Source organism: Pimephales promelas, chromosome 25 (genome assembly GCF_988280905.1).
Source record: "Pimephales promelas chromosome 25, fPimPro1.hap1.1, whole genome shotgun sequence".
Lineage (NCBI taxonomy): Eukaryota > Metazoa > Chordata > Actinopteri > Cypriniformes > Leuciscidae > Pimephales > Pimephales promelas.
In genome coordinates, this window is record NC_142793.1 from 1,396,393 (window position 1) to 1,467,332 (window position 70,940).

General features: G+C 42.8%; 1 long non-coding RNA gene, 1 pseudogene and 6 gene segments (V, D, J or C); 7 read left to right on the plus strand and 1 right to left on the minus strand.

Moving 5' to 3' along the window:
- The first annotated feature begins 13,023 nt into the window (after positions 1-13,023).
- LOC148964957 (immunoglobulin kappa variable 3-20-like) lies at positions 13,024-13,882 on the plus strand. The segment is given in 2 exon segments: positions 13,024-13,368; positions 13,457-13,882. Coding segments are annotated over 2 exon segments (372 nt in total).
- Positions 13,883-16,802: 2,920 nt separating this feature from the next.
- Positions 16,803-17,624, plus strand: LOC148964958 (immunoglobulin kappa variable 3-11-like). The segment is given in 2 exon segments: positions 16,803-16,984; positions 17,075-17,624. Coding segments are annotated over 2 exon segments (375 nt in total).
- A 4,428-nt stretch (positions 17,625-22,052) lies between these two features.
- LOC120483644 (Ig kappa chain V region 3374-like) lies at positions 22,053-22,529 on the plus strand. The segment is given in 2 exon segments: positions 22,053-22,101; positions 22,195-22,529. Coding segments are annotated over 2 exon segments (384 nt in total).
- Positions 22,530-23,414: 885 nt separating this feature from the next.
- LOC148964959 (uncharacterized) lies at positions 23,415-25,187 on the minus strand (annotated as a pseudogene).
- Positions 25,188-35,348: 10,161 nt separating this feature from the next.
- Positions 35,349-36,785, plus strand: LOC148964960 (immunoglobulin kappa variable 3-15-like). The segment is given in 2 exon segments: positions 35,349-35,546; positions 35,635-36,785. Coding segments are annotated over 2 exon segments (375 nt in total).
- Positions 36,786-44,994: 8,209 nt separating this feature from the next.
- LOC120468081 (uncharacterized) lies at positions 44,995-46,126 on the plus strand. The gene is made up of 2 exons (XR_016150698.1): positions 44,995-45,774; positions 45,865-46,126. It is a non-coding gene; the product is annotated as an uncharacterized LOC120468081 (long non-coding RNA).
- Positions 46,127-59,324: 13,198 nt separating this feature from the next.
- Positions 59,325-60,380, plus strand: LOC120468078 (Ig kappa chain V region K29-213-like). The segment is given in 2 exon segments: positions 59,325-59,669; positions 59,758-60,380. Coding segments are annotated over 2 exon segments (372 nt in total).
- A 4,309-nt stretch (positions 60,381-64,689) lies between these two features.
- LOC148964961 (immunoglobulin kappa variable 3-15-like) lies at positions 64,690-65,411 on the plus strand. The segment is given in 2 exon segments: positions 64,690-64,888; positions 64,977-65,411. Coding segments are annotated over 2 exon segments (375 nt in total).
- The last annotated feature ends 5,529 nt before the right edge of the window (positions 65,412-70,940 follow it).

Below are 70,940 nucleotides of genomic sequence, written 5' to 3' on the forward strand. Positions count from 1 at the left end.
ACATATGAGATGTAAAATGTATAACCTAACATAGGTCTCCAGCGTGTTATTTTGCCAACGAACTAAAATCGCATGGCTGTTTGCGTTTATAAAACAGCACAAGACTTTAAGAATAGGCATCAGTGCTGGGTGATTTAAAGAAAAGTGTGCACTTTGCTCACGCGATCAGGACGGTCATCTGGTGTTTTCTCCTAAATACAAGCTCACGGGTTTATTTCTTGGAAGTGAAGAAATAAGGACAAAAGTAGGCCTGCACGATAAATCGTTATAAAATCGCGATCTCGATTCACCCTGTTCACGATTTATTTTTTAAATGACTTCGATTTAAAAATAAAAAAAATCGGCCTTTATTTTGAAGCGTGTATAGCCTACTACAGTGTGTGTGAGTCCAGACAAAGAAACACTCAGAATGGGGATAAAAAAAGAAGGCTGTCTATGAAGTAAATGCGTCTTATTAGTGGAAAGTGTGGTGCGCGAGCACTAGAAACGCACGAGCTGGTCGAGCACATCACTTTAAACAGACATCAGTGGAAAGTTTGTAGTTCTCTAACGTAGACTCGCTGTATTCTGGACATCACAGTATTCCGGACACTAGACCGTTTTCTGCAAATTCTTTAAATAAGCACTTAACGGTCATTGCATCTATACCCAGATAGCAAACTGACATTGAATCAACGTGGAAACATGACATCGAAACAACGTTGATCTGACATTGTTTTGCTCATCGAATTAACGTTGAACCAACGTCAGACGCATCATTCTTTCAAAACTAGCGGAAAATCAACTTGAAATCAACGTTGTTTCAACGTTATGAAAGCAAACCAATTTTCGATTTTCATTTAGCTTTGAAGAATGCCGCGTCTAACGTTGGTTCAACGTTAATTCGATGAGCAAATCAACGTTGTTTCGATTTCATGAGAGACGTCGTTTCCACGTTGATTCAATGTCAGTTTGCTGTCTGGGATATATATATCCACGTCATCTGTGCCTCGTCCTCTTTCGCTTGCGACCAACCCAGCTTATAGTTGTTGAGATGTATGCGTTATATATTAGAAATGACTCTTTCTACCTGTCCGAAACACAGTGAGTAGAAATTTACACCGTCCAGAACGCCGTGAGTCTACGTACATTATTACTGGGCGTTTGCAGGTCAAGAAGTTCAATAAACGCAAACATGCAAGAATACTGAATTAAATGACTTTCACGTCTTGCGCTTGTATGGACAAATTTACACAAAATTATGTAAAAATAAAGTCGTTTAGAGTAAACAAAGTTTATTAGTTAACAAAGTCGGTTATATCTCAAGTGAATGTAAGTTAGCCATGTTCAAATGGGGTCCATGCGTTCGGACTTAAAGTCCCCGTGAAATCAAAATTGAACCTATTTACTTTGTTAGCGCATATTACTAGTCTTGTGGTGAACAATTAATCCGTGCAAGTGAATATATATTTAAAAAATGTTTTACCTTAGTAATCTTTAATCAAAATCTGAAAAGTTACTTCCGGTCTGGAACGGTTTCTTTTTCTGATGACGTAGGTTTCACAGTTTGGGTGGGGAAACGCGTAACCACTCCCCTCAAACCGTTAGTTTGCTATGAGCGAGAGATGGAGAGGAGGAGCGCTAGAGTAAAACCCTGCCCTCTGTTCAATATTCCGTTTCACTTGGAAATACGTCACAGCACTGGAGAAAAATCGTTTGCAACTTCCGGTTCACGGGGACTTTAAAGGGGCAGGAGTTTAATAAAACTGCTGCTGTGTTTTCATATTAATCAAAGGACAAATAAATTACTCACTGCTTTACACTAAATAGTCTGCCCTTTTAAACTTTACAAAAATATCCATCTATATTTAATTTATACAGTAATGAATTTGCAATTTTTTCACATTTGATTACTTTATTCCAATGTATACCGATCTACTATAAAAACACTGTTTATTTAATTTGCAGCTTTTCTTTGTTCTATTTTTGTATTTATTTGTCCTACTTGTAATTCCATTATTTATTCTTATTTTGTTTTAAAAAACATTTAAAAATCACAAATGCAGTGACAATTCAGGGATTGGTTATTGAAGTCCTTGAAATCCAAAAAAGTAGTGCTTGAAAAGTCCTTGAAAGTCCTGGAATTTCATTTTACAGAATCTGTACGAACCCTGATTACACTTATGAGAAAAAAATCGTGAAAAAATCGTGATATCAATTCTAAGCTAAAAAAAAATCGTGATTCATATTTTTCCCAGAATCGTGCAGGCCTAGACAAAAGTATTTTAATTTTCGTATTATAGTGTAATGTAGACTAAAATATACTTTTGAAATATTCATTTTTATTTATATAGTACATTTATAGGCTATATGGATTTTACGTCATAGGAATAAATATATAAATCATTATTAAATTATTATAATACTTGTTTAGGATCCTAAAACACCATTGATAATGTAATGCAGACTGAGACTCTCATAACTAAAAAGATGTTTGAGCCCTCTTTATTGTCCTGGCACAAATCAATGCGTTTTCTTTGTTCAATGGGCAGTTCATGGGTTAAAGCTCTTAATTTTGATCTCTCAGAGAGCACGAGATTGATGCATTTAACATTAAAATGTACAAAATTTTCTTGCGGGGGAGCATGCCCCCGTGTTTATGGGGTGCAATATAACATGTATTCGTGGTTTTTCGTTTTTAAAAAGTCCTACTTTTCATAAACTTCATCTTTATTGTCAGCCGCGCTCTCCTCTGTCCTCGAACGAGCGGTTCACTTCCTGATTCTATGAAAACACTCTCTCAGAAACACGCAGTGGGCTCAGATTGGTTAGCTTAGCCCGGTGTGTTGTGATTGGCTAATCTGTCGCTCACGTTGTCCGGAAAGTTAACACCCATTACCTTTACGGGTGAAACGTGCACGTCATGAGCTCCGGTCCAGATGTAAATATGCGTCGAACTGCAGTTTGAGGCAGAATCAGACCAAGAAAGCGGCGATGAAGAGAGTCAAACAGAACCTCACCACACACACGGCTCTTAATAAACGTTTCTGAATGATAATTTGCTACATTTTTTTTTAAACTTTATACATGTTTGTTTTACACAATAGCATCTGACTGGCAACATTAGCAACTGACTGGCTACTAATGTTATACTCAAACAGCGTCGGCAAGTTTACGTTCTTGATCAAATCGAAAATAACGTCATAAAACATATATACATGAAAAAATACGTTTAAAACATTAGTACTTATACAAAATTTATGTTTGTACGCGTTTGTCGTAGACACAAAATAGCATAACTAATAGCCTAGTGGCAATAAAGACAGCGCTAAAAAAATAAAACACAAGGCTACGTCTGGAATTATACATGCAAATACATTTAAAATGATGAAGTCTTCGCCGACTTACAGGTTGTGGCCCAACAACTGCTGCCTCTGGTTTTAAAGTCGGAACTGCTTCATGTTTTAGTAACAGTTTCTTGTTAAATCCGGTGTTGAACTCGTGGAGATTCTGGAAGCTGTCTTCCGTAAATGTGCAGCACAGAGAGCGAAATTCCGATCGTCATTTTCAGGAACATAATCAAACATAAATTGTATCCATGGTTGACGAAGTACAGCTTCCGTGGGAAGCTCGAAGACAGAAGACCTGACAGCTGCGTGAACAACACACTCGACGAGCTGGAGCTGCTGAAATATGCGCATGCCCTTTTCTGCATATTCTGAGGGAGGGGTTGATGCAAATGTGTGGGTTAGTGACGTCTATAACCCAGCTGTAGTCCCAATCCAGTCGTTTTTGTAGGCAATTATACTTCCTGATATTAAAAGACGATATCTCTGCTTACACTGAACTTTCAGCGCTGCAACTTTGCGAATACTGTTCATGCACCAACAGCAACATTATTTAAACACTATTTAAAATGAAAAAAGTGAAATCGCAGTCAAACCCCCCTTTAAGGGTCCACCCAACATAGTTTTACAAATTCCTATAGGAAAGAACAACCATTTATGAACTTTACTCCAGCATAGTTCAACAAAGTTAATTTTAAGACAGTAAAACTGTAAATGCCATATTAAAATGTCCTTGGACAAAATATACATTTGGCCTGCTTAAAAGGGGGCCTACAAGACATTGTGCCCAGGGGTCTCTGAACTTCTAATCTGGCCCTGACTCCACATGAAGACTCAGAAACTGAGACAGAGTACAGGCTGCACCTCGCTGACACGTCCTACACATGCCTGAACACCAACACCCAGAGACAGTGATGAAGAGGACATCACCAGGAGGATCAGGAGACATCGGGAACATCATCACTATCACCATCATCAGGAGACGGGGAACACCAGGGAAGACATGGAGACAGATGTTTCACCAAGACCTGAAGAATGTCAGTGCCCATGGGAAGATGTGGAGAACTTGGCCACGGATCGAACACGTTGGAGGACACTGGTTGATGATGATGATGATGATGATGATGAGTTTATCCACAGCTGTGGGATATTTTTATCTAGAGTGTTGCATAATTCAATGTTAAATGCATTTATGTAATAAGTTCACTGATATGTGGGAATGACCAGAGAGGAACAGTAAATCAGTAAAACTATAAAAACTATATTAAAGGGGGGGGGGGGGGGGATGTTGACTGCTTTTTTTCTTTGCATGATTGTGTTTATGGGGTGCAATATAACATGTATTCATGGTTTTTCGTTTTTAAAAAGTCTTGTTTTTCATAAACTTCACCTTTATTGTCAGCCGCGCTCTCCTCTGTCCTCGAACGAGCGGTTCACTTCCTGAGTCTATGAAAACACTTCCTCAGAAACACGCAGTGGGCTCAGATTGGTTAGCTTAGCCCGGTGTGTTGTGATTGGCTAATCTGTCGCTCACGTTGTCCGGAAAGTTAACGCCCATTACCTTTACGGGCGAAACGTGCACGTCATGAGCTCCGGTCCAGATGTAAATATGCGTCGAACTGCAGTATCGGTTTGAGGCAGAATCAGACCGAGAAAGCGGCGATGAAGAGAGTCAAGCAGAACCTCACCACACACGGCTCTTAATAAACGTTTCTGAATGATAATTTGCTACATTTTTTTTAAACTTTATACATGTTTGTTTTACACAATAGCATCTGACTGCCAACAATAGCAACTGACTGGCTACTAATGTTATACTCAAACAGCGTCGGCAAGTTTACGTTCTTGATCAAATCGAAAATAACGTCATAAAACATATAACGTTATACATGTAAAATACATTTACAACACTAGTACTTATACAAAAGTCATGTTTGTACGCATTTGTCGTAGACACAAAATAGCATAACTAATAGCCTAGTGGCAATCAACAGCAACATTACACACTATTTAAAATGAAAAAAGGACTGACTACAGTCAGTTTTCACAATTTGGCTCAAACCGGTGAAGCTGTAACACCGGCTCAAGAAATAGCTAAGCGGAGCAAGCCGTTTAGTGACGGAGAATTTGTGCGAGACTGCATGTTGAAAGTGGCCGTACAAACATGTTGCTCACATATGATGGTAGTCCTGGTAGTGCTGAATAGAGTAACGACACAAATCAAGCGTAGCGTCAGTTCTGGCAGGTCATGTTAAGGCGGGCATACACTGTGCGATGTCTGTGCGATTTCAGCAAGGTACCTACTCACACTGAACGAGTAAATCGCATGCGATGCAAAGCCAAAGTTCAGGATTTATGTGCTCACACTGTACGGTCCGATCGTCGAGCTGCGACTTCACTGCTCACACTATACGTGTAATATCTGCGATAACCCCCTGGATTGCGCCTATTTACGTGTATGTATCCAGAGATATTGTCAAAACAAGCATCTGCTATCAGTATCAAGATGATTTAGCATTTTCAATTTATACATTTAATTATTATTGGTATTATTGTATTATCATCATTAGGGGAGGCCTATAGGCTAATTTTATTATTAAATTGATCCGCTATTATAATTAATTTGCCACGCAATATTTTCACAGCACATAACCAACGTGCTGTGAGGATAATAAAATATTACATAATCTTACTCCTCATTAAAAATTGTCTAAAACATTTAGGTCGATTACAATGAATTATAGGCATATAAAATAACTATTAACAGTCTATAATATGTCCGAACATTGACATAATTAATCATCAATGAAAATTAAAAACAGGTTTATTTCAAAAACATTGTTTGACAAATTAATAAAAGAGGTGTAACATCGCAGGTGGCTTGAAGACGGTGGGTAATATTATCCATTTTGCAACACGAGCTGGAGGTAAGCAACAGTAATTTGTAGCTAGTTTGAACCACAGAACTTAAAGATCTCCCTCTTTTCGTTTTTATTTTAATTTTATTTTTGCTGCAGATGAAATCGTTAAACTTCTGATTTCGCGCAGGTGCAGTGAGGGAAAAAACACTGAGTTTAGGGCAATTGGTTCGTAGCTTTGCTTCAACTGTGCGATATAGTCACGAGGAGAAAATTCATCCGACCATCCGATTGTCGATCGTGAGAGGCTAATCGCCTCTCGTTTCTCCCTGTACACTGCACGAACACTGCACGACAAACGACGCACGACAAAGCTGAAAATCGGAAAGGAAAAAGAGTCGCACGAGTCAGAATTCGGCTCAAAATCGGACGAAAATCGCACAGTGTATGCCCGCCTTTAGTGAAGCTCTCATCAGTGACTCTCGGCTGATCCTCGTCTACTACAGGAATACGACTCTATCACTGTATACATATATAAGCTCCTTCAGTATTATCAGCAGCTGTGGCGTTTCTCAGGAGCGATTACCCTCCTCCCTCCCCAGCTCCTCCTGTCTCAGGCAGGGTTTGGCATTTGATTCCCCTAAAATACTTTCAAATCTTGAATGAATGATATCGGCATACATTGATGTTGAAACCCACCGCCAGTCCAAACTGTTGCTAACTGTCAATCATATTTGACGATAGTGGGCCTGACAGAAATGACATTCATATGTTTATAAGTAACTGCAAAAAACACAAATGTCAGGGCATGTCAAAATATTTTAAGGACCCCAAAACTACGTTGGACGCCTAAAGGTTAAGTAGGTTCAGTGATGGTTCATTTTTGTTGTAAATTAATTTACTTCATTTATCTATACAGCCGCTCTGGAGAATATGAGCGTAATATATTGTAGAATATAAAGTGTTTTTGTTTATTGCTCAGGAATTGTCAGTTAAATGACCCATTTTTATATCTGTAGTGTTTTATCTCATTACAGCTGTAATTATAGCGCTAGATCTACAGCTAAACTTCTTTAAATGCCACATACGGCCCAGCTCCGGCTGACAGGATCTGTGTGCAAGCTTGAGGACCAAACCCCAAGAGCTTTATTTGTGAAACATTTGACATGTAAATGTGCAGCAGAAGTGAAAGTGTTCCAGTCCAGATGATGTGACCAATCAGAGAGTGAGACTGAAAGCCCATTTGCATTGTCAGGGTGGAGTGATTGTGATCTCTCAGAATAGAGCAGCTCTGTCTCCCGAGACCATGTTCAAACCCCAAGAGCTTTATTTGACATTTACTGCCACATCAACCTTCTGAAAAGCTCCTGCATCTTCATCTGTTAGTTGAATGATGTTGTCAGACACAAAGTGAACTTGTTGAGAAGCTTTATTGAATGTTGCAGCAAACACACACACACACACACACACACACACACTGTTTGAGTATTGAGTTGTAAAGCACTCCAGCTGCAGCACTAGACTCATGTGAATCCTGCCTGACACAGGACACTCAGATACGGCTCATCTTCAGGAGAGAAACATCAGCACTCAGAGCTCTTGTGGAACGAGACCTCATGAGGAGCTCCATCATGTGTTACTCTGCAGACGTACAGCTCTCCCTCTTCCCAGCGTGCTTTGCTGAGGGTCAGGACGCTACTGCGGCTGTAGCGGCCGTCCTGCTGGCTCTCTGCGCTGGTCAGAACCCCCTCGGTGACCTCTGACCCGTCCAGTGTCCAGCTCACCAGCGCCCCCTGTGGAGAGTAAGAGCTGAGCAGGCAGAGCAGTGCGGCTGAGTCTCCAGAGATCTGCAGAGAAGAGGGCGGCAGCAGAGACACTGAGGGCTTCACTGTGGGACCAGCTGCAGGAGACACACACACACACACACACACACACACCGCATCAATCAAACTAAACATCGTAATACACAGACTGCTTTCATTCAATTTAATTGGAAATCCCAAAAGTTAGTTTGTACTCAAGTGAGATATTCAACAAATAAAAAACTCAATGTAAAAGTTTGACTCAAGCTCACATAAAAAGAAATGTATATAACTTATAAGAACTAGAAAAAAACGTCTGTGTTTGTATTATAAAGCACTGAATTATAAGCACAACATGAGCAAAAGAGATTCAGTATCATTGACTGAACTACAGAAAGGAGCAACATTTACATTCTGATGTCAAATCTCTTTTTACATGTATGATTTCTACAATAAAAGATGAACTAAATATGAACTCAGTGTAGAAATAAATGAAGGAGAAACAAACCTGTAATAAACTGAATAAACTCATAGTGAGACACAGTATAGAGATATGCTTAGAATTGTATTGATTTAGTTGAAAGGAATAATGCTATTCTGATAATAATATCATTGTTTTAGATTAAATAATTATACAAAAATATCAGTAACACTTTAATTAAAGCCTAGGTATGTTTAATGCATTAATTATATATTGTTTTACACATTATAATGCATGTATGATCTCATCAATAATTGTAACCAAGGCTTTAACACATTATAATATTATCTATTCATTTTCTCACTCATGACAAACAACCAATTTTAGATTTAACAAAGAATTTTAAGTATTATAATCCATTTTAAATGTGGTTGCAATTATTTAAGAAAATATATACTGCATTATAACATACATTATGAACACCTTTACGGTGTATCGTACAAATAAAGCTTGAAGTAAAGTTTTACCACAACATCTAATCATCAAAATAACCATTTATTATTAATAAATGTTGTTCTTGTTTCAACAGTAAAACACTTTCTGAAATCTAAGTTGATTTATTTTTTAAGTATGTAATTAAAAAGACTTACATCTGATCACCAGTTTAGTTCCTCCACCGAATGTCCACCACAGTGATCCAATCTAATGAAACACTCGTACAAAAACCTCTATTCCACTCGAGTGAACACACACTCCAGCAGAGAGAGAGAAACAACACTTCAACACACTGATATTAGAAGATCCTCAGCTCTTCTCATGTCACGGGAACACACAGGGAAACAGGTGGATCCAAATGCAGCATATTTATTATCAGGGCAATCCAACTCATAGTCATCCATGCAGGGGTCAAAATCCATTTTAGCAGTCCAATAAACAAATAAACAAGAAACAAACCACGAACAGGCAAGAAAACAGACCTCAGAAGTGTTGGTGACATTCAGCAACGAATCCGTACACAAACTAACACAGACAGGGAATATATACACAGAACTAGCAAGACTAACACAGAACAGCTGGGAACAATGATTACAGGGAACAGCTGAGTGCAATGAACTGATGAGTGACAGTGACAGACAGAATGCAGTTCCAGAATTACATGACACCGAGGGGAAGGAGGACATCTAGTGGACAAACAAGGAAACACAACCAGACACTGTGACATAACCCCCCCCCCTCTACGGAGTGGCTACCAGACACTCCACGACAACAACTACAACACAATCACAAGAGTTCAGGAGGGAGGTGGAACGGTGGAGGATTAGGGGGAGGGATGGTGGGCCAGGTCCATGAAGGGAGACAGGAACAAGGGGTGAGGGCTTTACCGAGGACCAGGGCGAGACACAGAGTCCATCGGGTGGCCAGGGCGAGACACGTAGTCCATCGGGCGGCCAGGGCGGAGCAGACCTTTCGGGTGGCCAGGGCGGAGAAGACCCCTCGGGTGGCCAGGGCGGTGAAGACCCCTCGGGTGGCCAGGGCGGTGAAGACCTTTCGGGTGGCCAGGACGGTGAAGACCCCTCGGGTGGCCAGGACGGTGAAGACCCCTCGGGTGGCCAGGGCGGAGCAGACCCCTCGGGTGGCCAGGGCGGAGAAGACCCCTCGGGTGGCCAGGGCGGTGAAGACCCCTCGGGTGGCCAGGGCGGTGAAGACCTTTCGGGTGGCCAGGGCGGTGAAGACCCCTCGGGTGGCCAGGACGGTGAAGACCCCTCGGGTGGCCAGGGCGGAGCAGACCCCTCGGGTGGCCAGGGCGGAGCAGACCTTTCGGGTGGCCAGGGCGGAGAAGACCCCTCGGGTGGCCAGGGCGGTGAAGACCCCTCGGGTGGCCAGGGCGGTGAAGACCTTTCGGGTGGCCAGGACGGTGAAGACCCCTCGGGTGGACAGGGCGGAGCAGACCCCTCGGGTGGCCAGGGCGGTGAAGACCCCTCGGGTGGCCAGGGCGGTGAAGACCTTTCGGGTGGCCAGGGCGGAGAAGACCCCTCGGGTGGCCAGGGCGGTGAAGACCCCTCGGGCGGCCAGGATGGAGCAGATCTTTCAGGTGGCCAGGGCGGTGAAGACCCCTCGGGTGGCCAGGGCAGTGAAGACCCCTCGGGTGGCCAGGGCGGAGCAGATCTTTCAGGTGGCCAGGGCGGTGAAGACCCCTCGGGCAGCCAGGGCGGAGCAGATCTTTCAGGTGGCCAGGGCGCTGAAGACCCCTCGGGCGGCCAGGATGGAGCAGATCTTTCAGGTGGCCAGGGCAGTAAAAACCCCTCGGGTGGCCAGGGCGGGGAGGACCCCTCGGGCGGCCAGGGCGGAGCAGATCTTTCAGGACCAGACACCGGCTCGGGAACAGGCGCTGGCTCTGCCTCCGGCACGGGAACAGGCGCCGGCTCAGGAACTGACACTAGAACAGACACAAACACAAACAAAAACACTGGGTCCTGAACCAATATGAGCTCCGGCTCAGGGATCGGCTCAGGGACAGGGACCGGCTCAGGGACCGGCTCAGGGACCGGCTCAGGGACCGGCTCAGGGACAGGCTCAGGGACAGGCTCAGGGACAGGCTCAGGGACAGGCTCAGGGACAGGGACCGGCTCAGGGACCGGCTCAGGGACCGGCTCAGGGACCGGCTCAGGGACCGGCTCAGGGACAGGCTCAGGGACAGGCTCAGGGACAGGCTCAGGGACAGGCTCAGGGACAGGCTCAGGGATCGGCTCAGGGACAGGGACCGGCTCAGGGACCGGCTCAGGGACAGGCTCAGGGACCGGCTCAGGGACTGGCTCAGGGACAGGCTCAGGGACAGGCTCAGGGACAGGCTCAGGGACAGGCTCAGGGACAGGCTCCGGCTCAGGGACAGGCTCCGGCTCAGGGACAGGCCTCTCCAACGTCTTAATCAGACGCTCCAGATAGTCCCAGCTCAGGGATACAGACGGGACCTGACCAGTCTTTCGTCGGGCAGACGGGACGTGAACAGTCTCTCGCTGGGCCGACGGGACGTGGACAGTCTCTCGCTGGGCCGACGGGACGTGGACAGTCTCTCGCTGGGCCGACGGGACGTGGACAGTCTCTCGCTGGGCCGACGGGACGTGGACAGTCTCTCGCTGGGCCGACGGGACGTGGACAGTCTCTCGCTGGGCCGACGGGACGTAGACAGTCTCTCGCTGGGCAGACGGGACGTGAACAGTCTCTCTCTGGGCAGACGGGACGTGAGCGGTCTCTCGCTGGGCAGACGGGACGTGAACAGTCTCTCGCTGGGCAGACGGGTATTTCCTCCTCCTTCTCCGTCGTTCTTTATGGTGAGGTATAGGCTCCAGGCTGGACAGGACCAGCGGTGAAGGAAGCTCTGGGCTGAGCATCACCGGACCATGGTCGGAGAAAGACCAAAGTTGAGAGTGATTCCGGAGCTCACTTCTAGGAACTCCTCTCCTGCGGCCTCCACGAATCCCAGAAAACTTGGCCAGACGGGTTCCCCTAAAAGATTCTCGGTCATCGGTGGCCGGGTTCTCAGGGGAATTGACCACCTTGACCTCAGTCCGGCGGGCAAATAAGGCAAAGCCCTGAAAAATGTTCATGCTACTGGATCCATTATTTGACGGATTCGTTCTGTCACGGGAACACACAGGGAAACAGGTGGATCCAAATGCAGCATATTTATTATCAGGGCAATCCAACTCATAGTCATCCATGCAGGGGTCAAAATCCATTTTAGCAGTCCAATAAACAAATAAACAAGAAACAAACCACGAACAGGCAAGAAAACAGACCTCAGAAGTGTTGGTGACATTCAGCAACGAATCCGTACACAAACTAACACAGACAGGGAATATATACACAGAACTAACAAGACTAACACAGAACAGCTGGGAACAATGATTACAGGGAACAGCTGAGTGCAATGAACTGATGAGTGACAGTGACAGTGACAGACAGAATGCAGTTCCAGAATTACATGACACCGAGGGGAAGGAGGACATCTAGTGGACAAACAAGGAAACACAACCAGACACTGTGACATCTCAACACTCACTCATTCAGATTTGACTAAATGCTTTCTGATATAACACTGTTTAAAGAAATATATGTGATGAGCTGTGACCTCTGAGGTGACCTTTGACCTCTTTGATATGGATGATGATGTTGTGGAGTTTCTCATAATGATGCTTCTGTTCTTCATATGCAGATCAATCATCATGATTGACAGAAAAACCTGCAGCTTCACACTTCAATCTTCAGTGAGAATCTGTTCAAATAATGACTTTATTGAATATTAGAGCCAAAGTCAATAGAAAGTGTGACAATGAAGATCTCAAAGTTGTGTTTTGCATGTTTTCATATTCAAGGTGTGTTATAAAAGTATCTGGACTGGTTCTGAATCTCATGAAACGTGAACAAGCTCTAATATGTGTCCATCTTTAACAGCCTGTTTCTTCTCCATCTGATGATTTCAGACACACATGAGGCTTCATGATAGATGGAGTGACACCATGAACTCTGATTAGAGATTCACAATCAGTCCTGATACTTTCTGAACACACTCATGATTCATGATCTTACTTTAGTGATGGCGCTTCATCTAGTGGAAGTGTAGCAGTGATGATGGTCACATGACTGAATATGGACACAGAGATGGACGTTCATCTGCACATCCTCAGTGTCTCAGGAGTCACAATAAACACACTAAATAAAGTCATGATTGTGTAACTCTAGTGTATATGAGTGTGTTGTCAGCACAAGCTGTTGTAAATCCTGCCCACTTCTTTGCATTGTCAGCACATGCTTCAGTGCTCTGAGAGTGTTTATAGTGCTGTGAGTTTAACACTTCATGACTGAGAGCAGAACACACACACTCTTCATCATCACACAAGACTAAACTACAACTATGAACAACATCTGCATCTTCATCTGGACCATTGCACTGTTTATTCAAGGTTTGTGTGATACAGTTTTTACAATAATTATAAATTCTCTTAAAATGTGAAATAAATATTAATCATTTTTGTGTGTGTTTTCTTCCAGAGTGTAGAGGACAGATCACTGTAACTCAGAGTCCATCAATATCAGCAGTTCAACCAGGAGAACAAGTCAGAATAAACTGTAAAACCAGCAGTGATGTGCATGGTAATTACTTAGCCTGGTACTCACAGAAACCTGGAGAAGCTCCTAAACTCCTGATATATGTGACATCAACCCGTTATACTGGAACTCCATCTAGATTCAGTGGCAGTGGATCTGGCAGTGATTTTACTCTGAGCATCAGTGGAGTCCAGACTGAAGATACAGGAGATTATTACTGTCAGAGTTTACATTATCCAAACAGTAAATGGGTGTTCACACAGTGATAAAGAGTCGTACAAAAACCTCTGTCAGTCAGACGTCACAGTGACTGCACTGATACAGCTGAGAGAAACTGCAGCTGCTGATGGAGGATCACACACTACACACTATCAATGTCTAGCAAACTTTAGAAAGACTTAACAATACATTTAAACTAAATGTAATATACACTTTTCTGTGTACGTGATACGGAGTAATTACTTATTAATTACTTAATTAATTTAGTTACATTTGTGATGAATGTATTGTATGCTAAAGACGATTCAGCATCAGCAAAAACAGCGAGTCTATTACGTTAGCCAAAATCATCGATCAAACTGATCCCTCGTGACTCTTCCCTTTGATTATCTAATTTAGATTTTAGTAAAGACAAGAACAACTTAATAAAAAATATTAAATATTGTTTGTATCCATAACATTTACTTATGGTCGCCGTTATGCCGACGTTACGTTACGACACACAATACAGTGCCTTACACCGTGTCCTAACTGCACACGCCGCGACACGTGATAAAAGGTATCTTTTCCATGTTAATCAGAGTTTTTGTCCTAACCAGACGCGACGGCGACACACAAAGCTTCTAATTTAGAAACGGTTCCTCTTTCTGCGACGTCGCGGCTGACAGAATGAAGAAATTACACTGGTTATGAGTACACATTATTTATTTTTAGTTAAAAATAGGTCACGGTGCCACAAGCGACAGATTTTGAAAGCATGTAATATAGCGTTCAAAATGAATTATATGTAAACATACAACTGTACTTTATAAAAATTAGTCAATGAATATATTTAGTTAATGTTTTGATTTTTAATAATGTTATTTCTTGATTTGATTATGTCCTTACCCATTTCCAAAGCGAGTGCGGGCCAACAGTGCGCTTTCACAGAGAGACTCCGCCCACTCGCTGTTCTGAATGGCTGTGATTTTTGATTGACGTGTGGCGTCTCACAGTCGCGTCTAGTGTGGACAGACACTCTTGCTGTCGCTGGAATTTTATCGTGTCACGTGTAGTTCGGACACGGTGTTATTAGGGGTTTGATCATTTGATTAGCTTTTCGGTTGCACAGCTAAATGAACAAATAAATACAGAAATATATCAAAGTATTCACGTAAACACAGTAGATGTCATTACTAGATTGTAAGTATATTAGATTGTAAGTACTGCAAGTACTCCAAGTACTCTCTCTCTCACACACACACACACACACACACACACACACACACACACACACACACACACACACACACACACACACACACACACACACACACACACACACACACACACACGCAGACAGAGGGAACTATACTCATCAGTTGATAACTCAACCTCACTGTGAAAGCCCTTCACAATTAATATTGAAAGTTTGTTTGCTAAATATTTGTTTGTTTTTATGGACCTAATAATTAGCCTAATGCTGTTGAAATTTAACTGAAAAAAGCACGTCTTTAATAATAATATTATATATTTATTTTACTGTGGCTCTTTTGGAAAAATGCATTAATCTTAAAAAAAAAAAAAAGGCTATTTGGTCAAAAAAGGTTTCGTACCCCTGAGATAAGCAGTCTTATAAATCCAATTCCTCTCAGATATCTCTTGTGCCTGGCACAAATCTAAAAGGGGTTGGTCTGAAGTAGCTTCATTATTCATTGGTGTGGTTTGGGTGTAACGTGAAATAAACCAATCAGAGCGCCATCCAACATACCCTTTAAGAGCAGGTGCGCATGTTGCATGACGGATTGTTATTATAACGGCGGGTTTACCAGGCGCGCGTCAGGAGCGTTCACAGCCGAGGAGACCGACGATCTTGTAGACAGTGAAAGACAGAGAGGTGACGGTGTATGGGGATGGAGAAACCCTCGCATCAGCATCGGTTAAACATTATATACATATGTTTCTTGCCACTATTGGACAAACAGGTCTGATCCTTCCTTAATAAAATTAGCCTTAAAAAATGGGTAATTCGGTTTTTTCATCTTCATGTAAAGCACAATGATTTCCCTCATGTGTTAATATTTTTCCTTGTAATAATGTATGATTTGCAAAAATAAAAACTACTGCATTTGTGTTGATGAGAGAATCAAAGCACGTTGTGTACCCACTACATTATGGCCAAGCATGCGCGCTTAAAATAGCATTATGAACAACGCGCCTCTGACTTTAGACCAGGTTTTTTGTTTTCTGGAAGTGTAAAATAGCACCAGGGAATGTTTGCGCCGAAATCCCCCTCCTTTTTGCACCGATCCACCCAGGGAGCGCAAATTCATTCCCTAGTTTACCGACGTGCGTCTGTGGAGGGAAAAATCCCGCTTTGCGCGCGTGTAAAATAGGAATGGGACATGCGTTTGTGTATAAAGTTATTTGCGCCGGGTGCAAGATAGAGCCCATTGACTTTTGCAGGCAAGAGTAGTTGAAGAAAGTAGCTGGAGCCTTACCATGAAAAGGCTAAAAGTGGAGATATTGGCAGCTTTTTTTGCAAAAAAATGAAATAAAATAAAAAATAAAAGTAGTACACAGGAGGAAGAGTGTGAGGGAAATGAAGGAGAAGGCAGTAAACTGGAGAGACCATGAGGGTCATTTGTGGACTATATATGTTTTTAATTATAATAAGACCTTGAGTATTGTCGACTGTTTTATATCTGTAGTCCACTACACCTTGGACACAATTATTGTACTTTTTGAAATAAATTTTCATTTTGCTTTTTATACTTTTACTTTTTAAAAGATGCACAGTTTGTTTTGTTTGAACACTGCACTGGGCTCAAACCTTTGATTAAACAAAAACTACTAGAGTTTAAAAGTGTTTTATGTTTGTTTTGTTAAAACAATTCACATATAGGGATTGGCATGTACCGAATACCCCTGCCACCCTGCCGAGACCTCTTGCCACCCCTTTGCCCCCCCCATGTCAAATTTTCTAGATCCGCCATTGGTCTCAGGAGTCACAATAAACACACTAAATAAAGTCATGATTGTGTAACTCTAGTGTATATGAGTGTGTTGTCAGCACAAGCTGTTGTAAATCCTGCCCACTTCTTTGCATTGTCAGCACATGCTTCAGTGCTCTGAGAGTGTTTATAGTGCTGTGAGTTTAACACTTCATGACTGAGAGCAGAACACACACACTCTTCATCATCACACAAGACTAAACTACAACTATGAACAACATCTGCATCTTCATCTGGACCATTGCACTGTTTATTCAAGGTTTGTGTGATACAGTTTTTACAACAATTATTAGTTCTCTTAAAATGTCAAATATTCATAATTTTCATTTTTGTGTGTGTTTTCTTCCAGAGTGTAGAGGACAGTATACTGTAACTCAGAGTCCATCAATATCAGCAGTTCAACCAGGAGAACAAGTCAGAATAAACTGTAAAACCAGCAGTAATGTGTATGGTAATAATCATTTAGCCTGGTACTCACAGAAACCTGGAGAAGCTCCTAAACTCCTGATATATCAGACATCAAACCGTTATACTGGAACTCCATCTAGATTCAGTGGCAGTGGATCTGGCAGTGATTTTACTCTGAGCATCAGTGGAGTCCAGACTGAAGATACAGGAGATTATTACTGTCAGAGTTTACATTATCCAAACAGTAAATGGGTGTTCACACAGTGATAAAGAGTCGTACAAAAACCTCTGTCAGTCAGACGTCACAGTGACTGCACTGATACAGCTGAGAGAAACTGCAGCTGCTGATGGAGGATCACACACTACACAATATCAAACCTTTCACACACTTTATTCATTTATTAGGATGTACTCAGTAAACATATAATCTAATATCTCTCACTAAACTGGATTTAAATGTGTATAACATGTGAGTGGAGCTTGTTCTTGTAAAACCGTCTCAGGTTACGTATGTAACCCTGGTTCCCTGAGAGCGAACGAGAGCTGCGTTGTCAAACGCGAAGGGAACGCTCTGCGTGATTGCGTCGTGAAGCGTCTGTACAATCAGTCCAATGAGAGAGTAGGACGTCAGGTGAAGTCATCGACCAGGAAACTATAAAGCACCCTTGAGATCAGACCGCGACAGCTTCTGTGAAAGGCCTGAAGCAAGTCGATCAGGGCATGCAGGAAGTATGGCAGGCGAACGCAGCTCTCGTTCCCTCTCGAACCAGGGTTACATACCTAACCTGAGACGTTCCCTTTCAAGGGAACTTCGAGCTGCGATGGGAACCCCATACCCACTACGCCATGCTGAGAAATGCCCGTTCTGTGTTAAGTCCTTGCGCACACTAAGAAGCAAGCAACCTAGCCCCAGGAGTGGAGAGGCCAAGCTCATAAAATCTGACAAATGTATGCAGAGAGGACATCCTGCCGCATTACAAATATCAAGAAGGGAAACACTCGGAATAAAGGCCGTAGGGGCCGCCATACTTCTAGTAGAATGGGCCCGAACAGCCATAGGTGAAAGCTGTTCAGCCGCTTCATAAGCTAATGATACAGCCTCGACTATCCATTTGCTCATAACCTGTTTAGATGCAGGGGACTCTTTCTTGAGTGACCCACGGCAGACAAATAATTGTTCAGACTTACGCCACAGGGCAGCTCTGTGAACGTAGGCATCTAATGCCCGAACTGGACATGGTTCAGTCGTTCCTGATCTGGGGTATTAAAAGGTGGAGGATAAAAGGCCTGCAGCACTATAAGGCCCCCACAAAATTAACTGGGACCTAAGGAGTATAACCCGGTCTAGGGTATAGAAATGCTTTCACCATACCCCGTGCAGATTCCAGGCATAAAGGAGCAACCGACAGGGCATGCAAATCTCCTAATCTCCGGTAAATGAAACAGCAAGGAGAAATGTTTTCAAAGTGAGGAATTTTTCTGAAACCTCTTCAATGGGCTCAAAGGGAGCCAAAGCCAGACCGAACTGACTGCCGTTTTTTAAAGCTTGTTTGGGGACACTGAGACCTTGGTGCCCTGAAACTGCGAACCGGCAGGGAACCGAACTAGCAATGCTGCGACCCTCCTCAGAGAGTCGCATCCCAAAGGGCGCTGAGGAGAAACGATTTCTCAAAACCGTCCCTACCCCAGAGGGGACCACCCTTAGAAGCCTGACCGCCTCGGCGTCAGGGCTTCTCCTTTGTCCAAGCTTTTTTAGAGATAAAACAGTCCTCAGATCTTGCATATCTCTAACTGGCTAGACTGTTCTGTTTTGCACCTTGTGCTGCGAGGAGCTTAATAGGCCGAGACTGCTCTCGTCCAGCAGTCTCAGGAACATTGGTGAGGAAGAAACCTCTGGAACACCGCTGAACGGATTATTTCACAGTTTTCTTGAAAGCGGAGCGTCCAAAAGAACAGACATATTTATAGCTTTATTTTCCATTATCTTTATATCGGAAAAACATATATATATACATATAATTCTGTGGCCACCAGCGGGAACAACCGAACTGGCAGCGCTGCGACCCTCCTCAGAGAGTCACTCCTCACACTCATTCCATACCCACCAGGGCTGCCTAATAAAACTGTATTCATTATTTATGATGGCTGGTGGGTAACGTCGGGGTTAAAAACGATGACACCGATTCGGGAGAGCGAAAGCTCGCAAGCGTCTCTTTAACCCGAGGCACTGAAATACAGTACCCAAACATTGCTATAATTAGACATCTGGGGATTAAACATATAAAATATAAACCCCAACGAAAAGGCTGAGATACAGAGTTTTCTAGTTTTTAAGATAAATTTAATGTAAAAACTCTTATTTATTTTTCAATCTCATAATGTTCAGCTAGCCAGTAAAATTTTAACTGGCAAAAGCATAAATAAAACCTCCTTTTAAAAGCTCCTCTTTATTCAGCAGATATGAGCTGACTTATTTATTCATTCATTTAAAACTCAAACATCTGCATTTCTCTTAACATTTTTATTTGTTTTGTACTCTTTCTTTTTAAAACAAAACACTAACGATACCAATTCCTCGGAACTGGAAATCGCAGTCCACTAGATCTGGCATGTGAAAGCTGAGATAGAGCTGAGCTCGTCCCAACCCCCGCTGTCAGATCCGTTTGCGAACCCCGAAATGCGAGTCGTCTTCGTGCCTCGGCAACAGAGAGACCCGCGCGGGGAACGCGAACCGAACCGAACCGTCCTCCTCGGAGAACGCCCGGCGGGAGCGGACAGCTTCTGGCAATGCCCACAGTCAGCAGCTCCCTCGAGAACTGACCACTGACATGCTCCACTCACAAACATTGCAACAAATAGCTGATGTGTGTCCCCACCCGTGATGTAACGAGGGCAGGGAACCACACACCGTCTATAATCTTGCTTGCCATAAATATAGATAGTGATATATATTTCTTTTCTTGGCTTTGACAAACAACAATAAATAGCCAAGGACAGAGTACAGAGATCGCTTGCTGAAGACTACAGAAGCTGTCGCGGTCTGATCTCAAGGGTGCTTTATAGTTTCCTGGTCAATGACGTCACCTGACGTCCTACTCTCTCATTGGACTGATTGTACAGACGCTTCATGACGCAATCACGCAGAGCGTTCCCATCGCGTTTGACAACGCAGCTCGAAGTTCCCTTGAAAGGGAGCTCTGCATGGCACACTTTTAGTTATGACTTGTTAAACTATAATTTGTCACGCAATGGAGTTTTTAAAAGTTAAAGGGTCAGAGAGATACTTATTTAGTAACACAATACTTAGGCTATCTCTTAAATAATTTCAAACAGCTCTCATATTAACAACTATCCAAACTGTTATAGACCTAAAATAGCTTTTGTAGCCCTATATGTCACTCTTAAATGTCAGAGAAGAGGACAGAATCAGAGATTATTTAGAAAATAGAAAATTGTACTTTGCATATTATAGGCTACTGTAAAAACACATAATTAAAGTAGATTTTAGTTGATCAATATGAAAATTATTTTCATTTCATGAATATAGTGACCAAAATTATCATAAACACAGAATCTTGTTCAAAAAAGCCTAATACACAATGAAATCAATTCACCAAGTTAATAACATTAAAGATTTGTTTTAAAGGAGTGTCTTTTATGTTACCTACTAAACTAAAAAAAAAAGGTTAACACAAAAAAGTTTTTATAAAAAGATAAACCTCATATTTCAGCATTTAAATCAACTCTATAAAAAGAATGAGTCAATAAAGATCCTGACATTTATAAAGCACAGTAGCTTATCTTTATTATTAATAGTAAAATTCGGACCGATTTCCCCTGTCGTTGCTATAATACAACCATGCACTGCGCTCTCCACAACGACAGAGAAGTTTTAGTAGCTAATGTATTTCCACCACAGAAAAACGCTTGCTGTAGCACTACTAAAAGATTGATTTACGGAGAATAGAGAAAAAAACACCCAAGTGTTTGGGTGCACGTGCTGAAAAGTTTATGAGCGCGCTTCCCGTGCGTCTATTTGAAATAACGACCTCGAGCGCGAAAAAGACGCGATCCGTGAACTAATCAGGAGATCCCCTTGACATCGCTTCTGTGAACGGCTCCCTCTCAGCAAGCAGGGGCGCCATTGCCAATAATTGAATCGAAATGATAAAAAATAGAAAACCTTCGCGGCACAGAGGATTTTTTTAGACTGCTCGTTAACTTAACTGTTAAATTAGTACTCAAAAACACAAATAATAATGTATAAATTCACTTTGTTTTTCATATTTCTGCAACTGCATGGTCTCTGCCATCAGTTTAGCATTCACCAGTTGGTTAACTTGAACCAAACTTTTAGACATCAATATAAAAACAATAAATACACTTAAAAGAATGGCATTTGCCATTTTTCACAGCCTTGACTCATTCAACATGTATTTCCATGACAATTTACTCATTTAACACCTGGTAAGGGGAGATATAGTCAATTAAAGACACAGGACACAGAGCGGCGGCAACATCTTCTGGGTCTCTGTATTGAGATTCACAATCAGTCCTGATACTTTCTGAACACACTCATGATTCATGATCTTACTTTAGTGATGGCGCTTCATCTAGTGGAAGTGTAGCAGTGATGATGGTCACATGACTGAATATGGACACAGAGATGGACGTTCATCTGCACATCCTCAGTGTCTCAGGAGTCACAATAAACACACTAAATAAAGTCATGATTGTGTAACTCTAGTGTATATGAGTGTGTTGTCAGCACAAGCTGTTGTAAATCCTGCCCACTTCTTTGCATTGTCAGCACATGCTTCAGTGCTCTGAGAGTGTTTATAGTGCTGTGAGTTTAACACTTCATGACTGAGAGCAGAACACACACACTCTTCATCATCACACAAGACTAAACTACAACTATGAACAACATCTGCATCTTCATCTGGACCATTGCACTGTTTATTCAAGGTTTGTGTAATACAGTTTTTACAATAATTATTAGTTCTCTTAAAATGTGAAATATTTCAATTAATCATATCATTTGTGTGTGTTTTCTTCCAGAGTGTAGAGGACAGATCACTGTAACTCAGAGTCCATCAATATCAGCAGTTCAACCAGGAGAACAAGTCAGAATAAACTGTAAAACCAGCAGTAATGTGAATGTGTGGAATGGTTATCATTTCTTAGCCTGGTACTCACAGAAACCTGGAGAAGCTCCTAAACTCCTGATATATCGGACATCAACCCTTTATACTGGAACTCCATCTAGATTCAGTGGCAGTGGATCTGGCAGTGATTTTACTCTGAGCATCAGTGGAGTCCAGACTGAAGATACAGGAGATTATTACTGTCAGAGTGAACACTATATCAACAGTCAGTATGTGTTCACACAGTGATAAAGAGTCGTACAAAAACCTCTGTCAGTCAGACGTCACAGTGACTGCACTGATACAGCTGAGAGAAACTGCAGCTGCTGATGGAGGATCACATACTAAACTATATATATTTAGCAAATTTTATAAAGACTTTAAAAATCTACATTTATCGGTAGTCATTTATGTGCGAGAGAATCTCCCGGTCGAGTACTCATTTTCCTCTTTCCTGTTTTCTCTTTTTTCCAGCCAGCATTTGGTCTCACAGCACACGCAGCCAAACTTTCCGGTAACCCTAGATCAGAATGGCCACTCCACAGTTGGCAGATAGACCCTGACGTTCGCAATCTGCCCTGTCGAAGCTACATGGGCCTCTCGGTCTGTCATCCATGATTTGTGCCAACAGCTCCCATCAAGAAGGCACAAACTCTACCAAATTTCAAGGTTCTCGGGTCAGCAGGGCTCGTCAGTCCAGCGCAGTGAGCCGCCACCACAGGCCCTCCTGGCCAAGCACCCAGACCCTTTCTCGAGATGCCAGCCCGCCAAACTCAGCACTCATTTGGGTGGTCTTTAGTCTGGCGGCTGTTCTCTGCTCTCTAGCCTTTTTGGGGGGAGTTCTCTGGGTTTGGACCGAATTCCGAGCTCGGAGCACTCCCCCCGGACAGCACGCCAAATACGCATTAAACTTTACTCCCTTTAATTGTATGTAAGTGTGAACTCGTGAAAGTAACTTCACATAGATTTACACTGCAATCAAGTCATTCATTGGCCAAGAAGGCATTAAGGTAGAATAAAAAAGAAGAAAAGAAATAGTCAACTTTTTCTTTAATGGTTTGTATGACTTCAATGTCACAGGGAACTCTCTGAATGAAAATGTCATCTTCTGTGTAAATGACAAAGTCACACTAGTCACACCCAGAAATCAACATTTGTCCCTGGACCTGCCAGTAATAAGGATGTGATTGCCTCAGTGTAAGTGTACCCCCCATTATCATAACGTAAGGGCAGTCCACATAGCTAGTTACGTTTGGGCACTTAATTTCTAACAGGCCAAACACTGGCAGCCCCTTCGGATCGTACACAATCCCATCAGGTGTTGTCCCCATCCATGGCGCCTCAGGGTGGATCAGGAACCCACACGGGTAGTGGTTGACTTCCCTCAACTTGCAGTCCTCCTCCACTGCTTTAGGCTCCAAGGCAAGACCCCGCCACATGTCAGCAGTCTGATGGCAAGATCCCAGAAGCCTTTTGCAAGATTTTCAGCAGAGCTTTCCCCCCTGGTGTGGCAAACTTCTCTGAATTCAGTAGAGGTTATGTGACGCCTCCTTAGTTGGTGCCACTCAGCGCAGGAACTCTGCTCTCGCGTGCTTTTTTCAATTTTGTGTGCGGTCTCCAAAGATGTCGCAAGGGATGCCAGATGACGGTTCTGATGTTCAGAAAAGACAAATGCACAGGTAGAGGATCCCAGTCTGTAATGCGAGAGTGGTGGCTGTGGGGGAGAAGGGGCATCTGTGTGTGAACAGTTTCTGGGGAATGTCCTTACTGGTAGCTGATAGGAAAGCACACTTCCCTCCTGAACCGGACCCAACATGGACTCAACCAGAGGTACATCACTGGTGAAAGCCATTGCTGTGATCATGGGAGCTCCTGAAGTCCATGGTACGCCTCCTGAACTTTCAGCGTGGACATGTCTGGCAGAGGGCAGTTAACTCCTCTATACAAGTTTCTTTTGTGGAAAAAATACAAACAAATTTGATATAATTAAGAAGTCGATATGCAAAGGCATGTGCGTAGTGTATGTACTGCATGTAACTAAATGAGTTTTGTGTGTATGACAGTGTGTGCGCGAACTCGTGGGTTGCTTGTATGAAGGAGGGAGGGTGTGTGTATACCAACATGACATCATGACTTTTGCGTAAACATACACGCCACTTTAGAGTCAAGTGGCGTGTTATCTCTATGCATTTTGAGCTATCCGCGTGTATGCGTGTATGTCTACGCCATTAATGTCTGAGTGATTCTGCGTGTCTGTACACGCCGTCAAATGTCCGAGCGAAATGAAGCAAAATGTACATCTACATCTGGGGAGCGATCTTTTTTTTTTCCCTAGGATGGTAGGGGAACACTGATAAATGCCATTAACCCCAGTGACGGGTAGGTTTAGGGACGGAGTTAAGGTAAGTCATATATTTATATATACACTACAGTAATAACGTTAAGTCAACGCACTGAAAAGCGATTATGCGTGTTGATAGCACGCCAAAAATGGAAATACAAATTGGGGTGTCATACACACGCTACTTCATGAGATCAGTCTGGTGTATACAGTACATCCACGGAAGTACGGTAAGTGAGTTAGTGTGTGTGTGTGTAGTTATGTGTGCATTTAAAGTGATACTCCAATGTACTTCCAAACATAGCCCTGTTGGTGGAGCTCTGAGTGCTGTTGGCAGGAAGAAGAGTGAAAGGGTTTGGCGGCGGGTCGGGCTGGTTCATGTCTGCACTCCATGGCGATTTTGCAGGCATACCAGGCCGACCTCCTGAAAGATTTGGACGAGGGGGAGGGGCCAACTCCGGAGGATGTCGCGGAGTTAAGGAAAGCCACAGATCTGTCTCTCCGGGCCACGAGAGAGACAGCCCGTGCCATTGGCCATGGTGGCCACGGAGGCCACAGAGAGACATTGTGGCTGAACCTTTCCGTTGTTCTCACAGCATGGAATAAACGCTCAGAAATATTTGCATGGCAAGACAAGACTTCGCAATGATGAAGCTGAGAGAACAGTTTAAATAGAGAGAGTCAATGGGAAACACCTGTGAGAAAAATCAGCCACAGGTACGGGGATTATGGGATTTGCAGTCCAAGGAGTTAGTACTCAGGAGATGGTGACCTCTGGTGGTTAGTGGAGGGAGCCACAGAGGCTGTATTCGTGACAGAGCCCCTCCCCTGTGAGCGGCTCCTGACGCAAGGAGGCAAACGACGCCGGGGTCTTCCTCGAGATCTTGGGGCAGGTTTGTCTGGGTGATCTCTGTGGAAATCACTAGTGAGTGAAGGGTCTAGAACATCATTAGCATTGATCCAGGATCTTTCCTCTGGACCGTATCCCTCCCAGTCCACGAGGTACTGGAGGAGTCTGCCCCGACGACGAGAGTCCAGGATTTCATTGACCCGGTAAGCCTCCTGACCGTCGATGATGATGGAAGGAGCTCTCTGGTCACCAGCCTCTTCTAGGCCCTCCTCTCCTCTCGGACCACCAGCGGGCTTGAGCAAGGAGACATGAAAGGTGGATGAGATATGGTAATGGTCAGGTAAGGCTAATCTAAAAGAAACTGGAGTGATTTGTCTAATGATTTTGAAAGGACCCACGTACCTGGGACTGAGCTTCTTGCAAGGTAACCGGAGCCGTATGTTTCGGGTGGACAACCAAACCCATTGCCCTGGTTGGTAGTTGGGATTGGTACACCGATGTCGATTGGCCTGTCCTCTGGTGCGATGCACTGCTCTTTGTAGATGGATATGAGCACTATTCCACGTCTCCTCATTGCGTTGTAACCATGAATTAATTGCAGGTAAGTCCGAGGGTTCTCCAGACCACGGAAACAATAGGGATTGGAAACCTAGGACGCACTGGAAGGGGGTGAGCCCTGTAGATGGCTTACGGAGTGAATTTTGAGCGTACTCTGCCCATAACAGATAGCGACTCCAGTCGAACTGATTCTTCTGGCAATATGAGCGAAGGAAGCGGGTGAGTTCCTGGTTTAATCTTTCCACTTGACCGTTGGCTTCAGGATGATATCCAGAGGTTAGGCTGACATTAACGTTCAGTAGCTGACAGAAAGCGGACCAGACTCGGGAGGTGAACTGCGGACCCCGATCAGAGACTATATCCTCCGGTAGACCGTAGAATCTAAACACATTGTTGCAGAGGACCTCAGCAGTTTCCAGGGCAGTGGGGAGTTTGGGAAGAGGTATCAGTCTGCAGGCTTTTGAGAAACGATCAATTACCGTGAGAATGGTAGTGTGGCCCTGAGAGAGAGGTAGGTCCGTCACGAAGTCGATGGCGATGTGTGACCATGGTCTTTGTGGGATGGGTAATGGATGAAGAAGCCCAGCATGTAATTGATGTGGAGATTTGGAGGTATTGCAGATGGTGCAATTTTGAATGAACGTGATGATGTCCGTTCGTATAGAAGACCACCAGAACTTGTTGTTGAGCAGTTGTATAGTAGCTGTTATACCTGAATGACCGGAACTTGGGTTAGTGTGTACCATTTGTATTACTCTCTGTCTTAGGGCCAGTGAAACATACATAAGGTTGGGTGGGGTTTCAGCCGGTGGAGGCTCGGTGACCTGGGCTTCCGCGATTTCGGTTAGTATGTCCCGCTGCACAGGTGCGAGAAAGATAGTGGATGGAATGATGGGTTCTTGATCTGGCGATAGGAGGTCTGACTCATAAAGTCGAGAGAGAGCATCCGCCTTGGTATTTTGAGAGCCGAGTTCGCGAGAAGTTCGCGATTGCCAACATCATAATTCTGCTCGGTAGAATTCAATTTACGGGAGAAGAACGCACAGGGAAAAAGCTTGGGAGGTTCCCCCTGGCGTTGTGAAAGCACTGCCCCAATGCCTGTGCTTGAAGCGTCTACTCTATGGCACAGTCACTGACTCGGTGTGGAGGTAAGTGTGATGCTTTCACTTTGCTGAATGCCTCGGCTAGAGCCTGATAGACACTGGGAAGTACCTCGGTTAAGGAAATCTCGGTCCCCTTTTTGACAGGCAAGTTGTGAAGACAAAAGTCTGACCATTGAGTGATTTGCTTCTTAGTCCAGGAAATAGAAGGGTTGTGAAGCTCTAACCATAGAAGTCCGAGGATGATGGGATTTTGTGGTGACTGAAAAACAAACGGACGGATGGTTTCAGTGTGGAGGACTCCAGTGCTCAACTGCAGATCTTCAGTGGTGAATTTGATACGACCGGAGCCCAGAGGTCGGCCATCTAGCGCTGCGACTGCCAGATGAGAATCATAGGGAACAAGGGAATATTATTATTTCTCGCAAAAGACATATCGATAAAGTTTCCTGCTGCCCCCGAGTCAATTATTGCTACTGTCTCAATGACCCTCCCATTTATCTCCAGATTAACCGCAATCTCAAAACTAGTAGTGGATTTGGGAATCGAACTCACCACAGTGGAATTGCGGGATGGTCGGGTAGGACAAGTTGCTCTTAAATGTCCCGGTAATCCACAGTACAAACAAAGGCTCTGTCGAATGCGTCTCTCTCTCTCTTCCTCACTGATACGTGTGAAGCCAATTTGCATGGGTTCTACGTCTGAGTTAACTGTTGCAAGTGTCATGGGGGAAGTGTGCAGACGGTTAGTGCGACGAGATCGAAGGAGATTGTCGCTCTTGATGGACAAATCGATGTATTGCTCCAGTGATCACCCCTCGTCACGACAGGCAAGTTCAGACTGCAACTCCATAGATAAGCCTTTACGGTAATGGAGCTTGAGAGGATCGTCGGGCCATCCCGTCTGAGCTGCGAGAGTACGAAAGGATAAAGCATAATCCGCCGCCGAACCCCTTCCTTGCTGGAGAGATAGCAATTGCTCACCCGCCTCCTTTCCTCCAACGGAGTGCTCAAACATCTCTTTGAAGCTTTGAATAAAATCCCTGAATGAAGGAAAGGTTGGTCTATCCTCACTCCATACTGCGGTAGCCCACTCCAACGCTCTCCCCGTGAGAAGTGAACACACAAATGCGATTTTGTGCTCATCTGAAGGATATAACATAGGTTGTTGATTGACAAACATAGAACATTGAAGTAAGAATCCCTTACATTTGTCTGGAGATCCATCAAATTTTTCCGGGAAGGCGAGACGAGGACTGGCAGTGTTAGGAATAGCCTGTGCCTGTGCCTGAGGCAGAGTGGGGGGTGGAGCAGGTACGCTGGAAGCTGAAGTGCTTGTAAAGCCTTTACCAGCTCTTTAGTAATCGAAGTCAATCGATTGAGCTGTTGCTGGTGGGTGGCCAGGTCCGATGCTTGCGCAGTGACCTCCGTGGTAAAGTGGTAAAATGCTGCTGGATCGAAATCTGGCGAAGTCTTCTGTAACGAGGAGGCAGTGTCTTGAGAATCCATATGCAGCTTTATTAGAACAGAATGCAAGTCAAACAGGCAAGGGTCAATCACAGGCTTCAATAACAATGTAGATAAGGCAGAATCAAAGTCAGAGTTCAGGATGAAGATCAGGGCTGGCAGCAAACACACAGGGTAATCGAATAACAAGGCAGATGCAATCAGAATGGGCAGGTAGCAAAGATTCAAGGTCCAGTAAACAGTCCAGGTCATACACGGGTAATCACACACGGCATAAACGCTCAGCAATGTTGGCATGGCAAGACAAGACTTCGCAAGGATGAAGCTGAGAGAACAGTTTAAATAGAGAGAGTCAATGGGAAACACCTGTGAGACAAATCAGCCACAGGTATGGGGATTATGGGATTTGCAGTCCAAGGAGTTAGTACTCAAGAGATGGTGACCTCTGGTGGTGAGTGGACAACACTGGTTTTACCCAACACTGCTCTAAATATAGTCAAACTTATGCATTTAGTTCTTGATTTCTCATTGTTATCATGCTATATAAAGGTGTAGCCGATGACTGTACTCATTAAGAGAGATTTCTGAGTTTGACAAATATGTTTAAAATGATCTACATTCATGATTCTCAAAAACAAAAATATTTCACAGTTAATAAATAAATAATAAATGGTTCAACAACATTATTCTGAGAGTAAAATCTTCTATGTAGAGTGTATATGAGTGTGTTGTCAGCACAAGCTATTGTAAATCCTGCCCACTTCTTTGCATTGTCAGCACATGCTTCAGTGCTCTGAGAGTGTTTATAGTGCTGTGAGTTTAAAACTTCATGACTGAGAGCAGAACACACACACTCTTCATCATCACACAAGACTAAACTACAACTATGAGCAACATCTGCATCTTCCTCTGGATATTGCTCTGGATATCAGGTATACAGTGAACCACTGATTTGCTTATAACTAAATAAATAAAGTTGATTCATATTTTATACATATGGCATTATAAATATATCTATTTATAAAATTTGATATTGTTTTTATATTATCTTTATGCATTTCTCTTCCAGGCTCCAGTGGACAGATCACAGTAACTCAAACTCCTGTAGTTCATACAGTTTCATCAGGAGGGAATGTTGTGTTGAGATGCAGCGCCAGCTCTCCTTTAACAGGCTGTAGTACACCCTGTCTATCCTGGTACTTACAGAAACCTGGAGAAGCTCCTAAACTCCTGATATATGTGACATCAACCCTTTATACTGGAACTCCATCTAGATTCAGTGGCAGTGGATCTGGCAGTGATTTTACTCTGAGCATCAGTGGAGTCCAGACTGAAGATACAGGAGATTATTACTGTCAGAGTGCACACTATATCAGTGGTAAATGGCTGTTCACACAGTGATAAAGAGTCGTACAAAAACCTCTGTCAGTCAGACGTCACAGTGACTGCACTGATACAGCTGAGAGAAACTGCAGCTGCTGATGGAGGATCACACACTACACAATATCAAACCTTTCACACACTTTATCATTTATTTATTTATTATGATGTAAGTAAACATGTAAGATATAATCTAATATCTCTTACTAAAATAGACACAAATGTGGAGAAAATGTGGAGTGTACGGATCTCCAATGTTTGGCATAAAATGTGGTTAATAGTGGATAATTTGACGCGCTTCCCTGTAAAAGTGTCTGTTATCAGCAGATTGTGTTCATGTGTGCCCAGACAGTTTAGAAATCCCGACCAGCTGATGTTTTATGGCCAATCATTTTTGGACATTAACATTTCGACAATTTATTTTAACAATTTGACATGAACACATGGGGGGGGGGGGGGGGGGGGAGTCAAGCTTCAGGTTGTGCTCTCTGTGGAGAACCAAGACCAGGCCAGGATTGTTTCCACAAGGAATACTGAAGGTTGGAAATACTCACCAGACATTTGGAAGACGTACGGCTGGCTTTGCCCTGGGCTGCAACATGGACTGATGTAAGGTTGGAAAAGACTTTGAAAGTTTACATTCCTGAGGGAAACAAGATTATGATTCCACCCTCAGAGGCATCCTTTAAGTTTTGACTGTTTAAGACCGACCTGATCCTTAGTTACACTTTTTGAGTTGGGAACGCTATTTCTGATATTTCCAAAGAACTGAATAAAATCCTTGTTTGCACTTGAACTTGGTGTCCTTGCACTACTTGAACTGTCCCGCTGAGATATGTGTCGCCTTTCATGACATCACAACACATACACACACCCACACTCACACCCGCTCACATACACACTTAGATCAAACACTTAAATCACTCTTGCCACTGCTGGAATTATGGATTTACAAGATTGCTCACTACTGCACTATGTTGGTTTGTTTGTATGTATGCCTGACTGTTAAATAAAAAAAAAAATGGATGCGGGCGCTTGGGGGCGGCGATGTAGGAAACAGCCGTCCAGTCTGTTAGGCGCGGGCTCTTTTGTCCACTCGAGGCCGAGTTGGTCGACGGCCATGGAGAGGAGGCGCATAATTACCGCATCCATGCCAGCATGCGTGTGGCCAGATTCCTGGAGGCGGAGTGGTGAGAACCCGACCAATCCTCACTGTCCAACGCCAAGATAGAGCAGCTGTCATCTGAGGTGTCGCCTTCCACCCCTGAAGCGACGGCAGTGAGGGCCGGAGCCGGCAGCTGTGCGTCCAGGAGGGGGGGCGGAGAAGGCGAGGGAGAAGCTCGAGGGAGAGGCTCTGGCGAGCACTTAAATGCAGCATCAGGCTCGAACGGTCTTTGAGAACGGCGCTTCTTCCTGTGCAGTTTTACAGAGGGCGGAGTGACAGTCTCCATGTTGAAAACTTCGAGTTGAGCCCGCAGGGTCCACATCGGAAGTTCCTCACAATGGACGCATCCCCCTGACGAGAGCGCCCATGCAGAGAGAGCAGATCACATGACGGTCTCTGGCGCTGAGCGGGGCTCGGCACGAGACACAGGAAGTGCAAGACATTTTGACAAAAACGTCTCGTGCTCTTTTAGATAGAAGTGAGTGTCGCGGCGGTGAACACGCACTGTAGAGCAAAGGATACTATCGCCGGATAGAGCAGCAGACACGGATGGCTGAAGGCGGTGAAGACGACCGGCTTCCTCAGAGGCTTTCCTCTGCTTGCTGGTCGCTGGTTTCGACTGCGGCGGCTTCTCTCAGGATCCAGCTATGCGTAGAGCTTCACGGAAGAGATGAAAATCAGGAAAGCAGTCTGTGAGCTGAACTTTTATATGCTAAGCCACACCCATTCTGGCGGGCTGTGATACGAAGCGCCCTCATTGGGCGTGTCGTCACGCCAGGCTCATTGGTAGGCTGCTGCAGTTGCCGCAGGGCAGCCAATGACCACGCTAGATGCTCATTGCCAGTGTTGGGAGTAACGCATTAAAAAAGTAATACATTACAGTAACATATTACTTTTTGCTGTAACGCAGTAGTGTAAGGCATTACTAATCAATTTTCAGTAATATTTTACTCGTTACATGTTCAGTGAGGCTTGCATTATAACAGACTTTTAGTTTTATTTGTAAAAAAAAACAAACAAAAAAACAGCAGACATTATAATATAGATATATTTTTCAGGTCTGTGGAGTCGGCTATATTTATACGCTGAGTTTCGGTATAGCCTATAGTCTATTTATGAGACGTGCACCAGCACGCCCCCAAGCCTTATATCTAATATTGTCTGCTTTTACTTCTTAAAGGCAATTGGTTGATGAAACATTGGTGCAATTAATACTAAACAATATTCACTTTAAAGAACTTGTGTCTTCTGTTTGAGGTCTATGTGAAAGTTTTAAAGCCGTCTTTTAGTTCCGGTTCAGAGCGGTAGCGTCTGTAACATTGTTTTTTCCTCATAAATGCGAACACGAAAACTAAAATAAAATGAATATTTTAAGTTCTACGGAGACTGGAGAGCCAACCCTTCCTCATTCGTTTTGCGCAGTGTAATTCACAGAATTACAAAAAAATATATTTTGCTTCCTATTTTTTTTGTCACGCATGAATGCGTGTCTTTTCCATAATATTAAAAATAAAACGTAGACTGATATTTGTCTAATGCTTGAAGTCCTTTAAGGGAGTAGCCTATATGAAGAAACATACGTTTTGATACATTATGTATTTTCTGAGAATTTATATTTCAATATTATATTTCATTAATGGTAAAGCCTAAGTTCTAGTGCCTCCAGTCTACGCATTTAAATACACAGCCCTAATTATTCCATCTACACACTCCCATATAAGATAACCAACACGAAGGGGAAAAATCCCATTCTACTACATATGGAGAAGAACACACATTTTATGCAGGTCTTTTCCTTTACAGGGAAAAAGATCAACTGAAAGGAATTTTTCCTGTTTTAATAAAATACCTGAACACTCTTCAGAATGTGTGTGAGTTAGTGCTGGTGGTGTGTAGTAGTAGTGCACTCAGTACCACAGTCTTGGTCAGCAGTAAGGTACATTTTCAACTTTCAAATATAAACAGTAACATTTGTGTTATATTAGAAGTGGTTTGTGGCATTAATCATAATAAATGGTGAAATAAATAATAAACAACAATTCTGGAAGAAAACAAATCACAATAATTAAAGTACTAATCGACAAAAGGTGTAAAAACTCTATTACATGATACACTTCAGTAGCCTGGCTCCGCTCAATTTCATTTTCCTTCAGTACTGCGTCTGGCACTGCTGTGTATCCTTAGGTTTCCAGAAATCAATTTTTTGTAGGACCAATCAGCAAATAGAGGGAGTGGCTGAGAACGATGACGTTGATGTAAGCGAGTCAGTTTGAGTTCAGTAATGGCGGCGGAGAAAGACGTGAGAAAAGCTATTCGGTCCGTTGTTGGAAGAGAAACTGCCGAATATACAGAATTTAAAGCCAGATTGTTGTCGTCTCACCTCTTGTTGCACAACTGAGGACCAGGTGAAGGAGGCAGAAAGGTTGGAAGTTTGTGCTGGGCAGCTAACCATAAAATTAAAAAAATGTCTATTTAGTCAAAAAAGGTTCGGGACCCCTGAGATAAGCAGTCTTATAAATCTAATTCCTCTCAGATATCACTCAATGAAACCAGGTACAAATACAATAGGATTAAGTAGTCTAAACATAACTGGTGTGTGCATGTGATAAATCTTTCAGATTTTATATTTGTTATAAGCTACTTATTAGCTATATGGCCGTACAGTGTAATGTAATACAAGGATAACCAGAGGTTTTCACATATTGGGCCCTATTTTAACGAACGATGTCAAAGCGCGACTTTGTGGGCGGGTCCCGGCGCTGTTGCTGTTTTCCCGGCGGGATAAATGCCTCTGGAGCAAATCTAAAAGGGGTTGGTCTGAAGTAGCTTCATTATTCATAGGTGTGGTTTGGGCGTAATGTGAAATAAACCAATCAGAGCGCCATCCAACATACCCTTTAAGAGCAGGTGCGCATGTAGCATGACGGATTGTTATTATAACGGCGGGTTTACCAGGCGCGCGTCAGGAGCGTTCACAGCCGATGAGACCGACGATCTTGTAGACAGTGAAAGACAGAGAGGTGACGGTGTATGGGGATGGAGAAACCCTCGCATCAGCATCGGTTAAACATTATATACATATGTTTCTTGCCACTATTGGGCAAACAGGTCTGATCCTTCCTTAATAAAATTAGCCTTAAAAATGGGTAATAAGTTTTTTTCATCTTCATGTAAAGCACAATGATTTCCCTTGATTTTCCTTGTAATAATGTATGATTTGCAAAAATAAAAACTGCTGCATCTGTGTTGATGAGAGAATCAGTGTATGTGCGTTGTGTACCCGCTACATTATGGGCAAGCATGCGCGCTTAAAATAGCATTATGAACAACGCGCCACTGACTTTAGACCAGGTGTTTTCTGGTCAGTGGCGCAGTTGTTTTCTGGAAGTGTAAAATAGCACCAGGGAATGTTTGCGCCGAAACACGCCTCCTTTTTGTGCTGATCCGCCCAGGGAGCGCAAGTTCATTCTCTAGTTTACCGTCGTGCGTCTGTGGAGGGGAAAATCCCGCTTTGTGCGCGTGTAAAATAGGAATGGGACATGCGTTTGTGTATAAAGTTATTTGCTCCTGGTGCAAGATAGAGCCCATTGACTTTTGCAGGCAAGAGTAGTTGAAGAAAGTAGCTGAAGCCTTACCATGAAAAGGCTAAAAGTGGGGATATTGCCAGCTTTTTTGCAAAAAAAATGAAATAAAATAAAAAATAAAAGTAGTACACAGGAGGAAGAGTGTGAGGGAAATGAAGGAGAAGGCAGTAAACTGGAGAGACCATGAGGGTCATTTGTGGACTATATATGTTTTTAATTATAATAAGAACTTGAGTATTGTCAACTGTTTTATATCTGTAGTCCACTACACCTTGGACACAATTATTGTACTTTTTGAAATACATTTTCATTTTGCTTTTTATACTTTTACTTTTTAAAAGATGCACAGTTTGTTTTGTTTGAACACTGCACTGGGCTCAAACCTTTGATTAAAACAAAAACTACTAGAGTTTAAAAGTGTTTTATGTTTGTTTTGTTAAAACAATTCACATATAGGGATTGCCATGTACCGTCTACCCCTGCCACCCTGCCGAGACCTCTTGCCACCCCTTTGCCCCCCATGTCAAATTTTCTAGATCCGCCATTGGTCTCAGGAGTCACAATAAACACACTAAATAAAGTCATGATTGTGTAACTCTAGTGTATATGAGTGTGTTGTCAGCACAAGCTGTTGTAAATCCTGCCCACTTCTTTGCATTGTCAGCACATGCTTCAGTGCTCTGAGAGTGTTTATAGTGCTGTGAGTTTAACACTTCATGACTGAGAGCAGAACACACACACTCTTCATCATCACACAAGACTAAACTACAACTATGAACAACATCTGCATCTTCATCTGGACCATTGCACTGTTTATTCAAGGTTTGTGTAATACAGTTTTTACAACAATTATTAATTCTCTTAAAATGTGAAATAAATATTAATCATTTTTGTGTGTGTTTTCTTCCAGAGTGTAGAGGACAGATCACTGTAACTCAGAGTCCATCAATATCAGCAGTTCAACCAGGAGAACAAGTCAGAATAAACTGTAAAACCAGCAGTAATGTGCATGGTAATGTTTATTTAGCCTGGTACTCACAGAAACCTGGAGAAGCTCCTAAACTCCTGATATATTATACATCAACCCTTTATACTGGAACTCCATCTAGATTCAGTGGCAGTGGATCTGGCAGTGATTTTACTCTGAGCATCAGTGGAGTCCAGACTGAAGATACAGGAGATTATTACTGTCAGAGTTATCACTATATCAACAGTCAGTATGTGTTCACACAGTGATAAAGAGTCGTACAAAAACCTCTGTCAGTCAGACGTCACAGTGACTGCACTGATACAGCTGAGAGAAACTGCAGCTGCTGATGGAGGATCACACACTACACAATATCAATGTCTAGCAAACTTTAGAAAGACTTTAAAGGTAAATGTAAAATATACGATTTTCTCTATGCTAAAATTGTCACGGTTCATGGATCCGTGTGTTCGTTTTGTGTATCTTGTGTGTTTGTAGGTGTTGGGTCTGTGTGTGTGTGTGTGTGTGTGTGTGAGAGAGAGAGAGAGAGAGAGAGAGAGAGAGAGAAAGAGAGAGAGAGACTATTTATTGAAAGTGTTTGTTGACTTTTTTTGGACTTCTTTATCTGGCGTTGGCTCCCATTTGAAACAGTTCGGCTCAAGTCCAGCAAATTCAGGGTCATGATTGAGACAAGCTGTTTTGTTGTTGAGGTTTTGTTCAAACCAACCATCGAATATACCCTCTCAGCATCAGCATTAGGATGCAGAAGCACTAAAACCAAGACTGCGATCTTTGATAGCCTCCCAAATGGGTTCAAGCATCGTCTCCTCCTCAGGAGTCACTCAGGACCTTTTCTGAACAGAACAAGAGATCCAGCAAAATTCAGATCAATTTGAGCCAATATCCCTCTTGCTTCGACAGCTCTTTGTGTATGGTTCTCAGGTGCGATCTCTTCAAGCATCTGTACTATTGCAGGCAACCTGTCCATAACATTGCAACATGCTATGTGCCTACAGGCCCAACGTGTGTCACTTGCTGCTGGAGTTCCCTTGTGCACCATCAAACATCTCCCGCTGCACTTCCAGCCATTTGTTATGTCCATAAGACTTAGACATGAATACATGCAGTCGTTCCAATAATGAGCAGAAGTTTCCTGCATCTGCCATACTTTTTACAGCGTCTACTATAACTAAGTTCAAGCAGTGTGCACTACTGTGGCATGTTTGGCTTCTTCTTTAATTTCAGCTTGAACTCCTGCATGTCCCCGCACATCACTGCTACGCCATCGTAGCCCTGGCCTACAAGGTTTTTCTTGTGCTCCAGCCCATGGTACTCGAGGAAGAAGATAATCTCGTCACTTCAGGCGGCAGCATCCTGGTGTTCTGCCCCTTCAAACTCTAGAAAGCTTCCATGAAACACACTGTTGTGGAAAACATTTTAATATAGTATTGATTTTCAGCCTCCTGCTTCTTCTTTTGCTCATCCATTAGTCCAAACATTGAAGTATTTTTATCCATAGTTTTCTTGTTTTCTGTCCATACGAACATTGCCTTTACATGGCCTTCAGATCTGGCCTGAGAACAGAAACCACTGTCTTTCATTGTAGGCTTTTTCCAGTTACGATAACCCTCGAATGAGGTGAAAACTGTCCTTGGAGCATCGGGGAGGGAAAAATGGCCACCAGCAAAACAGTAACGGCATCTTTCGAGTGCGAGTAATCTAACCAGGGATGAGATTTGAGGAGAAACTGTTGCCCATTCGCTGCACTGGCACCTCACGCCCGGACTTGGATACGTCTCGAAGAAGGAGGAGAGGAAAGGTTCACATCTAAACTAATTAAACAATATTACTCGTAAAAACATAATCAATTAGGAACTGTCATTGATTAGTTTAAACCAGACGTGTCAAGTAACTTACTAGGGATGCAAATTATCAATTAATTCATTAACCTTATCGATCGATTAACGATTAACTGATAAGCGGCTATTTTCCTAAACTTGTACATTTCTCACTGTATCAATAGTGTCTTAACATAAAAAGCGAAATATTGCTGTTACGTTCCCCAGCCCGCTGTGTGTTTCTACACATCTGAGTTTCTCTTGCTCTTAATTATAGAGGAGCTACACCTGAGCAGCAGCCGCATACTCGAGCTACAATCGCTTTCCGGACCCACACCTGAGGGCACACAGAGCCTGAGAACGAGAGCCTGAGTCGATGCACTGCCGTGCTGTCTGTCGTAGGAGCTTTTGCAGTCCACCCCGGGAATCAGAAGCGCTCCGCCTTTGTAACTAATCTGTCTGTGTTTCGTGAAGCTATCCGGTACTTGTTGACCGACCTACTAAATAAACATACCCCTATTTTTGACACGAGCTGGCCGGTGTGCGTCTCTCCTGTACGTTCAGGGTGGTGTCCGTCCGCCCGTAACATATTGGAACGCAACAATTACTTATATACTGAATAAAAATGCATGTTATATTGCTCAAATGATGTTTTATTGTTTTATTACAGTTGGGATATGCTACAGAATACCATTTATATAGTTTAACAAAATAAATTATGCATAGAAAATTTAAATACATAAATATTCGTGCACTGGCTCACCTCTTGCAAACATTTAGCAAGATAAAATATATGTTAATAAAATCCATATGGGTAGGCTTAGCCTTAATATATTAAGTCTATATATAATAATCTATCTGGTAAACTACTTGTATGAAAAAATGTAAACATTAGCAGCAGCTCTTATAATCCCCCTTGGTGTGAGAAAGGTCACAGTAAAGCCCCTTTCACACAGAGAATCCAGAAAATACACGGATAATGTGACCCAGCATTTGTCCCGGAATTGTCTGATTTCGGTTCATTCACACTGCCAGTGATTTGCCGGGATCGGTGTGTGTGTTCACACACAACCCGTAAAAATCCCGGGAAGACACATGACGTCAGGATGAGACGTATAACGGACGCGTCGAAAACATGTAAACGCGCATACCGTACACGCACTGGTGAACGATCTCAGCTTCAGTACGGATATGAGGAGCTCCTGGTCTCTGCTTCGCTCCAGTTTGCAGTAGGGGTGTCCATGGTTAACCGATTAGCAGTAACCGTTTAAAATTGCATAACCGAGTGAAACCTTTTTGCTCGGTTAAGTGGCGTCAATACATATTTGCACAAAACTTTTGCTTTTTTTTTTCTGATTGTCGATAAAAAAATATTGTGAAATGACAGCGTTTCTATTAACGGTGTTATGCGACTAAAACATTTTTTTTCCTTTCGCGATAAGCCATTCCAAAAATAATGGCAACGGACGTTGGTATATCACAGCCACCGCACTAGACATTATTATTATTTGTGTGAGGAGACGTGGTGTGTCATCCAAGCATTAATGGCAGGGAAAGTCGCAGAGTTTCTGTGTGTTTCTCCCTCATTTCTGCTCCGCGGTCTTGATTTTGGCATTTCTTTGAGGTTTTGTCTAGTAGGCTATTCCTTGTATCTTTTATGAATTTTAAAAAAGAACTCTGCCTCGTATATGTCCAAACGGTCAGTGTACTGTTGTGTTCATTCGTTTCCCCTTATTTAATCCGTAGGCCTAATTGCAAAACGAAAAATGAATGGTTGTTGTATTTTGTAAAACGCAGAGTTGAACACCAAAATGTTCATTTGAACTGTAGGACTAGGTCAAATGCTGCGCAAAAATATATAGGCTATATATCGACGAATTTTCAGATATTTGTTTGATTTTTTTGCCCCTTTAAACATTTAAAATATTTGACAAATGATTATGGAAAAAAAAAGATTTTACTGGTTTTCTGAGGCCAAATTAGAACCTGGAAATTATAATTCCCCCGCAGTGCTGAATGAGAAGAGCCGTAACCACAGCCTACAGAAAGGGGATTTATAGATGATTTATAAGATATAATAAATGTGTCTGATAATAAAATAATATAAAATAACGAGGCATTAATTGTTTATTAAACTATTGTTTTCTAAATCAGTTTCTCCTAAAAACAAATCTCCATCCCCGGATGCACCTTTATAGATAAATACATAATTAGCTAAGCTACATAATTACATAGTCAGAAGATATTGGCTTTTGATTCGAATTTGTTCGTTTTAAATGTCCAATTTCTCCAGTTCTCGCGCTTCAGTTCACTGAGATCATGAAGCGCGCCTGTTTGTTAAAGCACAACGTTTTCTTGTTATTTTGAGTTTACGCAAATAAATTTGCGAATAATGTATTATTATTTTCTGTATGACCAGAAATGAAAGAGTATTTTAAGTTGTTTCCACTGAAAGAACTGCAATGAAAGTGTTCACATGGGCGTCTCGCAGCCACACTAAGCACACACACTGGATAGGCGTCAAAATATTGTGTTTATTTGTGCTTTGCTCCTTTTTTGGATAAAAGCGTCTTCTACATATGCAGCCTATAAAATGTTACAATAATGATAATTATTATTATCATTTGCGGACACGGAGTTTTTGCGAAATGGACGTGTTGCCAATCTGCGTATTTTCAATTGGCAATTTCATTTTGAAGGTAACACAGTCTCATCCCAAAAAGTCATATAACTGACGTTTTGGGATGTATTTTGACCATACGTCAATATCCGCCTTTTTAGGGCCCCCTTAAACGTCGGTAGATGGCGATCCCGGGTCGTCGTACAACTGACGCTTTACCTTTAACGTCAGTTAGGTGACGGGTTAGGTGACGGGTTAGGTTTAGGGTTAAGTTTAGGTATGGGGTAGGGTTAGGATCCCATAACCTCATCTACCGACGTTTAAGGGGGCCCTAAAAAGGCGAATATTGACGTATGGTCAAAAGACGTCCCAAAACGTCAGTTATATGACGATTTGGGATGAGACCGGGTGTGATGGAAACACGCCTACTTTAACTGCTCTGAACTTACCACTGTGTTTTATTTCTATAAATTAATTTCGTTTCAAATGGGGTCCAACCAGTTATTAAAGGTGTTAAAAATTAACTCTGTATCTCGAGGTTGCGGCGCGCACACTATGGTTAACCAAGTATTAACCGATAAGGGCCTTGGTTAACGGTTAATGAAAAACTTGAAAACGTGCAGCCCTAGTTTGCAGGTATTTGTTCGTCCTTTCTTTGTTGATGACGAACACAAACTTTCTTCTAAGAGCAACAGAGTCGCGCGATGGCACGAGCGTCATCACTATGACACACCCTTTACGGCATTGGTCCTGGCTTTTGTTCACACAGCTCGTGTTCCGGGACTGATTACGGCAATGTTACTAGGTCCCCAACCCGGGATCAATCCCAGAAGCAATCGCAGGTCGTGTTTGCGTTCACACAGAAGGCGTTCTGGCAATTTGCCGGCAATTTCCTGGGATCAGCTTGCTGTGTGAAAGGGGCTTAAGATTACCAGACCTGGAAATGTCAAATATAAAACTGAAGGGATGTCCATTTTCACAAATTCCCATGATTGATCGTCATTTAAATTAACAATCAATTATGCGTCTGCTGCAGTGGGTGACGTACGGCCAAAAGCTGGACAGGGTCTCTGCTACTGCTCAAAACGCTATGTTCCTCACCAAATTAAAGAGAATGGTTTTTAATCTAAATGAAGGGCTAGTAGGATTGTAAAATGTTTCAATATTATAGATAATTAAATTAAATTAATTATTTAATAATCAAATATAACGACTCATAGAACGTGTCACCAACGCCGCCTCAGACGCGTGCTTGTCAGAATGTGTTGTGGACGCGCACTGAAAACAGCAACCAAACACAATGAATTCACAACCATTTAATAAAATAGTGTTCTGATGTTATCTAAGATGACAGTCACAAATTAATCATTGTTATTATTAGTAGTGCATTTCTGCTTGAGCAGCGCGGGCTGAATGAATAACCGATGAGCACTTTCGTTATTTAAATCAAAGAAACACAACCGATATGAGATTAGTCAGATATATACAAAATAAACATAAATTTAAAAAAAATATATTCACAAAATGACGTGAATGCACAAGTGAACTTGAACCACGTTATGTGACATTCAGAATGACTGAATGTTGTGCACTCGCTCTTTCTGGAACAACGAGACAGGGCAACTAAACCCAAATTATTCACCACGTTTTATTACAATATTGTTCTCTTTATAATGTTATGTAATATGACACTCCCAATAGTAATTATTAGTCGTGCATTGCCGTTTGAGCCAAAGATCACGCTTCAATTCTTCACAAAATTCATCCAATATGTGTCACGACACACAGGGGACAGAAGATCCAATCTGCAGATGTTTATTATAAAGGGCAATCCAAAATCATAGTCTTCCAGTCAAAATCCAAATAATCAAACCAAACATGAAAACTAAACACAAACCAACTAGGAAACAGACCAAAGAAGTGGTGCCATCTAACAACGAATCCGTACACATACTAACACAGACAGGGAATAAATACACAGATCTAACAAGACTAACAATGAACAGCTGGGAACAATGATGACGGGAAACAGCTGAGTGCAATGAACTGATGAGTGACAGTGACAGACAGAATGCTGGGAAATGAAGTCAATAGTGAAGGACACCTTAAACACGAAGACCTCTAGTGACAAACAAGGGAACACAACCAGACACTGTGACAATATGAGATAAATCAGATATAGTAAGGCATAACGTTACACATAATAAACTATTACAACTTACATTTGCATAAAACAAAAGGCTGCGAATACACACGCAAACGTAGTCCTGATGAAGTCCCAAACATAACTCCGGCGCGCTCGCTTACATGTTTCGCGGTTGAGCAGCAGGCACACGCATAGACCTGGTTAATCGATGATAGATAAGTTTGATCGATTAATGTTTTATCGACAATTAACCGATAATCGATTAATCGTTGACATCCCTAATTGTTAGCTTACTTAAGTAGACATTTTGGGTATCTATACTTTACTGGAGTAATTCTTTTTCAGCCGACTCCTTACATTTCCACTCGATTATCTGTTCTGTCTACTCCATACATTTTAAAAATAGTCTAGTTACTCCTATTTAATTTCGGCTTGTTTTCATTCCGGCTTGTCATCCTTAAATTATAAAAATAAATAAATAAATAAAAAATCTGAGCAAAAACATGCAATTATTAATTTGAGCAATAGATCTAAAATACATTCTACACAAAATATAAAAACTCATCTCCCATCTCATCACACTTTCACACTGACAACTTTCCCTAATTATTAAACCTCTACATGCATTCGGTTTGCTCTACCATTTATTAGTAGTGATTTACAGTTTGTTTACTATACTATATACCTGAGCATTCAATATTGTGCAATATAGCATACAGAAGGTGATGGACATTTTGGGGGGAAAGAAGTGCTGCATTTTATCATTTAAACGTGACTTTTCATGAAAATCTTATAATCCAACCCACTGCGCAATGTGACGTTAGAGTGACGTCTTTTCTATGTCATTTTTGGACGTCCAATTTCGGTCCACTGAAGGGGTTGATCTGTAACGCCAGGCGACATCTATTTTCAACGTCTTTTGCACGTCTAATATTGACGTCGTGGGTCCAAATGGGGTTGTTTGTGGACGTCTTTTCAACATCAGATTTAGTCTCTTCTAAAACTTCTAGAAATGTAGTCCCATGTTTCAAAACGGTAGAGGACATTTTTAAGGGATGTTATCTGTACCAAGTATATATATTTATGCATTTGGCAGATGCTTTTATCCACAGTCACTTTACACAGATTATCTGTCTCATATTCTACTGTCAGGACATAATGACAGTTTTATCAAATATGTAAAAAAACAAAATTCCTAAGTTACCTACAGCAGCTTTAAATAGGAGCCTGGTCTTGTTAGTCCGAAAAAGCTGCCCGGAGGCGTTGCCAAGACGGCGGCTGAGTGGCATGACTTGCCTAAAGGGACTTTGGTCAGGCCTATGATTTTGTCTAATAAACTCATTAAACGTACAGTATGCGATTTTTGGCCACCAGGGGTCACTCGTTTAAAATAATAACAAAAGACGTACTTTGATGACGTCGGGAAAGAGCGTGGGCTCACGGGAGTTGTTGTCGCTGTCAATGACAACCAGCTCAGGTCATGACATGACATCATCGTTTCACAAAATATATACGGCATCTCTCTGTAGATTTAGCTTGTCGTGAAGCTTTAAATGCAACCCCAATGTTTACCTGTGTCATGCTTCTCCTGTCCCAAACCCTTCTCGGTCATATTTTTCACCCGTACGTTTGAGCTTTAGCTAATGAGCTGGCTGTAGCAGCAGAACGTGCAGGCAAAGCGTAATCGTGGTCCATAACTATAATACAGACGAATATAAATATTAATATTACGCACCTTCAATGAATGACCTATTTGAGAACATGTTTCATATATAGGGCGCACCGGATTATAAAGCGCATAAGATACTGCAGTCAAACGTTTGACTGGGTTTGCGTTATTCATCCACTATGTGCTAAAGGCTAAAGGGAATGTAGCGAGTGCGCGGCGCCGGAGGTGAGGCGTTTATTTAGTAAGCATGAGCGCGCTGAAGCGGGCACGTACATTCGCAGCCTGACTCATATGAGTATTCAATGTGCGCGGCTCGCTGACAGCAACAGTTGGCTGATTTGAATGAGACGACACGGTTACTGTGAGCGGGGAGCACTTTATGCGCGAGCAGCACCGGGGACAGTGTGTCTGTTAAGAGTGAGCGCTCGTGAGCGGGCACGTGATTTACACACATAAAAATTAGGGATGCAACGATACCGTTTTTTCAAAACCGACCCGATACCAAAATTCTGAGTATCGGCCGATACCGATACCAATCCGATATTTTTATTTTATTTTTAAACTAATAAAAAATGTAGCAATTTCCTCAATTAGCCCCTTGAAAATATACCTCCAGTATATAGTCCACAACAACAGTTGATTATGAAAGACTGCCACCCTAAGTGCCATTTGAAATTTTCTTCTAAAATTTTTTATCAAGCTTGAATATTTAAGTTCAGTAATTTCACTTAAATGGCAATGAAGATTACCTATTAATCGTCATTTAAGTGAAATTACTGAACTGAAATATACAAGCTTGATAAAAATGACCATTCTAGAAGAAAATTTCAAATGGCATTTAGAGGCTTTTGCATCTGAACTCTTCATATATATATATATATATATATATATAAAAGAAAATACAGGTACTTCAGCACTTAAAGCTAGCTAGCTATGCATGCTGTGCGTCGAGTCCGCTTTGAAAAGTTCAAAGCACAAAGGAAATACATATTTGTCACGAATCTGCTCTGAGAAGAGGGTTAAGATCCAAACACAGCTTTATTTGAGGGCAATCCAGAGGCGTAATCCAATGTACAGGCAAGGGTCATACACAGATAGGCAGTCCAAGACAGATACACAGAGAAATAAACAAAACAGGCAGGGACCAGAGGCAAGAGAGTAATCCAGGGAACAGGGCAAGATATCCAAAAACCAAGAGACAAGAAAACCATAAGAATGCTCAGAATTGCAGTGTAACACTTAAACAAGACTTCGCGGTGAGTGACTGAATGAACAAGGTATATATAGCCAGACTAACAAGATGAGACAGGTGAATGCAATAGTGAATGAGGTACAGGTGAATGTGATCAGTGATGATGAGTCCGGGCAGTGAGTTCTGGGAACTGTAGTTTGTGTGAAACATAGTCTTATCTGGAGTGCCCTCTGGTGGCTAAATAGGGCACTCCAGCTGGTAACCGTTACAATATTGATGGACAGTGTATTAAACAGTATCTATCTCTACAGTAGTTTATTGTACCTTTTCTTTAAACAGTTTTAAATTTCAGTTATTGTGCGCGTGAAGAACAATAGTCCCGAGTGACTCTAGTGTTGTGATCTGATCTACAGTTTTCAAGATTATGATTTAAATAGAGAGAGTCACTTTGCATTGTCAGCACATGCTTCAGTGCTCTGAGAGTGTTTATAGTGCTGTGAGTTTAACACTTCATGACTGAGAGCAGAACACACACACTCTTCATCATCACACAAGACTAAACTACAACTATGAACAACATCTGCATCTTCATCTGGACTCTGACTCTCTGCGTTCAGGGTAAATATATTTATTAATATATTGCAAAATAAACAGTCACATCTCATTTACAGTCCAATAACCATTAATTAATAAAATGTCTAATTTCAGAAGTCTGGGGACAAGTGACAGTGACTCAGAATCCAGCAATAAAACCCGTCAAACAAGGAGAAACTGTTACAATCAGCTGTAAAACCAGTCAGCCGATCTCTGGCTGTAGTAACTGTGTGTCCTGGTACTCACAGAAACCTGGAGAAGCTCCTAAACTCCTGATATATTATATAAGCAGCCGTTATACTGGAACTCCATCTAGATTCAGTGGCAGTGGATCTTACTATGGCAGTGATTTTACTCTGAGCATCAGTGGAGTCCAGACTGAAGATACAGGAGATTATTACTGTCTGAGTTATCACTATATCAACAGTAAATGGGTGTTCACACAGTGATAAAGAGTCGTACAAAAACCTCTGTCAGTCAGACGTCACAGTGACTGCACTGATACAGCTGAGAGAAACTGCAGCTGCTGATGGAGGATCACACACTACACAATATCAATGTCTAGTTCAAAGTTTCTAAAGACTTTAAACGTACATGTAATAAAAGATTTTCTTTATACCAAAATACATTTACCCAGATAATTGTTCATTGACTATTACTGCCATTCATGTGTGTATCTCTCTCTCTCAAATCCATGACGGTAAAAACGCATTCTGGTTGTCTACCTACTGTATTACAAAACAAATAATACATATAAATAACTAACATTAAAATTATACTGTTATTCTATATGTAGTGGGACCTCTCTCTTCGGAGGTAGAGCAACTATAGAAATGCCACCACCGGCTGAAACGTGACTACGCCACCCTGTTTACCAGGGAAATATTAACACTATAGGTTTACTGTCTCACACCCGGAGACACGCAGGAACGTGATTGTCAAAAGGAGGGTCAGAGACGTGGATACAAAATATGCAAAAGTTTTATTTAAATATTCACACCATTAAAAACATCAAGAAAGAAATAGGTCATCAGCATTCCCCACAAAAGAAACACAATAGCTAAAAGGGAACCGAGGCTTAATGGCAGACACCGCTCAGGGCGCACCAGGCTTCTATATAACTCTCAACACCCTGTGTACCACAGCAATGCACACACATCGCAATCCAGTCCAGCACAGCACTCTGTGACGAGCCCACCACCACACGTAAGGGTCTGATAGAGGACTGCCCTAAAGCCTCGGCTCGTGTTGAAGGAGTTGTTATAAAAATCTGGAGGTAAGCAGCAGCGTCAACCAGCGTTTCCCACCAGGTCTTATTAATCCTAAAATACAAACAAACATATTTGCGATACAATACAGGATTGGCGCTACACAAAAATGGACGTGTCACATACCTTTTGTTCATAAGCCGACGCCCACCTACACCACGCCGGACATCATCATCCACAAAGCACGGGAATGCGAGAGGGACATGCACAGGGAGCGCGGCCGCCGCCCGCAGCCCACACGACGAGCTATTCCCACCACTAAATCCCGCACAGTTATTATTAAAACACATCGCAATCAAGGTGTCGACTAATTAGCCAACACACACATACATTACCTCAAGTATCGGAGAGACGGGACTGCCAAAGAGACAGCAAGAGAGGCATGCAACCGGAAAGCTGGGGCCGCCAACAGCCGCGAATTATCCTGAAGCTATAAACGACACAATCGGTTATCCCAAATCCTGCACCTGTGTTCACTAAACGAGACAGGTAGCACATACCTCAAAGCGGAAACAACACCGAAAGCTGGAAGGGGCGGTCCCCGAGCAATGACGCAACTCAGACGGCACACGCACACAAGGGTGAACGATTCCTTTTTATATTGTGCCTCCTCCTGGTAATTGGCCCTCACTACCCCCAGCGCATCAATTTAATTATAGAGCCACAGAGCCCCACTAAGTCCACTACAATCTACCCCCCCAACCTCGGATCGTCGCCCCGACGGTCCCAGTCAACTCTACTTAATCCCATGGCCTAAAAATGCGTGTTATACCTTGCATTTGCTGAAGGGAGACCCCGCCCATCTCTCCCACCGGGCGGGGAAGATGATGTCGATTTGGATGTAGGCCTGCAGTTAAACGGCTTGTTCGGCGCAAGACAACCCCATCAGCCCTAGGCAGGCCCTCAGGCTGGGGTCCCCGGGTACTGGCCCTACTTCTTTCTGGATCCAGTTGTCCTGGCTCTATCATAAGAACTGGTTCTGTAGGTTCCATCCCCCCCTGTGGGCCCGGTTCCGCTTCAGGTGCCAGCCCTCTCAGTTGTAGTTCAACTGCGAATCGGTCAGGCTCCTGTACCACAGCCAGCAGATCCCCCTCATCCTCGTATTCACCTACTGGGTGTGTGTCCCCAACTGGGTCACAGAAGGGACTACTGCAGTCTGCGGCCTCAGTATCTTTACAGACTCGACTCTTTACCAGTGAACGGTGCACGTTCCTAGTCTTGGTAAGGTCGTCCACAGGCGCAATTGTGTACACGACACCACCCTCCTTCGGTGCCCTCGTCACTTGATAGACCACTGGGCTCCACAGGTCCTGGATTTTGTGACGGCCCCTTACCCCATAATCCCGGAGGTACACCAGCTGACCCTCCACCAGCGGTTCATCTCGGACATGTTGATCGTGATGGGCCTTGCGTCTGTCGGCCATCACCTGCAACCGTTCGCGTGCTCCTGCAAAGGCTACCTGTAGTCTGGTTTGGTGTTCCAAAACCCAATCATGCACACTACCCTCAATAGGCTGTGGCTCTCTTCCCAACAGAAAATCCACGGGCAATCGCGGCTCCTGTCCGAACATCAGGAAGTGAGGTGATTCCCCTGTGGACTGATGGGGGGTGCTATTATAGCTGAACACTACCTGGGGAAGACACGCCACCCAGTCACGTTTCCTGGACACTGGCAGTGTGCGCAACAGATTGTGTAATGTACGATTAAAGCGCTCACACTGGCCGTTGCCAGCCGGGTGATATGGGGTTGTACGAGACTTCTCCACACCATAGAGGTTACATAGTTGACGGATTAACAAAGACTCAAAATTTCGACCCTGGTCAGAATGGACGCGGCCCGGAACGCCAAACCTATAAAACCATTCCGTCACCAGTACTTGAGCCACTGTCTCGGCTCGCTGATCCCTTGTTGGAACAGCCAGGGTATATTTACTAAACACGTCAGTCATAACTAAGACGCTATCAATGCCAGAGTGCGTGGGCTCCAGAACGGTAAAGTCCACAGCGAGGATGTCGTTTGGCCTAGACGACAATAACCTCCCCATAAATCCCTGGGCGAGTGGCTGGGTGTCCTTGGCTGACTGGCACCGCTCGCACTCCTGACACCAGCTTGCCACCTCAGAGGACAATCCCGGCCAATAGCACCGCTGTCTCACTAGCTCCAGTGTGCGCTCTCTGCCCTGATGTCCATGTTGCTGATGCAACTGTCGCAAAACCTCGGGCTTCAAGACCGCAGGCAATACCAATTGCAACATCTCTTCCTTACCCTCGGGGCAGTAAACTCTTCGATAAAGCATACCGTCCCGCTCAACAAGACGGTCCCACTGACGGAGCAATGTTAGGGCTGCCTTAGTCAGCCGGCGTCGTTCCTCATGGTTCGGGCGAGTACCACGTCTCCAGAATCGCAACACTTCCCGGATAACAGAGTCGGCTTCTTGCAGTGAACCCAACTCACCAACTGAGTAACCGGGAAGCGTAGAGATCACGCATTGGGTCAGTACTCCAGCTGAGTCCAACCCGACCATTGGCCGCAATGACTCAGGAATTGCAGAGCCGGGGACCAGCCCGTCTAAAACCCCAGGATCCACGGGGTCCCGCCGTGAAAGTGCATCTGCGTTTCTGTTACTCTTACCTGAACGGTACTTGATGTCAAAATCAAAGGCCGCCAATTGAGAAGCCCAACGCTGCTCCGATGCTCCAAGTTTTGCGGAGGCCAGGTGGCTAAGGGGGTTGTTATCTGTAAATACCACAACCTTACTACCCAACAAGTACTCGCGGAATTTCTCTGTCATGGCCCACTTGAGTGCAACAAACTCCAGCTTCATAGAGCTATAATTGGACATGTTGCGCTCCGTGGGCCGTAGACTACGGCTTGCATATGCCACTGGTCTTACCTTACCTTCATATTCCTGGGAGAGGACTGCCCCCAACCCCTGATAGCTGGCATCCACCTCCAAGATGAAGGGTTTAGAAAAATCTGCATACGCAAGAACAGGAGCGGTAGTAAGCTTCTCCTTCAACTCCTCAAAGCTCACCTGACATCTTTCACTCCAGGCCTCCTCAAAGTTCCTTCCTGTCTGTTTACCCTTTACACCAGCAAACTCCCCTACCAGCTTATGCAGAGGGGCAGCCACCTTGGCAAACTCCGCTACAAACCGCCGGTAGTAGCTGGAGAACCCCAGAAAGGACCGTAACTCTGTGACACTAGATGGACGAGGCCACTGGGCCACAGCCTCTATCTTACTTGGGTCGGTGGCTACTCCCTTGGAAGAAATGACATGACCCAAATATCTCACCTCCCGCTGGAGAAAAGCGCACTTATCCAACCGAGCCTTTAAGCCTTCCCGCTCCAGCCGGTCCAAAACTAGCCCCAACTTCTCCAAATGTTGAGCAATAGAGGTGGAAAACACCACAATATCGTCTAGATATAAAAGTAACGATTGGCACTGTTGGTCCCCGAATATCCTCTCCATAAGTCGCTGGAAGGTAGAGGGGGCATTGCACAACCCGAACGGCATGCGGTTCCATTCGAACAACCCAAAAGGTGTGCAAAAAGCGGTCTTGGGCTTGTCCCCCTCTGTGACCGGGACCTGGTTGTACCCACTAGCTAGATCCATGGTAGAGAACCAACAGGCCCCCGTCAACGCATCCAGTGACTCCTCAATACGGGGTAAGGGAAATGCATCTCGTCTAGTCTTGGCGTTTAACTGACGGTAGTCCACGCACAGGCGAAGACTACCGTCTTTCTTTTTAACCAACACAATTGGCGAGGCATAAGGGCTGCAACTCTCCCTGATTATCTGAGACTCCAACAGCTGGTTAATGTGGGCCCTAACCACCTCATACTCAGAAGGGGGGACACGGCGATGACGCAACTCAGACGGCACACGCACACAAGGGTGAACGATTCCTTTTTATATTGTGCCTCCTCCTGGTAATTGGCCCTCACTACCCCCAGCGCATCAATTTAATTATAGAGCCACAGAGCCCCACTAAGTCCACTACATATAGCATAAAAGTATTCATTCGGGTCATGTGACGTCACTGATGCTTTGCGCCGCCATCTTTACGACCGACGGTCTCAGTAATGCCTGCAATATGTTGTGCAGTTGGCTACACGAACAGCCGGAAGAGGAACCCGAACTGGTATTTTATTATATACAAAAATAATAGGACAGAAGAAAGAAGTGTTTAGCTGTCATTCGAAGAGAAGAGCTGTATGTCTCATATTGTATCATGTCTCATCTCTCTGTGCACACACACACACACACACACACACACACACACACACACACACACACACCCGAGCTGAAGCGTGCAGCCGTGCAACAAATGCAACATTTAATAATATACATAAAATGTATTTGAGGGGGGCCGGGAGGCCAATTTAGCTCAAAAGGAATGATTCATTGATTTCCTTGACCGAATCACTGAACCGAGCAAATGACTCGTTTAGAGTTCATTTGAACGGGCCGTAATTATAACCTTTGCAAAAGATATAAATATCCAATCTATAGACGAATCCGACGAGCGTTCTTGTGTAGGCTGCCATCTTGTGGCGACGCCATTACTGAGCTGTTACACCGGCATAGACATATGCACCGGTATGTAAACAAACCTCGGAGATAAGGTGATAACGCACCCTTGATGACAGCTACAGCCAGGCAGACTTGTTGGGTTGATGATCTTAGACATTGGCCTCCAGTCACAGATGAAGGTACAAACGATCTTACAGATTATTTATGAAAATAGCTTGGCAAGCAAGCTAGGCTAACGTTTGCTACCGAGGAAACTAAAAAAAGATCTGTCCATTTGGCAACAATAAATAAATAAATAAATGAAATCAAATAAACAATTTCATGTTTTTCATTTGTGTCCATTATTTATCTAATTTTTACATTGCAACGGGCAAGGGTAAGGTAACGTTACAGCTAGAAAGTATACATAATATCGACCAATTAGTGTTTTTAAACCATGGAAAGAGGTCAATATAACAGCAGGAGAACAATTATGTCACATAACGTTACATTCAGCTCAGGAAAGCCATTTAATGACCATAGCATGTAAATTGAATAGAAAAAATAACAAGAGAGGAGATTTTGCTGATCACTATATCACACATTTATTATATTTTTTTACTTATGTCGTTAAATAATTGTTATTATACGCGAATGTCCGCGTCTTGTACTCGCCCAGGAAATCTTTGTAAACCGTACGGCTCCAGACAGGGGCAGTCGACCCGGGGTATTCACAATGTTTTCTCTTCAAAATTGAAATTTTACTGCCACCATTGAAACAATTTATAACGGAAACTGTTTACCCACTCGACATTATACAAGGGATAACGTTGTAACGTTAGTGACAGTCGTAAATCGCGAGCTGTTTATTCCAGTGGACGCAAGTTGCAACTAAAACAATAGGAGGCAATGGCGCAACGCTACCCAGCAACAGCTCAGTAATGGCGCCCGCTTACTTCCGGTAGTTTCGCCGGATTCGTCTATAGTGCAACACTATTTATTAGCAAGGTAACTTTAGACAGTACAAGACATTGAATGTGCAAACACAACACAAGAAAATTATATTTTCATATATATGGAAGACTTTATTAGCTATTCTAAACACAAAAAACTAAACACAAACACACACACACATTCATACAGTCGCGGAAAGAGAAAGAGAGGGAAGGAATGAGTTTTCAGAGATGCACTTTGTAAGACATGACCTGAAAGAACCACCAATCATTAATTTAAACCCTCGTTTCTTAGAGAGGTTATTCAATTTACATTAAAGCCCCAGTTCAGTTAGAGTCTGGAGTACTTGCTTGTCTTTGCGTTGCTTAGGGGCTTTGCGTGGGATTGGCAGGCGAATGAGAGTCTTCACAGTTCGAAGCGCGTTGCAGACGAACTTTGCAGCAAACTTAACTTTGAACCGAGACTTTTACCAGACTTTTATTGTCCTCAGCAGACCCTTAGGAGCCATCCGGTGTCAATGAATGTGACTCCAGGTTCTTTGGAGGGCTGAATCACATGTGGATGAATCCCATGAGAGATTAATTTGATTAATTTGTGTTTGATGGCCTCAATGTCGTTACAGCCGTATTCCCCTATACAGCGCGCGAGTAATGTATTGAGCTCTGTTTCGAGTCTGAATGGACAAATACAATTAACTTTATTTTTAAATGTCTGTTTTGGAGAGCATTCACGGAAAATGAGTCGGTTATGTCTTTAACAGTCATAAGTTTTCATACAGTCTTTTTGGTGGAGAGAGAGAGAGAGAGAGAGACGAGTAAAACAAACAAGCATGCAAATGGAAATTATCGCAGCCGGAAAAATGATCGAGCTAATTTTTTTTATCATGCGATTAAATCATTTATTGACTGTCGCAACAGGCCTAATCCAGATTAATGACAGCTAGTCATGAGCCGTGACTAACAGCTGGCAAGCTAACAGCTGTTAGCCACTTAACTAGCTAATAACGCTAAGCCCCTTTCACACAGAGATTACGGAAAATACACGGATAATGTGACCCGGCATTTGTCCCGGGATTGTTTGGTTTTGGTTCATTCACACTGCCAGTGATTTGCCGGGATCTGTGAGTGTGTTCACACACAACGTGGAAAGATCCCGGAAAGACACATAACGTCAGGATGAGACGTGTAACATACGCGTCGAAAACATGTACACGCGCATACCGTTCCACAGCGCCGGTGAACGATCTCAGCGTGGATAGTGAGGAGCTCCTGGTCTCTGCTTCGCTCCAGTTTGCAGGTATTTGTTCGTCCTTTCTTTGTTGATGACGAACACAAACTTTCTTCTAAGAGCAACAGAGTCGCGCGATGGCACGAGCGGCATCACTATGACACACCCCTTACGGCATCGGTCCTGGCTTTTGTTCACACAGCTCACGTTCTGGGACTGATTCCCGCAATGTTACTAGGTCCCCAACCCGGTATCAGTCCTGGTATCAATCCTGGGTCGCGTTTGCGTTCACAAAGAAGGCGTTCTAGCAATTTCCCCGCCAATTTCCCGAGATCAACGCACTGTGTGAAAGGGGCTAGTCAGAGCAAACAACCACCAAAATCATACATTCGAATTTGTTTTTAATAATACCTATTACATTTCCCATAATTATCTATAAATCCTCGGTGGCCAGGAGCCGCACTTTTACGTCTTTCACTCATCCAGCCAGAGGATATTGATATGCATCGGTACTCTTGAAAGTTTTAAAGCGATCCCCACTGTAGCCTATGGGGAGGGGTTATGCTCAAGATATAACGCAAGTCTGGGGCAGATAATAATGGATAAAATAAAACTGGGGGTAAGAAATAAGGATCAGAGGCTAAAATACAAATTTTCTCCAGGTATCTCTGTCTCTCCGTCTCAGTCAAATGGGCAGTTTGGGCGGCCGTACCGGGCGAGATCGGGCGTAAATATGGCGGCGTTCGGTTTGGAGTGACGTAGGTGGCATCTATGAATAGCCTAGTAACATGTTTCATTTTGGCAAGACTGCTTGTCCTTTAATTCAACCCTTTTGACTTGATATCTATCATTGTCTAGCCTTGTCTGACTTCTGATGGGCGTAGGTTATAAAAGTGTGTAAAATCAACCTTGTATCACATTCCCCTACTGACAGCTCATCATGGCATCCGCATCCAAGAGAATCAAACTGGACGAGGACGACACGTGTGTAACCGGATACTTACACAATGTGTCCATAATTAAACAATCTGCATTTAAAAAACAGATATTGCAGATTGACAACTACCACCAAGTTGCCGTTTTTTGCGTTGAAAAAAGAGATCTTTTCATCCGAGCGCAAAACTGTAAATCGTCAGTTAAATTGACTGGAATTACAAAATAACCAAGTAAGTATTTAATCAACTTTCTAAGATTGTTTTATTTTCATACAAACAGAAGTCTATATTTATGTCTAATTTCATTATGTCTTCCTTTTAGGTCGTTCAGGTGAGGGCTTGGACATAATATGTGGAAGAAGAACAAGCCTGACGGTGGTCAACGACCTGCAGTTTGACTACAGAGACCCTCCAAATAAATCTAAACGGACCGTGGAGGAGGATAAAAAATGTCCCAAAAGCAACATGTAAGTTCTTAAATAAATTATATTATTTTAAATTATACTTAAAAACTGCTGGAACAGCTGGAAACTCAGAGCGCTCAGGTGGAGGACCTCACCGCCGGATAAAGCTACAGCTCTGGGATGATCAAATTGGACTGATTTGCTACGAAAAATGCGACCAGTTCACCTCTTTGACCACAAGGGAATTCGATGGAGAACTGTTTATTACAACAACGAAAGAAACCGAAATCCAAGAAATCCCATCATGGCCTGGGCTGGGTGACATAATTCCTCACAAAGAAACAGAGCAACCGGTAACAGCTGTGTCCGGCGTCATTAACCGGCCGAGGTCGCTGTGTCCCGCAACTGAGGGAATTGCACATTTTGAGTTTTTCCCAAAAACAAATTTCACCGTTGCCAAAAATGCAACATGCTGCAAAAAACGTCCATGTCCAAAGCCACTGCCACAGCACACATCACTCTTTTCTAAACTTGTAGAGGATGGACAGGACGTGGAGGAGGACTTCCTTATTAAAAGTGAACATTCAAAACGACAATGTCGTTGCAGTGGAAATTGTCGCTGAAAGTCCATGAAATCCTCTCCACAACCGCCCGCAGTCGCAGCACTAATGCCAGAAGGTTTTCCAAAGCCTGCTTCTTAATTACTCTATATTAAACAAAGAAATGTTCATTTTAATTAGAAAACTTCAATTGTTCAAAAATAATTTCAATAAATGTTGAAAATGTTAAAGTTAAACTTTCTATTTGGACCTAAACAAATAATGTTCATGTTAAAACTAAAGTTAAATTAAAATATTTGCATTGCATATAGCCTATAAACAGCCTTTTTTGTTGTTGTATTTTTTATTTTTAATAGCCTATTTCTCAATAATTTTCTGTTCTTTGTTTAAATTTCATTTCTTTGTGTTGTATTGACATTATTATTGTTACTTTCTGTCACGGTGTGGTGCAGGCAGAAGAGCAGACAGAGTCCAGATTACAACGAAGAGAACTTTTACTATCAATATATATCACAAGAATACAGGTAGGAGCAACACAAGGTAACATGCAACATCGACCGACCAAGACTGAATGGAACTGAACTGAACTAAATACACAGAGGAATTAAGCTAAATGGGGTGAAAACAGGTGAAACAGATGAACAAAACGAGGAACAGGTGGCTAATGAGGGAGTGAGTTCAGGAGAGGAGACAAGAGGATCTTGGGAAGTGTAGTGCTGGAGACGCAGACTGTGACACTTTCTTTGTATTGTTGCTTATTTTCAATAAACTGTTCTGTTTTTGCAACTGTAATCTTGTATATTTGACAAATATCTTTACTGATATTGCATTAACATTTCATTGTGGTATTCATAGTGAATTACACCTTTACAAAAAAAAAACTTCTTCCTCAACGCTATCATAATGTTATCAAAGACATCTTGGAGTCAACACGTCAAAGAATTATACGCCTTAATAATTACTTTTCCTCTCAGACAATCCAGCCATTTTAGACTATTTCATATAATTAATCTAATAAATATTTAGTAGCCTACATATATTTTCACTTCTGACATTTGAATATAGAGAGACTGCAACACCTGAAATGTTTGTCAGATTAGAGAGACGTCCAAAATGTGTCCAGCTGGAGAACCTGATCTAGAGTTTCATGACTGAACTCCATATTTATTAGAAATGTTTACATTATTACACAAATACTGTCACAACGGCTGATTCTTGAGTTGTGATCATGGTTTCTTAATGATTTTATTATACTTTATATATATGAAGTATCACAACCTTCTTTAGATGTAAATGTGCAGCAGAAGTGAAAGTGTTCCAGTCCAGATGATGTGACCAATCAGAGAGTGAGACTGAAAGCCCATTTGCATTGTCAGGGTGGAGTGATTGTGATCTCTCAGAATAGAGCAGCTCTGTCTCCAGAGACCATGTTCAAACCCCAAGAGCTTTATTTGACATTTACTGCCACATCAACCTTCTGAAAAGCTCCTGCATCTTCATCTGTTAGTTGAATGATGTTGTCAGACACAAAGTGAACTTGTTGAGAAGCTTTATTGAATGTTGCAGCAAACACACACACACACACACACACACACACTGTTTGAGTATTGAGTTGTAAAGCACTCCAGCTGCAGCACTAGACTCATGTGAATCCTGCCTGACACAGGACACTCAGATACGGCTCATCTTCAGGAGAGAAACATCAGCACTCAGAGCTCTTGTGGAACGAGACCTCATGAGGAGCTCCATCATGTGTTACTCTGCAGACGTACAGCTCTCCCTCTTCCCAGCGTGCTTTGCTGAGGGTCAGGACGCTACTGCGGCTGTAGCGGCCGTCCTGCTGGCTCTCTGCGCTGGTCAGAACCCCCTCGGTGACCTCTGACCCGTCCAGTGTCCAGCTCACCAGCGCCCCCTGTGGAGAGTAAGAGCTGAGCAGGCAGAGCAGTGCGGCTGAGTCTCCAGAGATCTGCAGAGAAGAGGGCGGCAGCAGAGACACTGAGGGCTTCACTGTGGGACCAGCTGCAGGAGACACACACACACACACACACACACACACACACACCGCATCAATCAAACTAAACATTGCAATACACAGACTGCTTTCATTCAGTTTAATTGGAAATCCCAAAAGTTAGTTTGTCCTCAAGTGAGATATTCAACAAATAAAAAACTCAATGTAAAAGTTTGACTCAAGCTCACATAAAAAGAAATGTATATAACTTATAAGAACTAGAAAACAACGTCTGTGTTTGTATTATAAAGCACTGAATTATAAGCACAACATGAGCAAAAGAGATTCAGTATCATTGACTGAACTACAGAAAGGAGCAACATTTACATTCTGATGTCAAATCTCTTTTTACATGTATGATTTCTACAATAAAAGATGAACTAAATATGAACTCAGTGTAGAAATAAATGAAGGAAAAACAAACCTGTAATAAACTGAATAAACTCATAGTGAGACACAGTATAGAGATATGCTTAGAATTGTATTGATTTAGTTGAAAGGAATAATGCTATTCTGATAATAATATCATTGTTTTAGATTAAATATTTATACAAAAATATCAGTAACACTTTAATTAAAGCCTAGGTATTTTTAATGCATTAATTATATATTGTTTTACTCATTATAATGCATGTATGATCTCATCAATAATTGTAACAAAGGCTTTAACACATTATAATATTATCTATTCATTTTCACACTCATGAAAAACAAACAATTTCAGATGAAACAAGATATTTTAAGTATTATAATACATTTTAAATGTGGTTGCAATTATTTAAGAAAATATATATACTGCATTATAACATACATTATAAAAACCTTTATAATGTATCGTACATTAAAGCTTGAAGTAAAGTTTTACCACAACATCTAATCATCAAAATAATCATTTATTATTAACAACTGTAAAACACTTTCTGAAATCTAAATTATATTTTTATTAGGTGATTAAATGGACAGACTTACTGATCACCAGTTTAGTTCCTCCACCGAATGTGTACCACAGTGATCCAATCTAATGAAACACTCGTACAAAAACCTCTATTCCACTCGAGTGAACACACACTCCAGCAGAGAGAGAGAAACAACACTTCAACACACTGATATTAGAAGATCCTCAGCTCTTCTCAACACTCACTCATTCAGATTTGACTAAATGCTTTCTGATATAACACTGTTTAAAGAAATATATGGGATGAGCTGTGACCTCTGAGGTGACCTTTGACCTCTTTGATCATGGATGATGATGTTGTGGAGTTTGTCATAATGATGCTTCTGTTCTTCATATGCAGATCAATCATCATGATTGACAGAAAAACCTGCAGCTTCACACTTCAATCTTCAGTGAGAATCTGTTCAAATAATGACTTTATTGAATATTAGAGCCAAAGTCAATAGAAAGTGTGACAATGAAGATCTAAAAGTTGTGTTTTGCATGTTTTCATATTCAAGGTGTGTTATAAAAGTATCTGGACTGGTTCTGAATCTCATGAAACGTGAACAAGCTCTAATATGTGTCCATCTTTAACAGCCTGTTTCTTCTCCATCTGATGATTTCAGACACACATGAGGCTTCATGATAGATGGAGTGACACCATGAACTCTGATTAGAGATTCACAATCAGTCCTGATACTTTCTGAACACACTCATGATTCATGATCTTACTTTAGTGATGGCGCTTCATCTAGTGGAAGTGTAGCAGTGATGATGGTCACATGACTGAATATGGACACAGAGATGGACGTTCATCTGCACATCCTCAGTGTCTCAGGAGTCACAATAAACACACTAAATAAAGTCATGATTGTGTAACTCTAGTGTATATGAGTGTGTTGTCAGCACAAGCTGTTGTAAATCCTGCCCACTTCTTTGCATTGTCAGCACATGCTTCAGTGCTCTGAGAGTGTTTATAGTGCTGTGAGTTTAACACTTCATGACTGAGAGCAGAACACACACACTCTTCATCATCACACAAGACTAAACTACAACTATGAACAACATCGGCATCTTCATCTGGACCATTGCACTGTTTGCTCAAGGTTTGTGTAATACAGTTTATATAATGATTATAAATTATCTTAAAATGTGAAATAAATATTAATCATTTTTGTTTGTGTTTTCTTCCAGAGTGTAGAGGACAGATCACTGTAACTCAGAGTCCATCAATATCAGCAGTTCAACCAGGAGAACAAGTCAGAATAAACTGTAAAACCAGCAGTGATGTGCATGGTAATAATCATTTAGCCTGGTACTCACAGAAACCTGGAGAAGCTCCTAAACTCCTGATATATTATACATCAACCCTTTATACTGGAACTCCATCTAGATTCAGTGGCAGTGGATCTGGCAGTGATTTTACTCTGAGCATCAGTGGAGTCCAGACTGAAGATACAGGAGATTATTACTGTCAGAGTTTACACATTACAAGTCAGTATGTGTTCACACAGTGATAAAGAGTCGTACAAAAACCTCTGTCAGTCAGACGTCACAGTGACTGCACTGATACAGCTGAGAGAAACTGCAGCTGCTGATGGAGGATCACACACTACACAATATCAAACCTTTCACACACTTTATTCATTTGTTTATTATGATGTAAGTAAACATGTAAGATAACCTAATATCTTTTACTTAAAAGGACACAAATGTGGAGTGTACGGATCTCCAATGTTTGGCATAAAATGTGGTTAATAGTGGATAATTTGACGCGCTTCCCTGTAAAAGTGTCTGTTATCAGCAGATTGTGTTCATGTGTGCCCAGACAGTTCAGAAATCCCGACCAGCTGATGTTTTATGGCCAATCATTTTCTGTAATTCGACATTAACACACACGCCACATGATCCTGTGTGTGATGTGTTACCCACCTCAGTAGACATACCTCCACATGATAAAGTTGTCCGGCTCCGATAATAACAAATGCACATGAGCGGCAGAAGGGGGAGGAGGGTGCCGTAAATGAGGGATTTACGACAGTGTTGTGAAATATACGTCCCACAGCTGTAGGGGGAGCTCGTAGAGACAACACGCAACAACAAAAGTGAAGATCAGCCAACAAATGGCTAGAGTTGCCAAGTTCCCCTTTAAATCACATAAACTGTGATATAAGAAATCATTAATTTCCTGCTTGACCTGTAAAGTTACGTCCACAAAACTCTTGCGTAGTGTTTGGTCTCACCACAAGGTGTCACTGTGGCCTCAAAGCTTCAGCACTGCCACTCTGAGATCGATTGCTATGTCTGAGGTAAAACACGCCCCCACTACTTCTCTCTGTGTACGTCTATGACGAGTCACGCAGGTACTGTAATACTCCGCAGCGGCAGCGATCCGAACCAGTGGAAAATAGTCCCAATGTAAACACTTATTATAGGTGTACCATAGTGGTTCAGGATAAGACAAAAACACGGATTGGAAAATGGATTCATGATGAACTCACTCATATAGATTTTGTAAATTTTGAACAGAAAAAAGTTAAGGAGTTTTATTTAATGCTCATTGCTCAAACCTTCAAAATATGCCGTGACCCCCCACAGAGCTCGCTGAGGCCCCCTTGTGGGCCGCGACCCCCCTGTTGGGAACCGATGACCTAATCAAACACATGAAAAATGTCAGTAAACTATTAGTATAAATAAAACTGTACAATATTTCATTTAGATCAATAAAGTCCGACAAAAGCCACATAATCATCCCTGTGATTGAAATCTTTGGCAGTACTGCTGTCTGTCTCCTGCTTTACCCCTCTTCTCCCTCTTTCCTGTTCGGCAGAGATGCAGAAATGCACCCAGTCCTGAAGAGCCTTCCAAATTGTAGGTCAACTTACTCAGGTGTGAGCCAGGTTGATGACCACCAGAGTCGTGTGTGCCCTTTATTAAGGCCAGGGTGACAGATACCTGGAGAAAATAAGCATATAGAGTCACTCGTGTGAAAAGATTAATTGTGGTACCCTATATAAACACAAATAAATAGACTTGATAAAACATGGCTGAGTTATTTAAGTTCCCCGATCTTTGATTGCCAGGAACATGACATCCTCCTTTTGAAAGAGCTTATAGAGGCGTGCCAGGTGAGGAACACATCAGCTTGCAGACGAAGGCCGGCAATGAAGCGATAGGTGGCAAGGAATGAATAAGTCTCTTAGCAGTAGGACATTAGCGGGTCTCTACTTCGTCTGCCAAGGCATCCAGTACAGCAGTTTTGCTCCTTAGCAGGTTTTTTACTGCTTCATGTTGGGAGAGCCACTGTGTGTCCTTTACTTGCTAGTCAATGACAGAAAAAAAAAAACAGTTTAAAAAACTAAAATAATCCAAGTAAAGTATTCATATATGGCATTTTATTTTAGGCATAAGTTATATTATTTACCTTCACGTCCAGCTCACACACACCGAGAATCTCTAAAAGTCAAAAGATTAGCTAGTTGCAGCAAGGCAGGAGAGTTGGTGTGGTGGGCTATTTCATGCTTTATTAGCCAGTACAAGCACTGTGAAGGCCTCATGGACACCTGAACAACCTCGTCTCCACACCGGCGTGATGACTCCGACCCCTAACCTGATGAACTGGATCGTTCGTTGGCCAGAGGAGGACTGGCCCCTGACTGAGTCTGGGTTCTGCCAAGGTTTATTTCTCCATTCTGTCACTGATGGAGTTTTGTTTCCTCGCCACTGTCGCCTTTTTCGCCTTTGTTCGCCATTGGCTTTTGGCTTGCTTAGTTGGGGACATTTAACATTTAATTTTGAATTTAACAATACCATTACAACTTTTCTTTCCTGTTATCTCTGTAAAGCTGTTTTGAAACAATTTGTATTGTAAAAAGCGCTATATAAATAAAGGAGACTTGACTTGAACGCCTGCTTCATAGCTTCATGTTCCAGGACAAATGTGGGCTCAAATGAGGCAAGGACAGCATTGCCTGAAATTACATGGATCGTTAATAAAGAATCAAACATATTGAACTTCCCTCCACTGGTTTGAGTCCTGTCTCACAGGTAGGTCCTTCAGGGTCGCATGGAGAGGCGAGGTATCCAAAGCACATCAACTGACCACAGGTGTTCCCCAGGGTTCAGTACTTGGACCGCTCCTCTTCTCCATTTACACCACATCAGTGGGACCCATCATACAGGCACATGGTTTCTCTTACCATTGCTATGCTGATGACACCAAGCTCTACCTCTCATTTCAACCAGATGATCACTCAGTAGCTGCACGAATATCAAGCTGTCTGGCTGACATCTCAGCATGGATGAAGGAGCATCACCTGCATCTCAACCTGGCTAAGACTGAACTTCTCATCCTCCCTGCCTACCCGTCTCTACAGCACGACTTCACTATCCAGCTAAATTCTTCCTCAATCACCCCATCAAGATCGGTCAGAAATCTTGGAGTAATCTTTGATGACCAGCACGATCATGCAGGTTTGCAATGCACAACATCAGGAAGATCAGGCCTTTCCTAACTGAGCAGGTGACACAGCTTCTTGTCCAGGCCCTGGTTATTTCTAGGCTTGATTACTGCAATGCTCTTCTGGCTGGACTTCCATAATGTGCAACTAAACCTCTACAAATGATCCAGAATGCTGCTGCTCGTCTTGTCTTCAACAAGCCCAAAAGGGCCCACGTGACTCTTCTGTTCATCTCTGCACTGGCTGCCACTCGCTGCTCGCATCAAGTTCAAGACGTTGACACCTGCTTACAGATCGACCACTGGCTCAGTGATAGCGTTCTCCAGTCTTTACTCAATCTCCACAATTCACTCACTTCCCATCCTTTGACGTCTTCAACTCGTGTTCATACAATCGCTGTTGCCCCTCAATATAGCAGAATCCTCACAAAATTCTCCAGATGTCTCCGCGAATCAGCGACACCACCAAAGAAACGATTTCTCCCGGGGGAACACCACACTCGACTGTCTCTTCACTTTCCTTTTATACACTCCATTCGCCTCCACAGCCCTATCACAAATCCCAGCGCAAATCCCCCGCACCTGATGTTGATCTGTCATTAGCCACCGTTCAGTGTTGTAGTCGAGACCACCTCACTCGAGTCCGAGTTGACACCGAGACCAGAGAGAGTCGAGTCCGAGTCAAGTCCGAGACCAGTGAGGGTTGATTACCTAATTTACTTTTATTTATTTAGAGAAATCCTTTTTTTTTACTGAATTTACTTAGAGTTTAAAAAATATGATCAGTTTAGGGTAAAAAGGCCACATAGTAGGTGGTGTTAAAAGTAATTTTATTACAATTTGTCATGCGCAGTTGCGCACTAGAAAATCACCAATCACTGGCCGTTTCAATCAATTTAAAGAAATATTTTATTATTGTTATCATGAAAAATTATTATCATGAAAAATATTTTTAATTGAACTCGAGTGGACTCGGGAATAATTCCGAGTCCTAAAAAAAAAAAATGTTCGAGTACGAGTCAATTCCGAGTCCAAATGGACACGAGTCCATGACAAGACCAAGACCATTAAAATATGGTCTCGAGACCGAGTCCGAGACGAGTCCGAGTCTCGAGTACTACAACACTGCCACCGTTGTTATGGTGACAGATACACAACCGGAACCGGCCCGGTGTTACAATGGCGCCGTTCCGGGGGGAACACAACTTCAGCGGGACTTGGTTCCACTTCAACTTCGTCACCTCGTGACAATTGTATTTTGAGCACTTCTTGTGTTGTTATTGTCTCTTCACGATGACATGTTTGATTTAGCCCTCAGATGTAAGTCGCTTTGGATAAAAGCGTCTGCTAAATGACTAAATGTAAATGTAAAATAATTATCTCTTCATTAGCATGAACACGTTCATTACACTTTCACTTATGAACCAACAGGATCCCTTTTTTAAGCACTTTCACCTGTAACTTCTGACACAGTTAACTTAACTGTTACATTAGTACTCAAAAACACAAATAATAATGTATAAATTCACTTTGTTTTTCATATTTCTGTAATGGTCTCTGCCATCAGTTTAGCATTCACCAGTTGGTTAACTTGAACCAAACTTTTAGACAACAATATATAAACAATAAATACACTTCAAATATGTTTATATGAGTGTGTTGTCAGCACAAGCTGTTGTAAATCCTGCCCACTTCTTTGCATTGTCAGCACATGCTTCAGTGCTCTGAGAGTGTTTATAGTGCTGTGAGTTTAACACTTCATGACTGAGAGCAGAACACACACACTCTTCATCATCACACAAGACTAAACTACAACTATGAACAACATCGGCATCTTCATCTGGACCATTGCACTGTTTGCTCAAGGTTTGTGTGATACAGTTTTTATAATAATTATAAATTCTCTTAAAATGTGAAATAAATATTAATAATTTCTGTTTGTGTTTTCTTCCAGAGTGTAGAGGACAGATCACTGTAACTCAGAGTCCATCAATATCAGCAGTTCAACCAGGAGAACAAGTCAGAATAAACTGTAAAACCAGCAGTAATGTGAATGGTAATGATCGGTTAGCCTGGTACTCACAGAAACCTGGAGAAGCTCCTAAACTCCTCATATATTATGCAACAAGCCGTTATACTGGAACTCCATCTAGATTCAGTGGCAGTGGATCTGGCAGTGATTTTACTCTGAGCATCAGTGGAGTCCAGACTGAAGATACAGGAGATTATTACTGTCAGAGTGAACACTATATCAACAGTCAGCATGTGTTCACACAGTGATAAAGAGTCGTACAAAAACCTCTGTCAGTCAGACGTCACAGTGACTGCACTGATACAGCTGAGAGAAACTGCAGCTGCTGATGGAGGATCACACACTACACAATATCAAACCTTTCACACACTTTATTCATTTGTTTATTATGATGTAAGTAAACATGTAAGATATAATTTTATATCTCTTACTAAAATGGACACAAATGTGGAGTGTACAGATCTCCAATGTATGGCATAAAATGTGGTTAATAGTGGATAATTTGACGCGCTTCCCTGTAAAAGTGTCTGTTATCAGCAGATTGTGTTCATGTGTGCCCAGACAGTTCAGAAATCCAGACCAGCTGATGTTTTATGGCCAATCATCTTCAGCAATTTGACATTAACACACACGCCACATGATCCTGTGTGTGATGTGTTACCCACCTCAGTAGACATACCTCCACATGATAAAGTTGTCCGGCTCCGATAATAACAAATGCACATGAGCGGCAGAAGGGGGGAGGAGGGTGCCGCAAATGAGGGATTTACGACAGTGTTGTGAAATATACGTCCCACAGCTGTAGGGGGAGCTCGTAGAGACAACACGCAACAACAAAAGTGAAGATCAGCCAACAAATGGCCAGAGTTGCCAAGTTCCCCTTTAAAGCACATAAACTGTGATATAAGAAATCATTTATTTCCTGCCTGACCTGTAAAGTCACGTCCACAAACCTCTTGCGTAGTGTAGGATGGAAATAAAAATCTACCAACACAATATTGGCAGTATAGTGGTAGTGGGGAGTGGGATGGTGATGGTAATAAATAATAAATGGATTACACACATACACACACCCACACTCACACCCGCTCACATACACACTCAGATCAAACACTTAAATCACTCTTGCCACTGCTGGAATTATGGATTTACAAGATTGCTCACTACTGCACTATGTTGGTTTGTTTGTATGTATGTCTGACTGTTAAATAAAAAAAAAAGAAAATAAAAAAAGAAAAGGTGCCGACCTGGATGCGGGCGCTTGGGGGCAGCAATGTAGGAAACAGCCGTCCAGTCTGTTAGGCGCGGGCTCTTTTGTCCACTTGAGGCCGAGTTGGTCGACGGCCATGGAGAGGAGGCGCATAATTACCGCATCCATGCCAGCATGCGTGTGGCCAGATTCCTGGAGGCGGAGTGGTGAGAACCCAACCAATCCTCACTGTCTAAGGCCAGGATAGAGCAGCTGTCATCTGAGGTATCGCCTTCCACGCCTCCCTGAAGCGACGGCAGTGAGGGCCGGAGCCGGCAGCTGTGCGTCCAGGAGGGGGGGCGGAGAAGGCGAGGGAGAAGCTCGAGGGAGAGGCTCTGGCGAGCGCTTAAATGCCGCATCAGGCTCGAACGGTCTTTGAGAACGGCGCTTCTTCCTGTGCAGTTTTACAGAGGGCGGAGTGACAGCCTCCATTTTGAAAACTTAGAGTTGAGCCCGCAGGGTCCACATCGGAAGTTCCTCACAATGGACGCATCCCCCCGACGAGAGCGCCCATGCAGAGAGAGCAGATCACATGACAGTCTCTGGCGCTGAGTGGGGCTCGGCACGAGAAACAGGAAGTGCAAGACATTTTGACAAAAACGTCTCGTGCTCTTTTAGATAGAAGTGAGTGTCGTGGCGGTGAACACGCACTGTAGAGCAAAGGATACTATCGCCGGATAGAGCAGCAGACACGGATGGCTGAAGGCGGCGAAGACGACCGGCTTCCTCTGACGCTTTCCTCTGCTTGCTGGTCGCTGGTTTCGACTGCGGCGGCTTCTCTCAGGATCCAGCTATGCGTAGAGCTTCACGGAAGAGATGAAAATCAGGGAAGCAGTCTGCGAGCCGTACTTTTATATGCTAAGCCAGTGTTTCCCAACCCTGTTCCTGGCGGCACACCAACACTGCGTGTTTTCTTTGTCTCCCTATCAAACACACCCGATTCAACCCATCAGCTCATTAACCCACCTGATTATGAGCTGATGGGTTGAGTCAGGTGTGCTTGATTAGGGAGACAAAGAAAACACGCAGTGTTGGTGTGCCGCCAGGAACAGGGTTGGGAAACACTGTGCTAAGCAACACCCATTCTGGCGGGCTGAGACGCGAAGCGCCCTCATTGGGCGTGTCGTCACGCCAGGCTCATTGGTAGGCTGCTGCAGTTGCCGCAGGGCAGCCAATGACCACGCTAGATGCTCATTGCCAGTGTTGGAGTAACGCATTACAAAAGTAATACATTACAGTAACATGTTACTTTTTGCTGTAACGCAGTAGTGTAAGGCATTACTAATCAATTTTCAGTAATATTTTACTCGTTACATGTTCAGTGAGGCTTGCATTACAACAGACTTTTAGTTTTAATTGTAAAAAAAAACAAAAAAAAAAAAACAGAAGACATTATAATATAGATATATTTTTCAGGTCTGTGGAGTCGGCTATATTTATACACTGAGTTTCGGTATAGCCTATAGTCTATTTATGAGACGTGCACCAGCACGCCCCCAAGCCTTATATCTAATATTGTCTGCTTTTACTTCTTAAAAGCAATTGGTTGATGAAACATTGGTGCAATTAATACTAAACATTATTCACTTTAAAGAACTTGTGTCTTCTGTTTAAGGTCTATGTGAAAGTTTTAAAGCCGTCTTTTAGTGCCGGTTCAGAGCGGTAGCGTCTGTAACATTGTTTTTTCCTCATAAATGCGAACACGAAAACTAAAATAAAATGAATATTTTAAGTTCTACGGAGACTGGAAAGCCAACCCTTCCTCATTCGTTTTGCGCAGTGTAATTCACAGAATTACAAAAAAATATATTTTGCTTCCTATTTTTTTTGTCACGCATGAATGCGTGTCTTTTCCATAATATTAAAAATAAAACGTAGACTGATATTTGTCTAATGCCTGAAGTCCTTTAAGGGAGTAGCCTATATGAAGAAACATACGTTTCGATACATTATGTATTTTCTGAGAATTTATATTTCAATATTATATTTCATTTATGGTAAAGCCTAAGTTCTAGTGCCTCCAGTCTACGCATTTAAATACACAGCCCTAATTGTTCCATCTACACACTCCCATATAAGATAACCAACACGAAGGGGGAAAATCCCATACTACTACATAAGGAGAAGAACACACATTTTATGCAGGTCTTTTCCTTTACAGGGAAAATGCTCAACTGAAAGGAATTTTTCCTGTTTTAATAAAATACCTGAACACTCTTCAGAATGTGTGTGAGTTTGTGCTGGTGTGTGTAGTAGTAGTGCACTCAGTACCACAGTCTTGGTCAGCAGTAAGGTACATTTTCAACTTTCAAATATAAACAGTAACATTTGTGTTATATTAGAAGTGGTTTGTGGCATTAATCATAATAAATTAATGCTGATGGGAAATGAGGAAATGTTCCATCTCTACTGAATCTCTTAGTAACAAGCTTTCAGGAATAAAGCTTTTGAAAACGGAGGAAAAAATCCCCCACATCCACTCAATAGGAAAGTGTTTTCTAATGGCAGAAACCAAATCAATTATGATCCTCAGCAGAAGAGCTTCAGGTTAAATCCTTCATGATGGACAATTTAAAGAATGCTTAACAACTCTATTGTTTATCATTTAAGATATTATAATCTTCTAAATAATCAGATGTGAAATATATGCACCACACCACTTTTGTGTTCACGATGATTATTTTGCACGTTTGTATTTCAGAGTACGCCACAGCTCCTGCACAAATCTGTGGAACAGCCAATCAGAGCAGAGCTCAACATCATTATTCATGACCCTTCCGAATAAGGAAATGACACCCCATTTCACGCAGGGACAAATCCTAGAGTTATATATATGAAAATGTAAAACATATAAAAGCTCATCTGGACGATCTTTACCTTTACTTAAGCCACACACCTTCATGTAGATATCAGAGGACAATTAAAATATTCCATCAATGCATTCTATGGCGCCTTTAACACAACATCATCTAACATTTGGAACGCACATTTTGTAATGGTTTGTAAATTAACAGAAATGGCCATTTCTCGTGTGGAGACAGTTCATATACTTTACATTTATCACTACGTCAAGTGTTAATAACTAGAGTCAGACTCAGATGAGTGGAACATTATTAAAGCGTGGTGCAGAATCAAAATAACTCAACGTTTACTGACAGATTCATTCACAAACATCAGTGTCTTTTTTATTTATTTATGTTATTATTTTTGTATTTTGTTTAATGTGTTTATATATTGCATGGTTTCTCTTTATGCTTTTTATGCTTGCTCTCCTTGGGTTGTCGTGGTGGAGAGCCTTGCGTGTTCCGATGAACCTGAGAGCAATGCCGTCTGGAGTTTAAGCTCCTGGTAGGGTCACCCATGGCGGTAAGGTCGAGGGGGAGGTTCCAGACAAAGAGCGACCCAAAGGGAATTACCATCATACCTCAATAGAGAAGGAAAACTCTGTACAGACTCCATCACCACTGCCTTGTGGTTAGCCCCAGGAAAAGCAAAAGGCTAAGGGAGTAAACCCCAACAGAAAATCAGGAGTTGAGCCCCTTAGGCGGATGGTGAAGGAATTTGTCACCATCCGGCAACTCCTGCAGCTGCGCTGACACCTGACTGTGTTGGCTCGCCTTTCTGCTAGATCCTGCCAGCAAAGCCAAGAGGGGGGTCCTGACGTCTGGGCAACCCAGGATCTCCATATTATTAGCCCAGGCCTGCACCTGGAAAGGTCACTCCAGCTGCACTGTTTCAGTGCAGAAACAACACGGGGAGCAGCAGTTTGCCAGTGATAACTAATGGCTCATTTGGCGTCGAGCCAGGCACTAGGGGTTGCTCCCGACGGTGAGAGAAACCATCATGTTCCATTGGGTCATTACTGCCCGCCTTAACTCGGGCAGCCCCCGGGTAGTTAGGTACTACCCCACCACAACCTGTTGCTTCAGCGGGTGCATGGAGCTCAGACAAAATTGACTCGGACAGCGACTACTTGAGCTATGCTCTTACCACAATTTGTGCATTACCAACACCTTCTTCCCCACCAAGCCCCACCATAGAGTGTCTTGGAGACACCCCAGATGCAAACACTAGCACCAGCTTGACCTTATTGTTACTCGGAGACCCATGCTCAAGCATGTGCTCATCACCCGCACATAACACAGTGCTGACTGCGACATGGACCATTCCTTGGTCAGCAGTAAGGTGCGTTTTCAACTTAGATGAGCCCACCACTCGAAGAAGAAGAGCCGCCCTCGCATTAACACGGCAAGAACATCAGTGCCAGAGTGGCAGGAATGTTTCGCCAGGGCCGTGTAAAAGGTCGCCTCAGACACCTTTGGGAAAAAGGTGAAAAGGAATGTAGATTGGTTTGTGTCAGGGATTGAGGTGCTGAAGCCTGTCATCACTGCGAAACGTACCATTCTCCTAAAGCACAAGAGACAGCCTTCTGCAAGGACGTTGGTTGCCCTCAGAGAGGCACGTAATAACACAAAGAGGATTGCCCGAAAATGTACTGGCTGAAGTTGTGTCGCGATATCCAGACTTCGGCAGACTGTGGTAATTTCCGAGCCATGTATGAAGGCATGAAGAAAGTGTTTGGTCCCAATGCCATCAAGACTGCTCCCCTAAAATCTAATTCCGGCGAGATCATCACA